This window comes from Lygodium microphyllum, chromosome 15 (assembly GCF_053477565.2).
Source record: "Lygodium microphyllum isolate KBCC chromosome 15, Lygodium_microphyllum_v1.1.10, whole genome shotgun sequence".
NCBI lineage: Eukaryota > Viridiplantae > Streptophyta > Polypodiopsida > Schizaeales > Lygodiaceae > Lygodium > Lygodium microphyllum.
The window spans coordinates 55,904,740-55,967,131 of NC_141149.1; the positions used below are offsets into that span (position 1 = coordinate 55,904,740).

Here is a 62,392-nt window from a genome sequence, read left to right on the forward strand (position 1 = left end):
TCTAAGCCTAAGCAGCATGGGAAGAATGCCATTGCAATGTTGGCTAACTTCTTAGATCATGGGATCCTTCAAGCCTCGGCTAAAAAAGTTAAATCGAGCATCAAAAGGGATGTTCTTTTACTAATCATGAAAATAGCCACTTGGAATATTTGTGGGATTTTCTTTTGTAGCAAATATCATCATAAAACTTGGTGTATTTTGCATGAGAACAAGTGGTATGCATTGTGTTGTTGAGAATAATAGTCACAATGAAGCAAGTGGAATTTTTGAATGCCATGGGTTTCAATTGTTTTATTCTCAAGGTAATGACATGCATTACTCTTGCACCCTCATGGTTATCCATCAAAGATTTCAGTTGATCCTTGTTAAAAATGATATATTTGACCAATCTTTTGTAATTGAAATTATGTTTGAAGGTGAGGTTTTACGGCCAATTAGGGTCTATGCACGAATGATCTCTCACACCAACATGACTTATGAGCTTGCAGGAAAGCAAGCATGTCCCCTAGCACACGTGGCTTGCTCATGGGTGACTTTGATATGTGTGTTGACCCTTCACAATCTACCTCTAAGCACTCAATGATGGATGCATGACAAGATGATGCTTAGGATGATTTTGCACTAGCCCCTCTCAAGCAAGATCTATGGTCTTGGCTCTATACATTAGCCTTGAGCTTTACTTTTCATTCAATACAGCACATGACGACATGTTCTCGCCTAGATCATATGTATGTTATGCACGATGACGCTTTCTTGCCAAAGATTCAAGAGATGAGAGTATTGTCACAATTTTATTTATCTAATCACTTTTCTTTGCAATTTGACATGCTTAGACATCCCATTACACCCTTTGTACAATTTTTTGAGCAAGCTTCATTTGTGCTTCAATTCCCCCTATTTGACTCATACACACTTTAAGGATAATATTTACAAGATCTTGCTTGACTATACATGTGCAGGCACTACCTCCTTTGAACAGTTGACTCAAAATGTGCAAAGGGTTGACATGCAATATGGAATCCATCATGCTTCACTTCATAGGCAACAAATGCATGCTACTAAGAAATTATTAGCATTGGTTTGTTCCTTGCTACTTGATTCTCTAGATAATGTCTTCTTAGCTCCATTGTGCCCATTGTTCATTTTTGTTTTGAAGACCGAGTACTTCTGCGTGGCAATACTAAAATTCAAGGCTCGTAGTAGTACATACTCAATGTTGACCCCCAGCTTTTGCTTCCTCCTCCAATTCTATTAACCCATTTAGTGTACGCTTGGTTGTCCTTCTAAAGGTGAGCTAGTATCCAATGAAGGGTCGATTACAAGCTAATTTCCTGCAGATTGAATTGTTAGTAGTGTTTAGTTGTCTTGGCTGCTCTCTTGAAAGGAAAACAAGATGACCACCCTAATAGCGTGTTTGGGCTTCGTCTCTATTATGGATGCGACTTCATCAGCGCACAGTGTGGTGACGTCTTTCCGTGCAATCCAACATGTTTTTAGCATCCCTCGTGGATATCGTGACTTATGGGACAACATCTCAATACAATTGCAATTGTTTCTTTTGTACTACCCGTGTGGAATCCTCCTGTCATAGATTTATTCGTGCCCATTTGCCAGGAAAATCCGGTCCCTCCTGTCTGACATTTCTAGAGGTCTGCTGGGACTTTTACATCTATCTGATTGGGCCTTTGATAAGGCAGTCCGACTTGCCCATGCTGGCCGACTGGCTGCCCGTCTGCCTACACTGCCCAACTGTCCAACCTGGCTATGGGACTGTATTCTGCCTGCCTGCCTGCTCGTCCAAAGGATCATCTCCTGACACCTTGTTCTCTACCCCATGTATGATATAATACATGCTATCATACCCACTGTATGCAGTAAGTGACAGGTTACCCAGCATAATTGTACTCTTGTAGCATGCTAGTAGTGAGTAGGTACAGAATGCATTTTCCATGTTACTCAACTTGTGGACTTTGTTACATACTAATTTGTTTTGCCACAAGTTGGCTTCTAGTAGATCTTCATGTACCTTTTTTCTTTTTAAAATCCAAACAACCTTATCCAATTTTTCTGCAGTCTGTTTGAAAAACAAATCAGAGGTGATTCCTCCTGTTAATAATGCATAGAAACGGTCTCTGAAACGAAACTTAGCCTGATGTTGTTCAGGTATCAATGTCATTTGATTTCAGACTGCATGTAGACTTACAAAACATAATTTAAGCAGCTGAACTGCAAATAACTGGGGCCAAAAGTGCTTGGAACAGTAATTGCTATTCCCCGCATTTTGCACACAGGGTTTGCCATTTGCACTCTGACAAGCTATATTTGCTAGAATGATCCTGGATTCCGTTTTCAAATCGTTGAGTTGCACTTCTCAATCAAAGGGATCAATGCGAGGATTGCTCTCATTTGCCATGGCCATCCCAGTGCACAGACAGGTTGGGCACATCACCTTCAGGACAAAATAGAAGTAATAACATATATCAGTAATACATAAGAGTAATATATTCTGTATGGCATGAAAACAGTCAAAATGTAGTGGTGATCTGTCCTTGTTATACCTTAGCTGTTCCTGAGCAAGTAGCACATCTCTCTGAGGTACTAGTGTAAGGAGCCAAATTAGAGGAAGACGTTCCTGTTCCTGAACAACGTGCACAGGCCAAATAGCCTGAAAACAGTTGGCAATCGACGACACATCAGCGAAACAAGTTACAAGGTATAAAATCACTAATTACAACACAAAAAAATGCTTCATAGATCAAGTTTTGTCCATGTCTGAATATGTTGGACAGACCTAAGCAGACCTTCGGTCAATCATGCAATGCGCTCATGGCAGATTTAGCAGTAGGCAGAAATGGGGAGAGCTGCATTCGCCACCTTATGAGAGATATTTTTGGGCTCATTCATGTGTATGCATTATCATTTTTTGATGTCCTAGAAGCTCTATCACTTGCCTTAGTGTGCACTGTGCATGTTCTTGCTGTAGAGCCTAACTTCTTTTTTTACACGTGTCAGGCCTGCTTCTTCAGGAAAATTTTCTCCGGGACAGGGAGACTACTATGGTGAGCCTACAGCCATTGTGAGCTGGCCTGTCAGGAAGAGCATGGGCAGGAATGTGGAGTAAAGACTGGGTTTGTTCTCATACTTGCTTCTGTGTATAGTGTATTATCATCTAGGTGGTTTATGTGTCTCAATTGGAGAAGAAGGGGAAAAAGAGAAGAAAAAAGGAAGAATATGTCACCTGTCCCATGGCAGTACTTGCATTTCTTTTGTTCCTGTTGTTTCACATTATTTATCTCCACAACAACGAGTGAAGAGATCACTCCAACAGCACCACCAGAGAATGAAGCAACAATTGGGTCCACTTCACTGCATATGTAACAAGGAAAAAGTGTTCAAAATCTATAGAGACTTGAAATCAGAAATTTTCAAGTTACTACCTTAATTGTAAAGGAAGGTGAGCACTGCTGATAAAATCCTTGTAGGACATTCCACCAGGACCAAGTTTCACTTCAAGCTGCACATAAAATAAGAACCTTACATCAACAAAAAGAGAGTTTCAAACAATGCAAACATATCATTTATGTGAAATTTTCACAAGAAATTACCATGGGAGCAATAAGCCCACCAAACATAATAATCCCACCCATGAGGAGTAGACAAGTAGCATAGTATTGTCTCAAGGTTTTGGAAGTCTAAAGCCAAACAAAACAGAATAAAAGATCTGTAAGCTTGCGTATTTCCATACAGAAACAGAAGAACAAACAACACAACTGCATGGATATACAAAATAAATATCATATTGTCAAATGACATATGTAAGATTGACTGTAATGAACTTAACTAGAGGTGGCAGAAAAGGGATAAAGGACGTGAACTCTGGCATATCACTCTCCTCATCATTAGAATTCTCTTCTAAACTTTTCAGCCTTTGTTGAATCCGCAGCCTCCTTACCTGTGCAATAAAAATGACACAAACCCTAGAAGAAAACACTCTCAAGGAATACAAATTGCCTAACTGAGTTTATACAGGCAGATATTCACTAAACAGTAAAGGTGAAGATAAATACCTCTTCTAGCAGCAAGAAGATCATGTTTCGACGACTTTTGATGTTATCTTGAATTTCCTGCAACTGCAATCGGGCGAAATCCATAACAGTTTCAGGACCTTCAATGATGCAGAAGGCCTCATTATTCACAGCTGTATTTTCCTTCCTGCAGTTGAAACAATAAAATATTTAGAACTGAGGTTTCAAAGCTACCTCTAGCATGTTCGATACATCAAGTCTAAAGAAAGTGTTTGATCTGTCCTGCATGAATGCAATACACTTGTGTAAGTTGCAACAAGAAATAGCAAACTTCATCTCATGCCAAGATCATTAACTGCTGCTGCACTTCCTACCCATCCTCTTCCATGTGTGGACCTGCCCCTAGTTGGGTCCAAAATGACTGATATAAAGGCATTAGTGAGTTCAATTGAGTCAATCAAAATGCAACCTCCAGCCTGCTGGTGAACTTTCATGTTTGAGGTGTCACCGAGGTTTAGTTCAAAATTGTGCCTTACCATTGTACCTCATGGAGTAATAGAAGTTTCCGTATTGATACATCTGTCTCCTTTTAAGTTGTTTGTACAATGAAATGTGCAATATCAAAGCAAAAAGGATAGGCACACCCCAAGGAGACTTATTGGGTTTGATAAAGCAATTTGCTAGGTAGTCGTAAAGTTGCCTAGCTATCTTATCTTCCTCTTTCATGCTACACCGCAATTTTTGAGAGAGGAGATGGCTATTGGGCAATGTCTTGATGCTATGATCTAATGTGCCACAAGACAGTGAAAGCCCGCCAAGTAATTTGGACAGAAAGACATCAACAAACTTGTGTAGAATCAAATCCAAATATTTATTCATATCAGAACTACTATCAGTATTATTATTGAGAGAGAGAGAATTACATTGTACCATTCATAATTGAACTTTCTCAGTAAAATAAATATAGGTAACAGCATCCGGACCGTGAAAACATCTACTGAATTTCGAGGCTGGTACCATATGTAAATTACATTTGGTGACCCTAGAGGGTGGACAAACCTTGATCACATGGAACTAACTAGCAAGCTCAAAAGAAAGTACATGAGTTTCATAGTCTATATACAATCAAGAAGATCTGTGAAAGAACCATGGCATGCTAGGAATGACATCGACATAGTCTAAACTCATCAATTAGAAGGCAAACTCGTGGTATTGTGGGATCAAAAGGTCCAACTTCAGCACCATCCAATCTCAACAATCCACAATTGGGCCTTCCATATATCGGACTGGGAAGCACCACCATGAATAATCCACCGGACTGCATGGCCACAAGGGAGAGTAGGGTGGCCTCAATTGGCTACTCAAGTAACTCGATAATTTGGGCCAAGCCAAAATACCTTGCACTCTCAATGGCGGCTGGACGGGCTTAGGGTTACTATGTCCCATTGAACCTTATTTAGCTCATTTAAACAGCCCCAAAACTCAAACTTTAATGCTACAAAGAGTTTCTATGTTTCATATGCAAGTTCCCATAGTTGGGTTGATTGCTCACTTGGCATTCCATACCACTCTATCATCAAGTCCTTATCAGCATATGCCTGTCCAGCCCCTTCATCAACTGTTGCCACTCTTTTCAGCCCCTAGGGCCTTCTTTCCAGCTGCTGCTCAGCCTATTGGAGGTGCCCATCTGCTGCATTTTGCAGTCCTACTGTCTGGTGACTCTATCCAGCCCATGACCAATCCAGCCCTGCATTCTACTGTTTACAGCTGTCTCCTAGTTGTTAGACATCATCTCCTACCTGGCTTGCTGCTTCTTTGACTGCCCTCAGCACCTAGCACCCTATTTCCAGCTGCCTCCCTGATTCCCAGCCACATGGACAGCTGCATTTATAGATCAGCTCAGTCAGCCAGCTGTTTTGCTTCTCTTGAAGGTCATAGTCTATCAAATACACCTCCTGTTGAGCTAAAATATGCATTACTTGCTGATTAGCCTCTTAAACAGCCCCAAAACACACTAAAAAATGCTCTTTTAGAGTTAAAAACCCTAAAACGGGGAGCGGTTCGAGAGAGTTTAGTGGAAACCCTAAAATGGGGAGCAGTTCAATGGAAACCCTAATTTTTGGGGCGCCCTTCCACATCTATAAATAGACAGGCTGCCCCCATTTAAATTCATTCCGTTTGTGCAGGTTTCTCACTCCACGTGTAGATTTCAGCCATCAGCCTCCTCCCACGTGGCTGTCCAGCCCTCAAGACTGCTGCCACTCCATCCGTGTTTGCTCTTGCTGCTGACGCCTTCATCCATGCTAACGTCAGCTCTGCTGGCAACATCATCATCTGCTGCAATCTAATCATCCAGTCATCGCCAGCCACATCAGACTCTGTTTCAGCCTGCTATTTACAGCAGACTCTCCACAGTTTCCAACCTCCGATCGGCGGTACACTGCTGCGTTTACCAGTTTCCAGCCTCCAAACTGCTATGTTTTGGTGACCAGCCTGCTCCCATTCACTATTCAGCACTCCTACACTCCAACTGGTGGTCACAGACTTGGGATCCATCTCCGGTGGACGTCACACTTCGACATTGCTCTGCCCCTGAGCACACTGTACACTCTTACATTCATTTACAGCATTCATTCACTTCAGAGTTGCGTTCTCTCTCTCCCTTCTTTTGTTTGTGTTTGAGTTTTTAAGTTTTTCGTTTAGGGTTCAAGTTTTGAGTTTTGCGTTGAGGGTTTGAGTTTTGCCCTCTGTGTCTGTGTTTGTCTCTTTGTGTTTCTGTCGTGGTCGTACACTCTGTGTGTCCTCACTGCAAACCCTAGCAATTTCTTCACATGGTATCTGAGTCGGTGCTCTTGTAAAGAATATCCTGCGGATATTGTGGAGAGCTTGTCTTTGTGCGAGGCACACAATACAACTTGCAACCGAATCACAATGTCCCAGACACCTTCTCTAGTTCCTATGATGTCTTATCAAGCTTCTCCATCATTGGAGACCTTGAGACGACATTATGGACTCGGTGAGAAGGACGACACTCCACTTTCACCTTCACCTTATTCTACTCCTATTCCAGATTTCACTAACATGACAGAGGAGGACTTTGAGAAGTACTATCGCAACAAGTACGGTGATATTTACACCCCTCCTAGTTTTGCTACCACATCCGGACCGGTTGGTGAGCTTGGCCACCTCTCCGATCATGGAGGACATATGGCATTCGGAACGTCTGGCGATCCATCTTCATCACCTCAACTAGGTCCAATGTCAGGTTTATACAATTCTTTTGTGTTGCATGAATCAAAACCCTCGTCTATTTCTTCTTTTAAGGAACAGGATCCGAATGGCTTTGCATATGTGAACTTCAATACAGGGGGCTCACAAAGCAGATGAAATTCAGGTACATCTACAGCTTCTGTTTCATTGAGCATGTCACACACACTTCTCACTTCCCACCCTCTTCAATATCACACCTTGATCACCTCTCATCATCTTTCCAAAACCTTGGATTACACTCCACATCTGCATCACATACCCTAGGGGCTGGATCTTCCATCTCCGCTCCTAGCATCTTTTCCTTCTCCACCCCATTCTCTACCCCTTTGCACCATGGTACTTCGTTAGGGGAAATGCCACACTTTAATACAGTGCCTCTCACCTTTCAGCAAATGAATACACCCATAACTCCTGGGTCGACTGTGATGGGCATCTGCCTCACTATCCCCACCTTCACATCTCACATGACCACTCATACGCAAGGGTTTCCATCCTCAGCTTATGTTGCGTCTTCACACTCTCCTTGGGTTTTACCTACGCAAGGATTCCCATCTGCTTCTCGTATCCCCATCCCACCTCCTTGGGTTCCTCATGTGGCTACCATGCCCATGCCTAATCAGCCCATCCCTACCTATGGATCCACCTTGCACACTACCCGCATGCCTAGTGGGCACTCTAGGGCCCATTCCCAATTGTACTCCACTCCCCCATCCTACCCACACTACACTTTTTCACACTAACCATCTCCGAGCACTATCACTCCTGTTGCAACGGCCAAGAATGCCTTCACGGATAAGACACGTTTTAATGGGTTAAATTTCACCATTTGGTCTAATTTCATGCAACAAGTGCTTGAGTCTCAAGGTCTTTGGGACCTCGTCATTGGTCTAGAGCCTATGCCGAACCCTCGACTAGCTCACCCTGATTACATCCGTCAATGGAGAGCCTACAATGCCACAGCCAATGATGAGCTGATGCAGGGATTGCTTCCTGAGTTTCACTCTCAGTTGCAACACTTTCCACTCATGTCAGAGCATTGGAGTCACCTTCTCGACCACTATGCGGCTCGTGATCGTACTCGGTGCATCAATCTCAACTTTGAGCTTCAAGAGTTCTCTATTAAGGAAGGGGATGATTTGAAAGTCAAGCTAGCTGAATATAGGTGGTTACTTGCCGAGTTCGCCACTACTGGCTCTCCAAAGTCATATGACGATCAGGTTACATTCTTCTTGAATAAGTTACCCAAAAAATACTTCAATTTTATTCAACACATCATCTCCCAACCTCAATTGCCAACCTTCTACGAGTTTGAATGCCAATTCTTGCATTACCCAAGGTTGCATAATCAAGTCCACAAGAAATCCTCATCACAACCTTATTCAGAGCAGAGGGGGTTGGTTACCTCTTCTTCGAGAGGGAAAGCCACCAATGGCAAGAACTTGCAAGATGCGAAGGCAAGCCAATCAAAGGGTGACTCCTCTTCCTCAAATGAAACCAAAGAATCTAGACCTATCTGGCAACAACTCCCTAAGAAAAATCGGTTTTGCACACACTTCCAGAGAGCGCCATGTGGACGAGGAGTGTCGCTCCAAGGCCCAAAGTCTTCCACCTAAAAAGCCTCAGCAAACCGCTGCAACTGCACAGTCCAGTGGGGCTACGCCTTCCGCTCCTACTTCATCTGCTCCTTTAACACCCGCTATTGCTGCTAGACATGTGGCTCGAAAACTGCCTCAGTAGCCCATCTCTTTCACTACCTCTTAGGGACTAGATGATTGTTCTACAAGTTCTGATCCCGTTGCACTTCATGCATCTATCTCACCTTCCTCCCCACCTCGTCAGGCGTTCCCTTGGCAGAGCCCTACTACTGGATATACACAATGGTGGCCATCTTCTTAGACTAGCATGTCTCTAGGTCCTTTCGAACACCCTAGGTCAGTCTAGCATTCATTTTTCGCACTCTTAGAGTCGGGTCCATAGGATTCATTGTCCTTAGCTTTTCTCTTCTTTTGTCCTCTGTTGCATTAACTCACACATACACATTCATTGCATTTATTTTGAGTTAGATTTTCTTTTTGTTCTGTTTTGCTTTGGAGCATCTCACCACTGACCTCTGTGTTTGCAGATTCTCATCTCTTTTGCAGGGTTTGGTCTTTCAGTATAGGGCTAGCTTGCAAATTGCTTTGGTCACATGGCGGTTTCCCCTCCCGAGGCAGATCGTGCAACAGCATCTCTCTCGATGCTATCATAGCGGTGACTTCTACCTTGCTCTTTTAGCGGGGTGCATCATCAACTTCATCCACTTCTTCTTCTTTCATTACTTGTGGTTCTCGGCACCATATAAAGACCGACATCATGCTCCTCTTCCTTCTTCGACATCTGCATCCAAGTTGAGAGGGGGTTCCTACACTTCTTGTTATTCTACAAGCTTCAACACTTTGTCTTCGACATCGACTTCTCCCCCTTGTCATAGCAGCTAAGAAACGCGTTTCTTTGAATTTGAAACTTACGAAACGTTTCTTAAAGTATGAAACGTTTCTGAGAGTAAAAAACGTAGGCATTTTTAACTTTTTTTATTTTTTTTGTAAGTTGAAACCCAAAACATCGTATTTTTGGCCAAAACTAATGGGCAATGTCAAACATGATGATGATGATGTATAATCTACTCTTGTCTTGAGATTTGAATATTATATGACTTTAGTCTCATTTATGAGTTATTTATGATATATTACGACTCATTCTTGATTTTGACATTTTGTCAGTTTGTTTTGAAATGAGAATCATGATGTTGCCACTTGACTCAGTCTATATTATAGATAGGCTATTTACATATTAATTTCAATTTACTTTGTATGATATGTATGAATCATAGTTTTTGAGTTATAAACCATAGTATAGCTTGTCCAAAGACTAACTTTGACATATGTGACAAGTCAATAATGGATCGTGGATATGTAATGTATAATGTATTATTCTCAATTGACTCTATTATCACTTAAGCTTAATTAGCCATTCTTTGTTTAAGAGAGAGTTCCATAGAGGTTTAGAACCTCTTTCCCCAGTCAAAACTATTAAAATTTTCTATATAAAAAAACTTGCGTTTCTTATTTTACCCCCTCTTGAAAGAAACTTACGAAACACGTTTCTAATGTTTTATTTCTAAACGTTTTTTACGTTTCTGGTTGCTATGCCCCTTGTTGTACCTTACCCTTTGTATTGCATGATTTCATCATCTTTGTACTAGGGCGCTTGGGCAAGTGAACAATTTTCCCATGAGAGACACTATCCAAGTAGCACCTACTGCATGAGCATTCTTCAGCATGTAGCATACTTTGCATCTCATTGTGCCGAGCACCACTTGAGCAAATCCTAAGCTGTTTCCACCGGTGGCTGTTGTTACCACGCCACCATCCTCCATCACATAGATACCTCATCACCTATTTTTCCTCGTCATCAACACCCTGAGTGGATGGATTAGCTTGTTTTGTTTTGTGATGTGTTGGGTATACCCTCCCTACACCCGTCTTTTGGGTCACTATTACTCAATCGACCGCATCCCATAAAATTTACCTCACTTATTCAAAAGAAAACAAAACAAAACAAAAAAAAAAGTTGCATGTGGTTTCATCCGCCTTTGTAGGGCTTGGTAGGCCACTAGGCAGCCGACGTACACCCTTTGTCCGATGCCCTGTACTCTCTAGGGTGACTACTTGGATTCCCTTGGTAAAATAACCATCGCCTCTGTAGTCTTGGTAGGCCATTGGGCAGTCAGCGTGCACCCTTTGTCCAATGCCTTGGCTCCTTTGGAGTGGGATGCCTTGGGGTAAGTAAAACATCACACTGGCTAGCCTAACCTTTCGGCTCAGTTTTGGGCCTGAGAGAGGACCTTGAGCTAAAATATGCATTACTTGCTTATTAGCCTCTTAAACAGCCTCAAAACACACTAAAAAATGCTCTTTTAGAGTTAAAAGCCCTAAAACGGGGAGCGATTCAAGAGAGTTCAAAGAAAACCCTAAAGCGGGGAGCACTTCGAGAGAGTTTAGTGGAAACTCTAATTTTTGGGGTGCCCTTCCACATCTATAAATAGACAGGTTACCCCCATCCAAATTCATTCCATCTGTGCAGGTTTCTCACTCCACGTGCAGATTTCAACCATCAGCCTCCTCCCACATGGTTGTCCAGCCCTCGAGACTGCTGCCACTCCATCCGTGTTTGCTCCTACTCCTGGCGCCTTCATCCATACTAACGTCAGCTACTGGCAATATCATCATCTGCTGCGATCTAATCATCCAGTCATCGCCAACCACATGAAACACTGTTTCAGCCTGCTGTTTACAGCAGACTTTGCGTAGTTTCCAGCCTCCGATCAGCGGTACACTGCTGCGTTTACCAGTTTCCAACCTCCAAAATGCTACGTTTTGGTGACCAGCCTGCTGCCATTCACTATTCAGCACTCCTACACTCCAACTGGTGGTCACAGACTTGGGATCCGTCTCCGGTGGACATCACACTCTAACATTGCTCCGCCCTTGAGCACACTGTACACTCTTACATTCATTTACAGCATTCATTCACTTCAAAGTTGTGTTCTTTCTCTCCCTTCTTTTGTTTGTGTTTGAGTTTTTGAGTTTTGCGTTTAGGGTTTGAATTTTGAGTTTTGCGTTTAGGGTTTGAGTTTTTCCCTCTGTGTCTGTGTCTGTCTCTTTGTGTTTCTATCGTGGTCGTACACTCTATGTGTCCTTAGTGCAAACCCTAGCAATTTTCTGCACACCTCCTAGGCTGCATTTTCACTGCCTGCCTATTCTGTTCAGCATTGACTAGTGGTTACAGTACTCAGAATCTGTCTTCAATGGACATCACTCTCTAACTACTCCCTCAACCCACTCCCACAAGAGTCATCAGTTGTTGGAAAGCTCTACCTTTGAGCATTCTATACGCACACTCATTTATTTACAACATTCATTCCCTTACTTTAGAGTTATCCTTCTTCTCTATTTGCATTCTTGAAATTTTATCCAAATTATTGTGTTTTCTCATATTCATACATTGTTTTCTCTATGAAAACCCTAACATATCTTCACATGGTATCAAAGTTGGTGCTCTTCTAAAAAGTATCCTGCAACTATCGTGGAGGCTTGGTTTGTGCGAGGTACACGACCAACACATAACCAATTCATAATGGCTAAGCCTCCTTCCTTTTGGCAAGTTACAATGCCTTCTCAGGCTTCTTCATTAGTGGAGGTCTTGAGGAGATATAATGGCCTCAACTAGAAGGACAACACATCATCTTCTTCACCTTCTTTACTAGATGTACGGCAAGTAACAAACATAGAGTTTAGAAAATTCATGCATATCAAATATCCTAGCTAGCCTCCTCCTTTAAACTGCAAGCATCAATCAAAGTCTAATGGTGAGGATGGCCACCTCTCCACTCAAGGAGAACACACTGCATTCAGGATGAATGATGACCAATCTTCTTCATCGCAACCAAGCCTATGTCAGATTCATATAACCCCTTTGTGTCATATGAAACAAAGCACTTCTTTATTTCTCTTTCTAGTGTGCAGGATTCAGATCATGACCAATTTGAGTGTATTAATTTCAATGCAGACATATGTCCACAAGGATAGTTGACATTATACCTTCTATGTCATATGACCATGGTGTTGGCCTTAATCATTCGTAATTCTGTACATGCCTATTCTATACCTAATTTAGACTCTCTTTCTTTTGCTTTTAATAGCTTAGGTTTAAATTCTACACTTGCATCCATAATAATAGAAATAGGGTCTTCTGTTTCCATTCCTAACACATTTCTTTTTAACATGTTAGTTATCACAGGGGTGAATGCCACTCTACACCTTGGTGCACTGTTAGCGGAAATACTACCCATAAACACTATACCTTACACCTACAACAAGTGAGCACATCCATCTATCTTTGGATGACTATATTGGGCATCCCCCTCACTCTCCCTAGACATTCACCTAAGACTCCTCCAATACAAGGATTTCCATCCTCTACTTATGGAGTGCCACCACACATTCTATCGGTCTCTCAAATGCAAGGATATCCATCCTCTGCCTATGGTATGTTGTATCACACTCCATAGGCCACTTCGACGGAGGGATCTCCATCGTTTGCCTATATTGTGCCTATCCATCCTCCTTGGGCTACTCGCACAAGCACCATGCCTATGCCTACTCACCCCATAAACCTTATGCAACAAGTGCTCTAGTCTAAGGGTCTGTGGAACCTAGTAATTTGCTTAAAGTCTATGCCAAACCCTCGATTGGCCCACCTTGATCATATCCATCAATGGAGAACTCACAATGTTGCACCAAATGTCAAGTTAATGCAAGGGTTACTTCTTGAAGTTCAATCACAATTACAACACTTTCCCCTTGCATCCAATCATTGGAGTCATCTCATTAACTGCTATGCAACGAAGAGATTACACTCAACGTATCAATCTTGATCATGAGCTACAAGAGTTTTCCATTAAGAAAGGGGATGATTTGAAAGTCAAGTTGGCTGAGTATCGACACTTACTCGTTGAATTTGTCAATAATAGCTCCCTAAAGTCAAATGACAATCAGCTCACATTATTCTTAAATAAGCTATCTTCCAAATACTTCCACTTTATGCAGCAAGTCATTTCATCGGCCCCACTATCAACTTTCTATGAGTTCAAATGCAAGTTCTTACATTAAAGTCCACAAAATGACCTCTTCCCCATTCTCATATTCAAAGGGGGACCAGGCTTCTAGTATCCTCTTCTTTGAAGCGGAATTTGGAGGTAGCAAGAACTCTCAAGATGAGAAGGCAGCCAATACCAAGAGTGACACCCCTTTCTCCGACAAGACCAATGAAACCAAAGAAACTAAACCATCCAGTAGTAACTCCCTAAAAAGAATAGGTTTTGCACACATTACCAACAATCAAGCCATGTAGACAAGGAGCATCATATTAAGGCCCATGGTCTCCCACCTAACAAAGCACAACATGCCACGATTGCATCCATGATCAGTACTCCCCTTGGATAGTCAAGAGGGGGGACAGGCATTGGTAGGCTATTGTTATATAGTTAGCACTCTTAGGTACAATTACGCATTTCCTTTTTTATCAGGTCCGATAGTTCTATGCAGTCTACATGCAATTACCACCTTCACCAGGCAGTTGAGCAGGCTCAGCAGGTTGCACAAGTTTCCATGTGGCAGTTGACAGTGCTGCGCAGCATTTTTTTGCATTTTTTATTCAGAGATTGCAGTATGGCAGCAATCAGCCAGTTTAAAACTCGCCGGCCTGATTATTTTATACCTTTTTATTTCTGCCTATTTATAGGCTGCCTGCTTCAGTCACTCCACTTACCACTTTTCAAGTGGAGACAGAGACCGGCTCGCGGAGATACTTCGACAGCTTGTGTATACATCTGGATGAGAAAGCTGAATTGCTCAAGGTACAAGCACATTGGGATAAACTGAATGCCTACATCCATTCTTTCCTCTCTCACACACACACACACATAGAGAAGGTCTTCTCTTCAGTGTTCAAACTTCAGAGTTCAGACTTCAACTTTCAGTCTTTGGGCTGTGAACAGTGACAGTGCAGGCTGAATACACTACACTACTCAAAGGCTAAGAAAGAGAGTGAAAGAGAGAGAAATTTTACCCAGTGGTCAAAAAGTTAGGGGTAGCAATGTTCCAGGCAAGCAACTATGTTTTCCACAGTTTGTGGACTTCATGTAGGGATTTTCAGTCGTTTCCAGTCAAGAAAGGAGATTTCCAAAATGTGTGCACTTAGGACCACTAAACAAGCAAAGTGACCTGAAATTGGTGCTTTTTTTTTTATTTTCCCAAACAACTATGCTCAGATCGATTTGTGTTTTCCTATAGGCTTGCTTGCAAGGTTTATGAGTGAACCCAAGCTAGTTCATTGGAAGGCTACTATGAGGATTTTGTAGTTCTTGAGGGGGACCCCCGACCTAGGTATTTGTTATCCAACAGCTACAAGAGATTAAACTTTGGTTCTATAGGGCTAGACGGATTCAAATTAGGCTGGAGATGTTGGCATCCCGAGGTCAACAACATGTTATTCCTTCACTTTGGGTGCCAATGCTATCTCTTGGAGTAGCAAGAAGCAGCCCATTGTTGCCCTATCATCTGCAAAGGCAAAGTATCAAGTGGCGTCTTCTACCACATGTGAGACTGTGGCTTTTGCAATTGTTAGGAGAGGCTGACTGTCCTTCGACAAGTCCTACTACACTACATTGCAACAATGAGAGTTGCGTTGCTTCAGCACAAAATCTTGTATTTCATGCTAGGTCAAAGCACATTGAGATGCAGTACCATTTCATTTAGGAGAAGATCTTCGATGAGAACATTGATGAGATTTAGTGCAAGACAGAGGACAACTTGGCAGATTTGTTTACGAAGGCTCTTCCTAAAGCCGTTCTTCGACAACACTGCACATCCCATAGCCTTATGCCCCACCTAGGATGTAAGAGGGGGTGTTAGAGATTTATTCATCTCTTGGATAGGCACACACACCATGAGACCCATTTTAGTACAAGCATGTGTTCGAAGAACACTCTATGATCAAAGATGTTCCGCAAGGTAATCCATTATCTACTATTTCATTTGAGTATAAGTTTGATGCTTCATAATCACCTTCACATTTCTTGCCCTTCCCTCCCACTTTTACTTCCCATTTAGATTTATCTGCATTACATCTAGAGGCCTACTATAGGTTATCCAATCTTAGCACACACTGTTTTTTATGGATATTTAAGCTTTAGGCCCTCATTAGCCACTTAGAGGTGTATTACTTCACAGCCTGGTGTTTTGTTGCCAAGAATGCCACTTGTGCACTATGCACCTTCCACACACCTATGAGTGCCCCACTCTTTGTCCTCTGGTCCAATTGTGTGGGAAATCCCCCTCCACATTGTACTACCTTCCTTGGTTGCTCACACGCATGGACCTCCCTCTTGTGCTAATGAGTCACCTCGTTCATTGAAGCAAACAAAGAGTGAAAAGGAATCACCTTTGCACTTAGACCCAATCCCACCCTCCCCAGATGATCCTAAACACAAACCATGATCTAATGCCAATGTTAAGTCTCCTTGACGCTTTTCTTTGTTTCCATTTAAGAGCCCCATTGAAGGCGAAAGTAAATGGTATAGTCCAATTATCACAAAGACCCTTCTAAAATTACTTGCCTAAAAAGAATAGGTTTTGACCTTTTACCAAAAACTCAATCATCTAGATGACAATTCACTCAAAGACCAAGGGTATTAGACCCACACCCAAAATCACACCATTCACAACTACAAGTATTTTACCAACGCCAAAACTGATTTGATTCCAATAACCAAACCAATTTAGCCCCTTTTGGCAATGGTAGTGCCACTCAAAGACCAACGAGAGGGGGACTTTCCCAAGGAGGTGGCACAATTTTTCCACCCTGGTATCCCTATGTATCAATGGCTAGCCGCTGATGCAATGGATCCTGGGTCTCCCCTTAGTTAGTGCCTTACTGCATATCTAACGGATTCAATCATGATTCATTACCTACCCTTAGGCTAGTTTCTTAGGAGTCCTAGGTCACTCTTTGGAACCTTAGGCTACCATAGTCTTAGTCGTACTTTGGCTTTCTTTTAAGTCTTTCCTTGCACACTTAGTCACTTACTTTTATCTCTTTTTGCTACATCTACACTCACTCAAATTTCTTTTTCACTTTAGCATAGTATTCAATGCATCTCATAACAAATATCTAGCATTCAAGTTTCTTTTTTGATCCTTTCATGCTAGGTTTTTGTATTTTAGTTTAGGACTAATGCTGCAAATATTTACTAGTCCATGAAGACTTTGCTTCAATGAGTCCAAGGCATGAGTATCCCTGCCAGCAATCAGCATGTCATCTACATACAAAACCAAGATAATTAGGCTGCCATCTGTTGCTACCTTCTTGGTGTACAAGCACTGATCCACTTGACTTCTATGAAAACCTTGAGACTGCATAAATGTATCAAACTTATGGCACCATTCTCTGAGTGCTTGTTTCAGCGCATACAAACTCCTTTTGACTTTACATACCATCTTTTCTTTCCCTTTTTCCACAAACCCTTCACGCTATTGCATATATATATCTTCATGCAGATCACCATGTAAGAATGCAGTCTTTACATCCATCTGTATGAGCTCCATATCTTCAGCTACAACCAAGCCCAAAATGGTTCTCAATGTAGTCATCTTGACTACAGGAGATAAGATCTCATCAAAGTCAATCCCGTGTTCCTGCTTGTACCCCTTCACAACCAATCTTGCTTTGTACTTTGGTGAGGAACCAAAAGTGACCATCTTGTAAACCCATTTGCATGGAAATGTTTTATACCCTTTAGACAACTGCACCAAGTCCCAAGTGTCATTTTTCTCAAGAGATTCCATTTCTAACAACATGGCTTAATACAATTTCTTGTTGGCATGTCTGTTCATTGCTTCCTTGAAGCAAAATGGTTCACCACAGTCTCTCAACATGACATAATCAACCACATTGTTTGCACCATGAATTGTTTAAACTTATCAAGCACTTCATCCTTGCTACGAATAGGATAAACCCATACCTTCCGTGAGGCATCATCGACAAAGGTGACAAAATATATCTTTGCCCCTAAAGATAATCCTGGCATCTGACATGCATCTGAATGTACTAACTCTAGAGGAGAAGATTTTAGCGAAAGAGACTTTTTGTTAGAAGTCTGTGCATGTTTACCATAAATACAATGATCACAATGCTCAAAATCAACATAACGAAGACAAGGCAAGTAACCCAAACGAGAAAGCACTTTCATTCCTGTTTGACTCATGTGTCCCAACCGGCCATGCCACAAGGAAACACTTGGCTGCTCGGTCACAGCAACAACATGGTCATGCATACTAGATACGTGAAGTGGATACAAAGTATCACTCTTGCAACCTCTGGCAATAAGTCTAGATCCTTACAAATCTTCAATTTCCCATCACCAAAGGTGGTATGAAAACCATCGTCATCTAGCTGCCCCGTGCTAATCAAGCTCTTCTTGAGCTGAGGTACATGTCATACATGCTGAAGTGTGAAGACAGAACCATACTACCAATACCTGCAATGTCACATGCATAGTTGTCCCTAAGATGGACAACACCATATCGACCCCCTGTATGGGCAGAGAACTACTCACGACGAGGGGTGACATGAAAGGAAGCACCTGAATCAAGAATCCAGGTACGCATATCATCATCTGTATCTGCAAGTAAAGCATATGCACGAAAGTGTGAAGAGACCAAGAGTACGTCATTCCCACTGTCAACGTCATGAGTGACTACATTCACCTCTTCAATTTTGACACTGCTCTTCTTAGGCTGACTCTCTTTCTTCTCTTCCTTGCTATCATCTGTCTTTTTGCCCTTTCCTCTCTCTTTCTTCCATTTGTAGCAGTCACGTTTAAACTAACCCTTCTTGCCACAATGATGGAATTCAACATCTTTGCCACGTGATTTACTGCGTCCCTTGCTATCAGATTTGCCTTTCTGTTGTGATCTACCCCTAGTATGCAAAGCACTAGAAGACTTACTGGATGCATTGTTCTGCCAATTCATTTCTTCCATGAGTAGAGCACTCTCTACATCAGCATACAAAAGAATTGCATTAGAATTGCTCATAGAGTCTTAAATGTATCCCAACTCTCTGGAAGAGTGCAAAGCAAGAACGTAGCCTTAAATTCCTCATCAATCAAAAACTTCAAGGCAACCAACTGGCTGAAAATGGATTTAAACTCACTCAAGTGAGTAGACATTGTTGTACCCTCTTTCATACCCAAATCCATAAGCTTTTTCAGCCAAAACACTTTGCTTGCGGCACTCTTCTGTCCATACAGTTCTTCCAATCGAGTCCAAATAGCATATGCAGAATCCAAACCTTCAATATTAAACAACAAGGCATCAGAAATCGATAGCTTGATGGTTGAGTGTGCAAGCTCATTTAACTCATCCCAATTGTCATGTTCCATATCTGCGGGTTTTGCCCCTTTTGTCTTAATCGGCTTTGCCTGCTCTTTTTGCAACACGATATTGTAGCACTATTTTTGCCAAACTGCAAAGTTATGTGCTCCTTCAAGCTTCTTTATGTGCATGAGATTACTGTTGTCATTGCTGCCAGCCATGTTTTTCAGCCCAAATGTGACCAAAAAATTCAGCAAATGCAGGCCCAAATTGTCACACAAGTGACCAAGGTACAAACAAGTACCGACCAGCAATAAATGACCACGTAGAAGCAGAAATTTCAGATCTGTAAGTAAATTTTCAGAATCACCAAACCATGTGCTACAGCATTCCACAACTGATTACAGCTGTTCCAAGGGCAAATGCATCACATTACATGAGAAATCCCAAATTTTAGCTGCAATTTCTGTTGTAGATGTACCCACAGGCATAAAATTTGACACGCATGGTCAAAAGCCCCAAAAATTCTATGCTCAAAGTATTGACCATACATCTGCACTGTCTCTAACATGCATAGAACAGGCCAATTTTGCCAAAATAGAGCAATTTCAGCAAAACCCCCAAATTTCACTGACCAATCTGTCCCAATTGCATTAATGCATATTCTCGAAAGCGTAAAACATGTAAAATTAGCAAAATTTCACAAGATTTTGCAAAAGCCCCAAATTTCTCGGGTCCAAATGTGCACCAATGTCAGCCAATCTGACTCAGCTGAACAAAATTTCACCAATATAGTACAAGCCCCAAATTTTATGGGTCCAATGTTGAGAAATTTCACTTAGATGAGCAAAATTTCAATAATTTTGGCGAAATCCCTAATTCAAATGCGCACAATGTCTGCAATTTCTCACACAGATGCCTCAATTTTGCATGAATAGTACTCAATCTGGAGAACCCCCAAATTTTTCGGCTTAGATTGCACGAAAATTTGAAGTTGTGCCTCCATGCGTGAACCGTCGGTAGGGGAATTTCAAAAAAAAAGATTTTGAAGAGAAAAAAAAAATATTGGATGATGGGTCCATTGACCCGCCGTGCAGGTCGCCGCCTCGTCGCCTGCTCATCCCGTCGCATGCTAACAGTCACGTGGTCGGCGCCTGGTCGTTCGTCAACACAGCCTGCTCGCCCACTAGTCGCCCACTGGTCATTCATTAGCTGCAGTTGCCTACTCCCCGCTTGACTCGTCGTTGACTACCCACGACTCCAATCAAGTCTGCATCACGCTTCTGCACCAGTTGACTGCCTCTCCTACTCACGAGCCTGTCCGCAACACTTGCCATCTGCTTTGTCTCAAGAAGCGTGCACTCCTTGCCACAGCTCTAATACCAGTTTGTAGTGACGGGCGAGCACGAGGATCAAGACACTCAATGGCTGTTAGCAACAGTGAGAGTGAGAGTGAGTGAACACGATTTTTTTGGGTACAATGACAAGTGTACAACTTTAGGTTTTTAGATAGATATATATATATGAAAGTACAAGTGCTAAGGGTGTATTCACACCCAAGCACATTAAAAGGCACGAGGACCTTTATTCCCAACAGTTATTCCATCAAACTCCGTAGGGAGCTTATACAACATAATCCCCACAAGATGAGCCTCTGGAAGGGTGGACTGCATGTGACGAAGCTAATCATGTACCTGTGTAACACAAAGCAAGAATGATTGGATAGTATCCTTTGACTCAAACTTCATCGGTTGGAGCTGTCCATGGAGGGTAACTACACGCATGGTCAAGGGAGTCTAGTACAATATATGAAGCTTCGCCCATATCACTGAAACAATCCTACAACAGGTGATCGTCGGAAAAACCTCTTTAGAGATACAGCAAAGAAGAGAAAAATATGCACGGACATCATCAAAATCCCATGTGACCATAGTTTCTTCATGGTTGTCCTCGTCAAAATCAACAAGAAGAGGAGTGGGTCGCTCAAGATGCTCAATAGCTCTAGAAACAACATACCATAACCACTTTTGCACAAACCATGCTTTCATAACAACATTCCATGTTAGATAATTAAGGCCATGAAGTTTGTCATCAATAGAGCGGTAGGGGGGAGCCATCTGGAGAGGATAGAAAGAGAATAAAGAAAAGAAGAGCAAGAGAGAGAGAGAGAGAGAGAGAGAGAGAGTATAGCCAAAGCATAACACAGATTGCACTAAACAGAGTTCACATGCAGTGACAAGATCATGAAATCTACAAAAATCAGAAAGAATCAGCCAATCAAAGACGGACAGAGGCAGAAATAACCTATCGCCCAATCGTCAAGAGCTGAAAATACTATAAACACAAATGTGCACGTTAGAACACAGACAAAGAGACATTAAATGCAATCACCACCAGTAGAATAATGCAGAAAATCAGAAAATGCAGACAGCAATAGCATTAGATGCAGTCATGTGCAGCCTAGAAGATGATCACAATAGCGAAACGCAAATATCTAATGGCTCAAAAGTCCCAAAATTGGTCGCCCAACTGCAACGGACATAGATGATTACAAATCAATAGAAAATAGCAACGCAAATGTAGATCCTAGAATCTGATACCGTGTCAAAAGTTGATGCAACAATGGGAGCATAGAAGGATGATGAAATAAACTGTTGAACACAAGACAAAAGAGAGAGAAAAGAGAAAATACACAAACACCGAAAAGGGGAAGTCATAGATATGCTTGGCAAATGGAATCCATCAACCAAACACAAGGCAGTCACATACAGCAATGAGTAACTAGCTACATGGGCACTAGCACTAGCTCCCTCTCTCCAATATGACCCTGCACTCGAATCTGCAAGTGGTGAATGACTGATTATGGAGGAGGAAGCCAAAATATAAAGGCAAAAAAATATGCCAATAATGTGATCACATTGGCCAGCAATAAAGGCCCAAATCACTATCAGAATGACAAATCAAAAATACCTAAAATACTCAATAATGCATGTCCCACTAAGCACATCCCAAACTCACTCATGAGTTGACTATACTGACAATACCTACCCTTTGCATTGCATGATCATCATCATCTTTGTAAAAGGGCCTTGGGCATGTGAACAATTTACCCACAAGCAACACTGTCTAAGTGATACCTTGATGCATACACATTCTCATCATGTAGCATTTATCTATGCATCTCATTGTGCAAAGCACCCTTGAGAGCCTTGTTCACACTAAATCTTGAGTTGTTTCCACCAATGCTTGTCACCACCTTACCTCCACATACTTCTACACGATTTCTTTCATCATCAACACCCTTACAAATGACTATGTAGTTTGTACATGCTCTTTAATTTGTGATTTGTGAGCCAACCATCCCTTTTTCACCCATGGGCACTATTACATTAACCCAACACAAAAAAAATAGGTTCAAGTGGTTCAGCATCACCTTTCCAGATCCTAGTAGGCCACTAGGCAGCCGATGAGCACCCTTTGTCTGACGCCTTGGCCTCTACGGGCTGGCCTTTTGGACTTCCAAGGTAAGATAACCATCCTTTGTAGTCTTGGAAGGTTCTTGGGTAGCCAACTTGCACCAAGGTCCTATGAGTTGCATTGCTTGCTCTTTATAGCTAAAATAATTAAAATGGATTTAATAACAATCTCCTCATGATGAGATATTGTATTTAGTTACTCCAAGCTTCTAGAGATGCTAGAGCTACTCTGTTGCATACCATTGAGACTGATGATATTCCTTTACACCTGCAACCCCTTGCCAAGATATTGGATAATGCTAAGAAGGATATTAATAAGAAACTACTCTATTGTACATACTAGAGCCAATTTTGTTTAAATCTTAGATACTTGTAGTGCTTCTCTACAGCTAGAACATTAGATACACTTTTATAATCAAGAAACTATATCATTATGACATGCTAGAAATAGGAAACTATTTCAATCTACCCTCTACCCTAATGTATCTTGAGATGTAGAGAGAGATCATTTTATTAGTTTTAGTGTCAGATGTTGTGTTATGCGCGGTTGTTTGATCAATTCCATAGCACATCCTCGCTAGAGAGGGCTATAATTGCATCTTCTCAAAGGAGGCAACAAGGCAAGGGCAAACGAAACTCAAATCAAAATCAAAATCAAAACAGGGCTAGTGAATCCCAAGGAACCACTCAATCTTCTCTCAAACCTGGATAGCAGAATGTACCTAAGAAGAATAGGTATTGTCAACATTGTCAAAAGATTGGCCATTATGACAACAAAGTGTCGATCTAAGGCAAGAGGCACACAGCCAAAATCCAAAAATTAGATCCCCGCACGCCAGTCGAGTAACCCCCAGCACGAGAAGCAGGGTGGTGGCAACCCTCAACAAGGGCAATGACAAGGCCAGACCCACACTATTTCCAGTCAATCATCACAATCAACGAACTACTCAACTCCAGAGGGTTTGTTTAACTAGTCTACAAAGGCCCACATCATCTCCTTAGAGACATGGGATACAAGTCTCATACACATCTGTGAGTTGCCACCTGATGAGGTTCCTACAAAGGTCCACTCATCACAGTCGAGCACATCAACACATGTTTGGCTTGTGGATAGTAAAGCTACCCATCACATGACTCCTAGATCGGACATTTTCATTTCCTGTGCCCCTGCAACTGGGAGTGTTCGCGTAGGAAACAACTCCCTGGTCAAGATTCAAGCCCAGGTTCGCATCGGTTTTCCCACTAACCTAGATCCAGATCTCGCTTCGCTGGATGATGTCTATCATGTCCCCTAGCTTGGAATGAACTTGTTATCCATTCAATAGCATTGCTAGTTGCGGCAAGTAGTTTTCCCCACTGCAACCACAGTCAAGGTCCTTGACTATCAAACTCATTTAGTGATTGCTCGCAACAAGGCATAGCCTAATGGTCTCTACCACATGACACACTTTCTTACCAAGCCAACTGCCAATGATTCAGAGTTCCATCACTTTCGGGCATTGGCCACCTCACAAGAGCCCACGGACTCTAAGCATCTTTGGCATTTTCACTTAGGACATATTGGCCACGACTCTCTTTATGAGTTGTCGCATGAGGGGATGGTTAAGGGCCTTCCACGCCTAAAACTATCTCAAGAGGTCTATAAAGCATGTCAACTAGGTAAGCAACATCATATACCCTTTCCTCAACAGTCTATTGTTAGCAAATTAGTCAGCTCAGGTGTGAGTCTATGCTACAAAGACTACAGCATTTTATGTAGTATTTATCTGGCATTTTCTGGAGTGTTGTCTAGGGCTGGGGAGCATTTAATGCTGGCTGACTGCATTTATTACTCCCCTCATTTTATGCCTATATATTGCTATGGCTCCTCCTCCTCTGGTGTACTTCAGCCATCATTTGTGGATTCTTTTGGGGAGAGAGGAGCCAATGCCAGGGTGCCCACACAGCCAGTGACTCATCGTTGTATGTTGCTGTCTCGTGTTCGATATGGATTCTGTTTCCCAAGCATACATCTGAGTTATCATCTGTATTTGTGTTCATTCATTCATTCTTTCTCGTCTTGTGTTTCAGCAATTTATTTCAGCATGTTGTTTATGCTTCCATTGCTACACCACTTCTGACATTGTATACCGTATCAGATTTCAGGATTTGTGTTTTTGCTGTCTTTTATTGCTGATTTCAGGACTGTTTTCTCAGGCGACCAGTTTTGCCTGCGTTTTTTGTTGACGTCAGCATCCGTACAGCCAGAGCATCCATTTCAGCCTGCGTTTTGGTGTTTCTACATCTCCTCCTGGCTGGGCGCTTACATCATCAGGCCGTTTTTGCTGTTTTCGACAATTTTTGACTGATTTCTTGACTTTTTACCGCAGTTTTTGTCTTATTTTGATCAGATTTTGGGTTAAACTGCATGTGAACTCTTGCTTCTTGCAGTCTGTGCTCATGGTTTGGCTATGTTCCCTCTCCCAATCCCTTCTTTTCTCTACTTTTCTAAATCCTCTCTGGATGGCTCCTCCATGCACATCCATTGATGACAAGTTTCATGGACATGATTATTACACGTGGAGTGCGGTGATGAAGGCTTGGTTTATTCAGAAGCGGTTATGGTACGTGGTTAACGGAGCTGTGGCGCGTCCTCAACAACCTTCTCCTGTACCATCTGCTTTTGATGAAGACAACCATGAGGAGGCTATGCTTACAGGGGATTCAGATGATGCCCATGCTTATTCGGCCTTACTTCGATGTATTTCCAAAGAAGTCCTACTGGCGGTTACCTCCTGTACGACAGCTTTAGACATATGGTCAAAGTTACAATTGATGTACGAGGCTCCTTCCACCATGAGGGCCGTTACTCTCTATGGCTAGCTCCAGCAAACTGAAGTTTGAATCCACAGATACGATTCAATCCTTCTTGCTTCATGTTACCCAACTCCAGGACCAGCTTCACACTATGCAGTCTGCCTTATCAAAGACACATCTTGTTGGTACGGTACTCTACAATCTTCCTCGGGAGTTTGATGGAGTGGCGAATGCTTTACGGGCGCAGACATCTACGACTCCTGTCAGTTTTCTTCAATGTCCTCCATGCTACTTGAGCATGAGGCTACTTTGGGACTACAGGGGAGGCTTCCGTCACATTATGGAGGTTCAAGTGAGGCTCTTGCACCATCAGAAAGGGGTTCGAAGATGAAGAAGCCGAAGGTCTAGTGTTACCACTGTGGCAAGAAGGGTCATTTAAGGAAGGATTGCAAAGAGTTAGCGGCTTCTAGGAAGAAATAGGAACAGAAGACGAAGCGGAATATGGACTCCTTCGACGAGTCATCCTCTGCCTCAGATTCCAATTTCGATCCTCTGGCCAAGGCGAAGTCCAAGGCACGGAAGGGATCCTCTTCTTCGGAACGTGGGTAGGTGGCCCCTTCCTCAACTGCTTTCTAGTGGTGGTGATACGGACATCCCTCACAACTCTCCAGTGCCAGAGAGGGAGTGTGAGAGGGTGGTGAGATGGGGCAGCTGTGCCTCATCTATATGTCTATACAGATGCACAGGATCTAGAGAGGGACATCCCTGACGCGTCGACTGAAATCTGGCAGGTACAAATCCTAGAGCTAGGATTGACATCCAAGTTCATGATGGGTTGGTTACTTGACAAAGAGCCGGAGGCTTTCGTCTGGAGCTCACATGAGGGGACACTTTGGCAGTTTTGGCCGAAGGCGGGGATTCCATGGTCACATGTTGAGAGACATTTGTTTGGCACATTGGTCTTGTATGTCCTGAGTGACATAGGTGACATAACACAGAGAGCTGCTATGATTCTTCTCTATTTTCAAGTGGTGGTGTTATGCTCGACATCGATGTCAAGTACTCTCTGAGGCATCTTGGTGGTGGGCTAGCCACTCACTGCTTGGATATCCATGGTTCTTCTGGTAGTTCTATGTTGTATAGTTTATGATTCCCCATCATTGTACTATTGTATTGTATCAGATCACCCCTGATCTGAGAGAGGGTGTTAGCAAATTAGTCAGCTCAGGTGTGAGTCTGTGCTGTAGAGGCTACAGCATTTTATGTCGTATTTATCTGGAATTTTCTGGAGTGCTGTCTAGGGCTAGGGAGCATTTAATGTTGGCCAACTGCAATTATTACTCCCCCCATTTTATGCCTATATATTGCTGGGGCTCCTCCTCCTCTAGTGTACTTCAGTCATCATTTGTGGATTCTTTTCGGGAGAGAGGAGCCGGTGCCAAGGTGCCCACACAGCCAGTGACTCACTGTTGTATGATGCTGTCTCGTGTTCGATATGGATCCCGTTTCCCGAGCAGACATCTGAGTTCTCATCTGTATTTGTGTTCATTCATTCTTTCTTTCTCTTGTCTTGTATTTCAACAGTTTATTTCAGCATGTTGTTTATGCTTCCATTGCTGCACCACTTCTGACATCTATCACTCGTGCTGTGGAACCCCCTAGGCTCATTCACATAGATCTTTGTGGTCCCACATCCAATGCTGCCTTGAATAATGTGTTGTACTTTTTTATAGTGGATGATTTCTCTAGATGCATGTGGATGTACTTCCTCAAGCACAAGTTTGATGCTTTCACTTATTTCAATGCTTGGGTGCTACTAGTCCATAACCAGACTAGTCATCGTATGGGTACTATGAGGAGTGATTCTGGTGGCGAGTTTACCTCCCACGAGTTTTCTGAATTTCTACAGGTGCAGGGCATTGCCCACTAGCTCACCTCTACCAACTCCCCCCCACATAGAATGGAGTTATAGAGCATAGGAACCAAACAGTCCTAAATATGGCACGCTCTATACTATTTGCAGTAGAGCTTCTTCTGAGCGTCTTTGGGTCGAGGCTATTAATACTTCAGTGTATATCCCCAACCGATGCCCAACTATGACAATCCCTAAAAAGACTCCCTACATGGTATTTTTTGGCTCTCGACCTATTATTTCTCACTTCAGAGTTTTCGATAATCCTACTTATATGCACGCTCCTGATGGCAAGATAGGAAAGCTTACCCCTTGAGCAAATCTCTTGATCTTTATGGGCCATTCTTCAAAAGCGAAAGCCTATCGTTTGTTCGATCCTCGCATGAAAAAGGTGATTGTTAAGAGGGATGTTGTATTATTTAATGACAGGGACATCGTATAGTCTTCTATACTAGACTCTTCGTTCTCACCTTTGCTCACATCATTTAAGATAGTACCTCTTGAGCCGGGTCTACTAACCGCTCCTAACCTTTCAACAGATACTTCAATTCCCACGCATCCTCCGTGGAATCCGTTACCTCACTGGTATCAGCAAACCATGTGGAATACGAGGAGCCTTCCACCGGAGTTCACTCCAACGGGCTCTAGAAGGTTTGTTGGACTCACCCCTCAGGCTTCATATGCATCGTTGTTTACAACTAATTACATTGCACATTCTGAGCTAGAAATTTGGCACTCTCTAGGATCCTCGGTGGCATGAGGCTATGGAGAAGAAAATGGATAGTATTAATTGAAATGGGACTTGGACATTGGTGGATCGTCCTCATCACTAGCTGGTTATTGGGACGAAGTAGATTTTTAGGACCAAGGTAAAGGCTTATGACACTTTAGACAGATACAAGGCTCGCCTTGCAGTGCAAGATTTCAAGCAAAAGTACAGCATTGACTATGAAAAAACATTCTACGCCCTATGATCCAAATTTGTAGATGTGCACCACTAACGCGAGGGTCAACTATATCATGCTATATGTTGATGATATACTACTCATTGGCTCAAAATCTGCCGCTCTAGTAGAAATTAAGGCACAACTTTGCACTACCTTCGAGATGACAAACTTTGTTTTGTTGTCTTATTTCTTGGGGATGGAGATTGTTAGATCCAAGGGAAGTATCTTTCTATCCCAGCAGAAGTACACCCTACACCTAGTGGAACAATATTACACTGATCAGACATGCCCAATGGCCATGCCTCTCCATCCCACTATCCATCTGCACAAGGATACCTCAAGTCAACCTTTTGATACTCATATCTATTGTTTTTTTGTAGGGAAATTACTCTAGTTAATTCATACTAGGCCAAATCTTGCATTCTCAGTTAGTTTGCTTAGTCAATATTTCTGAGAATGTCTCGTTGGACTACTTGTCTTCGTGTTCCATGGTTCCATGTAGTTTTATGAGTTGTCATCATCTATTGTGCTAAGAAATGCACTTAGCCACTTAAACAGCCCCAAAACATGCTTATTTTAGGCTTATTTTAGCCAAAACCCTAAAACGGGGAGCAGATCGAGAAAGTTAAGTTGGAGAGGATCTAGAACCCTAATTTTCTATAAATTGGCAGCCAGCCATGCACTCTTTGATAATCTCATTTTTGCAGGTTTCAGGTGTTACCAGCTTGCTGTCCACACCCCGGTCACGGAGAACATCTCAGCCCTTGCTGTCCATCACTGTTCCCTACAGTCTGGCGCCTGTTTCCAGCCCTCCACACGCTGATTGCTGTTGTTTCTGCCTGGCTACTGACTGTTATTCACCTGTACTACTGTCGTACAACTTGCCACGCCAGTAAAGTGCTGCGTTTGCAAGCTCCAGCTGCCGCCCTGACAGTTCTCTCTCTCCTGTCTACAATCATTGCAGTCTTTCTCTCTCCTACAGGCTATCCTGCCTCCGTTTTTAGTCTTTCTCTCTCCTACAGGCTGTTCTGCCTGCGTTTTCAGTCTTTCTCTCTCCTACAAGCTCCGTTTTTAGTCTTTCTCTCTCCTACAGACTGTCCTGCCTATCCTGCATGCTCCGTTTTTAGTCTTTCTCTCTCCTCACTGTTGTCTGCATCAGATCCAACTTCTCACTGCTGTGTTTGCTGATGTTCGACATCCGGAGGCTACCTTGTTGCGATTCGGGATCCGTTTGGAGTACGACACACTCTCCAGCTCATTACCCCTGCCCTGATCCTAGAGATACAAGAGTTTCTGTGTTAGGGTATTTTTCTTTACATGGTATCAGAGCCTGGTACTCTCTGAGAAACCTAGGCCTTTGATCTGAAAGCTCTTCACAAGAAGCAAGAACAACAGTAGATTCAAATAACTTCGAACACATCAACACCGATTCAATCTCTAGATCAGCCTATGCCAAGAACCGAGCGAGAGTGGGCCGATCAGCTTGCTCCACAAAGTTCCGACATGGTGGGAGAAACATCTGAGTACATGGAAGAAAAGATAGGCAAGCTGATCTCTGAGGAATATAAACTGATCATAGCCTATCAACAAAAGAAGATTGAGGAGCTTGACCGAAGGATTGCCCTTCAAGAAAAGCTTCTAAATGAAGGTATGCATGGATTTCACTCTTCAAATGTTGTGCGTAAGTCTGATGATGTTACAGGGCCATCGAGACCTCCATCAGGGATGGGCCCCCCTCTTGGAGAGCAAGATCCGGAGTATGTTCCATTTTTTCAAACTCTTCTGTCCTCTCCGGTGCAAGATACTTTTGATTCATCTTTTGTGCCTTCTTCTTTTACCTCTTCTATTTTGCAATATACTAGTAGAGATCATTTGAAAGAAAAAGTCCAGTCTGTTGACTTCGGAAAAGGTCCTCTAGAGGACCAATTCTTGTATGTTAACACACGTCGCGGGGATTATAAGAAAAAGCCAGGTAACTCTTCTTCTGTCCTTCCTTCTTTTCCGTCTACTTCACATAATCAGAATGAATTTGGTGTTCCTTTCACTTCATTACATGGTGTATCATCTTCACAATTTTCAGTCTTTAAATGATAAAAATGAAGAAAAAGAATCTGCACCTCACTTTCAAAACCCACCCATCCCACCACATTCTTCCGCTGTTTCACCACTTTTATTTGAACCATTTACATTTCCATTTCAGACACTCATGTCGCACCGCACAACACACCGGGGGGTTATGGAAACATTGGCACATCCTTTAGGACCTCATCCTTCCCTCAACCGGGTGGTGTTCCACCTACCTCATACACACTTTCGGAATCATTGCAGCTTGGGTATCCCACTCAATCTCTCCCGAGTGTGGATCAGTTGCCTCCACAGTTTGCCTCCATGGCATTGCTTGGTGGACCTTCTGGTCATAATGCTATGTCCCAGTCTTACTTTGGACAAGGCTACTATGTCCCAATTCCTCCACCTACACCGGCACCTTATGGAAACATTCATGTTCCAATGCCCCCGCATCAATCGGCACTCATTGGACACTCACAGCCTACTTCTGCCTACCCACCTCTTCCCCCTCCTTCTTACTCTTATCAGACACTCTCACAACCACCATCTTTCCCACCATCATCTTACTCCACCCACCTAACACCTCATGGTTCTAGCTCATCTTCTGCCAAGAATGCATTTAATGACAAGACTCGTTTTAATGGGTCAAACTTTACTACTTGGTCGAATTTGATGAGACGTGTCCTTGATTCACAGAACCTATGGGATCTAGTGCAGGGGTTGGAACCACAACCTGATCCTGCATTTGTTCCATACGAGGTCGTCCGCTCATGGAAGGCTAGGAATGCCTCCGCTATTGTCAAGCTGATGCAGGGCTTATTGCCAGAGTTTCATTCTCAGCTTCAGCATAGCGTCAAAGCGATGGACACACTTGACTGACCGCTATGCGGCTTGGGATAGGACCTGTCGTTTAATCTTGACCATGAGCTTCAGCTTTTCAAAATCACTGACCGGGATGACTTGAGGTCAAGGGAAGAAATTTGCTTTGAAAAATCAAAAAATTGGCCAAAACTATCTAAAACAGCAGAGGGACATGATATACATTGTCCAGCGAAGCCAGATCCGGACCCTTAACAATGGCAAAATTGACGCAACCTTGAGTCTGAATCTTGACTGAGGAGTTGTTTCCTATACGAACCTGCCCGATTACAGGGGCTCGGATATGGAAAATGTCCTCTATAAGAGTCATGTGATGTGTAGCTCCACTGTCCACAATCCAAACTGGAGCTGAAGTGCTCGGCTGTGACGAGTGGGCCTTTGCAATAACCTCGTCGGGAGGCAACTCACAGATGTAGACGAGACTCGCATCTAATGACTCTATGGAGACGATATGGGCCTTTGCAGACCAGTCAGACAAGCCCTCTAGAGTTGAGAACGTTGTCAACTGAGATGACTGTACGGTGGCAGTGTGAGTCTGACCTTTAAATTGTCCCTTACCATCACCCTGCCTCCCCTGCTGGGGGTTACCCGACTAAGGGGCAGGGGTCCGAGACTTAGGTTTTGGTGTTGTGCCTCGTGCCTTTGATCAATACTCATCATCAAAATGACCAGCCTTTTGACAATGTTGACAATACCTATTCTTTTTAGGTACATTCTGCCACCCAGGTTTGAGTTGTGACTAGGAGTTTCCTTGAGAATCCCCAGATTGATTTAGCTTTTCAGTTTGATTTTGATTTTGAGTGGACTTTTGGTTTGGTTTGTCCTTCCCTTGTTGCCCTTTCTGAGAATGAGCAAGAAGAGCCCCCTCTAAAGAGGAATTCATATGAAACTGATCGAACAACCGTGTGTAACGCAACAGCTAACACTCAAATTCATAGACTGTAGATATGGTAGGCCTTGAAACTATTCCTTCCACAAAATTGAAGTATTTCTTGGGGCGTTTATTTAGAAACAATGTGACCTAATCGTCAGAGGACTTGGGAGTCCCCATAGTGGATAATTCAGCAAGGAGACGCATACTGCATGTGAATTGTCATTCTTTTGCAGTCTATGCTTGTGGTTTGGCTATGTTCCCTCTGCACATACCTTCTTTTCTCTTCTTATCTTCTTATCCTCTACAGATGGCTCCTCCGTGCACATCCAGTGATCACAAGTTACATGGACCTGACTATCTCGCCAGAGTGTTGTGATAAAAAGCTTGGTTTGTGTAGAAGCCGTTATGGTACGTCATATGTAGAGCTATTCCTCGTCCTCAGCATCCTACTCTAACATCAAATGATTTTGATGATGAAACCATGAGGAAATGGTGCTTACATGGGATTCGAACGATACTCGTGCCTATTTAGCCTTGCTTCGGTGTATTTCTGAAGAAGTCCTACTAGTTACCTCCTGCAAGACATCACCTGAAGTATGGACGAAGTTGCAACTACTATACTATGCAGCACCTTCCCCCATGACGGTCGTCACTCTTTACCGACAACTCCAGCAAATTACATTTAAGGCAGGCCAAAGATATTATCCAATCTTTTCTAATTCCTGTGACCCAAATCCAAGCCCAACTTCAACAAATGCAGTCTATTCTTCTAGAGGTTCATCTTATTGGACTCGTCCTCTCCAAACTCCCTCCAATCTTTGATGGAGTGGTGAATGCTTTGCGGGCACAGATATCATCCACTCCTATTACTTTTACACATATGACATCGATGCTACTTGAGCATGAGGCATCTCTTTCATCATCTTATGGAGGTTCTAGTGAGGCTTTTGTAGCTTTAGAGAGGAATACGAAGAAGAAGACCCAATGTTACCACCGTGGGAAGAAAGGTTATTTACAAAAGGACTGCAAAGAATTAGCGGCTTCCAATAAGCAAAAGGAGAAAAAGACCAAGAGGAAGCAGACTCCTCCAATGAGTCCTCCTCTGCCTCAAACTCAGACTCCAATCCTCTGATCAAAGCACGGGCCATGGTGTCGTGCCGCTACGCGTACATCATGTGAAAAACTCTAAAGTGCGACTTTCTTATTGTTAACCCTTAGATGAACAAGGTGGAGAATCTAGAAAATCTAAAGCAAAAGACAAGGCCAAGGCAAAAGTGAAACAGAAGAAGAATGCGCACCAAGAAAAATCTGGAAACACAAGAAGTGCAGAAAAGTCCTAAATCAAGGAGAAAGGCGCATGAGAAAAAGCGCAAGTCAATAATTTTGTAAAAGAGCGCAAGGTGCACCATGATTTATTCTAAGAGTGCCGAGCTCTCACCCGTGCAATTTGTAAAGGTAGACGAGCGGTAGGAAGGAAGCTAGAAAGATAGGAGGACAATGGGAAAAAGGACCTAGACCACGGCCGACCATGTAAAAAAGGGGATAAGGGGATAACCGCCCAAAAGGGATTTAGGGTTCTTCTCCTTCTTGCTAGCTTGAGCTTGTGCTTGAGAGAGGGTATATGAGAGTATGAGGAAGTGAGTGTGTGAGGGTGAGGGACCGGGATGGAGAAGCTCTCCGTCTTCTCCTCTTTTCTTTTCTTCTCTTCTCTTCTCCTCTTCTCTTCCTCGCGGCAATAGAGCTTGGAGCGTGGAGCTTGAGGATAGAGCTCGCTTAAAGCTTGCACTTGGATTGTGGAGCTACTGGAGTGCTCGGGACAGGAGGTAACTCGATCGCGCATGGATGTAAGCTCACTACACCGGTAGAGATGGATGGTGCGTCGGCTATGTGAGGGGTAGCCATTAGTGCTCGGCTTGGAACGCTTGAAGCAATAAGCAGTCCGTGGGTCTTGGTGGTTGATCACCTCTACATTTTGGTTCCGTTGCCGGAACCAACGGATTCAAGCCTTGAGCGCTTGCACACTTCGAATCAAACATTGAAGTAGAGTTTTCCCCAAACCGGTGCTTGAGGTAGATAGGTAGAAAGCGAGGGAGTTCAAAGAGGTATTCGATCTCCTTAGCAAGTAGATTTTTGGTTTTTTGGATTTGGAAAAGCATGTTGGAGTAGTATAGGTATTTGCTTTGTGATTTGGATGCATTAGAATAGGAAAAAACAAAGAAAAACAAGAAAAACAAGCATCAAGGTTTCTGTTATCATAACAAGGCATGGGGGTTTTGATTCGTTTGCCGATTTGCATTTTGGAGTTTATTAGCTATTCTAGGTATATACAACTCTTCCCCTCCATCCATAGCTTTGATCTAGAGGTATATGCGATAGGCCATGACCTGAATCATGTGATTCGAGCAATTTATCTTTGCGTCAGCCAAAATCGCGCTACGTTCGGCCCGTCCGAGTGATGGTGATTCTAGGCCGAGTCCCAGAATCGGCCCTCGGACCATCTGACTCGGCCCACCTAATTCGGCCCTCAGACACCCACCACTCGGCCTGTCCAAATCGACCACTCGGACGAACTTAATATTTGGCCCAACTTGGCACTCGGCCCTCGGCCCTCGGACCACTCAGTCCACTCAATCCTCGAACCGGCCGAATTCACCCTTCGGACAGCTTACATTCGGCCCTCAAATGGCATTCGGCCCCTGCAATTTGAACCTGCTGGGCCGAATTTGGATTTGGACAAATTTTTTACTTATAGACTTTAAAACCGACCTAGAGACCACATAAAGCCGAAAGCACATCATAGATCTATCACTGGGCTGAAATCTAGAGCAAGTAGTTCAAAATTTGACTACAAACGGTCCTTCAAATCGCATATGGTATTTGGCGTAACAGCCCTACGGGCCGGGGCAACTGCCCCCCCCCCCCTCTCCCCCGGACCCCTTTAGAGGGCTCTACCCCCTCCGCACCTCCTCCAAGTAGGTTGGAGAGAAAAGGCGCGCCATGACAAATTCTCCAAATTAGATCCTAGTATAGTAATGGCTCTGCACAAGCATAGAATCTCACTTGCAAAACAACAACTGAAAGCCCATACCCGAACAAAGACAAATAGAGACCCTAGAACCTCAATGGGCCAATCTAGCCAACAAGGGTAAAAAGGCCACACCGCAAAAACGCATATGTATTATATTCAGACTGTATCTAGTCAAAGCGGAAAGCAACAACATCAGGCTACAACTGCGAGGATAACTAGATATGACAGTCCTGACGATAGATGCACCTTGAATAGCACTGCACAAACAATCCAAGACATCAGTGGAGAATCCACATCTTGTCGTGCAATTGGGGACTCAAGGGTATTTGTCAGAAGGCTTAAAATTATAAGTCAAGATCCGGAAGATGAAGACATAGTACCGCCTGCTTATCTTAGGGTCAAACTCACCGCAAAAAGGAAGCACACTATCGATGCTCTCATTGATGAAGGAGCTGATTTTAATATCTTGACCTATGACGCATGGACCCTACTAGGCCAACCAGAGCTCACACCGACTAATGCAACTCTTAGTAATTATGGGGGACGATCACAAGCACTTATAGGGAAGTGCAAAATCTTTGTAACTATTGAAACAAAAAGCTTGTCTATCCTCTTCCATGTTCCTCCAAATAGTGCTAATTGTGGAAAAGAAACCCTCCTAGGAAGACCCTTCAAAATAGTAACAAAGTGTGAGGCTAATTATGTAGCACAGATGATACACTTGACACTACTGGGTGTGAGGATAGTCACAACCTTTAGCAAGGGTGACCTCATTGAACCTCGAGGGAAAGGCAAGGAAGGTGCTGACATAACAGGCAAGCCTACTAACGAGAGCAAGGACTTGTTGAAAGTGTTGATATAAGCACATGTTGAACAGAGAGAACCAGTGAGCGAGGCCATGCTTGAAACAAGAAGGTCAGGAGACAATGCCAAGGACAAGCTTTGGACTTACAAATTCGTAGAAGATCACAAAAGAGGCCCAAGCCTTACAGATGAAGGCATCAATGGAGAGCCAGCACAATGCCGCAATGGATATCCAAAGCGTTACTATGTGCTCAAGGGTATTACGCAGATAACCGATGGATTTGGGTACCAAAGCCCCCTACTATATCACCTCTATTAGCTAAAGGCCAGGTCGTGTCAAAAGCAAAGAAGTGAAGGAGGAAATCTAGATGAAAATCGAAGTCTTCACTCAACAAGGTTGTAGTAACTGAGCCCCTCACAAAAATCAAGAAACCAAACGAGACTATTCGAAGGGTAGATCCTCAGCCTAGTGTGCTTAATAAGCGAATATCATATGTACCAGTGGAGTGTGCACAAAAGCCACTAGTGCCCAAGGAGCGCCTGGAGGTAAAACTCTATTGCAAGATAGTAAAAGAGATACCAGGCTGCAAATGCAAATAGGAGGAGCTTGGGGAATTGATGCCACACCCTGTAGGATGTCACCAGGATGAAGGAGCAATCATCAAAGGAGCCAACCCAGCTTGATGAGGCCACCTGTCCCCAAATGCAAATGCCTGGGGTAGTAGAGACTAATGCCGATAGGGTAGATGAGGTCACCGAGGTGATGACAACTGCCTGTCGCCACAGTGTGGATGTTGATGCCAGGTGTGGGAGAACTCCAATTGTAGCCTAATGCAGAGGGTGGACAACATGCTTGAAGCAGAGGGAGAATAGAGATAAAAGCCAACCACAAATCGTGACCCACAATGTCCTCCATAGGGGCATGAACAGCAATGAAGAGGTTAGATAGAAAGAAAGAAAGAAAGATATATTAACATCTACATAAGGCCAATGTGGCCTATGAGACAAAATCCAAAGTACATCCATGTCTAATGTCATCTCATCAGTAAGGTAAAGATAACATTACAAATGAGTGGATGGTCTATGAAACAATACTGAAAATAACTATATGATGGGACTATACTAGGGTTGAACCATGTGTAGTGTTATTCCATTGATAGAAAAGAAAAGGAAAGGAAAGGAAAACCAGATATAATAGAACCATGTACAAAAGTGTGGTGGGGACCATGGGCTGTAACTGATCTCAAGATCTGCCCATGATCTCAGCTATGATGTGGTCCCTAGCTGCTTCACTGATATCCCTGGTGGTGAGTCTGCAGTGTCTTGTGATAATGGCTCTAATCCGACTGTGGTGTGGTCTCCTCGGACGTGGTCCTGGTAAACAGAGTCGTCGTGCTCGACGAAGGGAAGTGGCTCTATCCAATGTGACACCACAGTGTGGCCTGTAAGGTGTTTGGCGGGGTGGCTATCTCCGCTAGGTTGGTAGTATCAGTAGGATCAGCTCTGTAGAAGAAGTCTATCACTGCTCTCTCTGTGTGTCCCTCTGGGTGAGCTGGCCTCCTGTCTCGCAATAGTGCAGTTCAGCACCTCTCGAGCTCCAGGAGGAAAAGACCTAGGCATCTCTAGTCCTCGTACTCCATGACGCGACAAAGGGGTCCAAATCCATCACGGAAGAGGCAGTGGTACCGTCCTCGTATGTCATAGTATACTGTGCATCTGCACATGTAGTGCTCCTCCGTCTCAAGCTCTACACCACAAAGCTGGCAAGTCCTATCCTCTACTAGGGTATTCGTCCATCTGCATGTCTCCATCTGAAGCCTATGTGAGGAGGTGTGAATCTATCCGATAGCAACCCGTATGCTATGGGAGAGATGGGTGTCCATATATGCTAGCCGAATAGTGAAACCATCATCAGGGAGACACAAGAAATGACTCCTATAGAACTCCATCCTCGATCCTAGAAGGAGTGGTGGATGGATCCATGTCCTTGTTGTCTCAATCCTCAAGATATCAGCTCTGATCACCTAGTTCAACTCTGATCGGTTGAGAGAAAGTGTAGGGCAGTCAAGGCTATAATCCAAAGGTGGAAGACAGTCAATATCCAAACCATGTAGGCTCATCCAAATAGTCATCTGTGAAAACCAACAGTTCTTCTCGCCTCCAGCTGCTAGTTGTCTAGATGAGGTTTGTGCCAATCTAGAGTATCTATGGCGTGGAAGTTCCCATAGTCTGTGCCAAAAGGTCAATGCCCTGAAGAGTGCCTCCGTAACTATAGGTGTTGCCCCTAGCTCTACTCTGACAATGGGATGTAGGGTGGAGGGCTTACTCCTAATCATGCATGCTATCATCATGATCAATGACCTTTCCACGCTATCCCAACCATCATAATAATCCCTCTCTATTCCAATCTGATCAATGAGAGAGAAGGAAAGAATGTCTAATGACAGAAGAATAAGTGAGAGAGAATGTTAGAATGTGGAGAGAGGTGGCCTATAAATAGACCTCACTTAGTGTAAAGGAGGGCACCCAACCCTTTTTGGGGCTGTCAGTGCAAAATCCTAAATGAAGTGACTATACTGAATGAGTGGTTTCTCAACACCTTGGTGTGTTTCAGGATCTATCAAAGTGCGACACACTCTCCAATGCATACTCTCTACCCCGATCCTCGAGACACGGGAGTTCAAGTGTCAGTATTCTTCACTGCATAGTGTGTTTGAAGCATTTGAGCATTGAATTCTATTCGATATTATTCATTATTAATCACTATGTTCATAGTCTCTGAGTTACACTTACCCTAACTGTGTTCTATATCAGTATGTGCGTTTGTCGTACAATTGTTTTTTGTGTTTTCTGCGGTAGAGCATTTCTTTACACCACCCAACTTGATCATTTTCAACATTTTATTATGCTCTATTTAGGGCAAGCCTGTCTCCGGTCATTTTTATCTTTTTTTTTTAGCAGATTGAGACAGTGCTCTAGCTGTTCATACTCTTACGGCCCTTTGTACATACTGCCTTTTGTATTCAGCACATGTTCACTGCAGTCTTCAGCATTCTTCTGTCTTTCTCTCTCTCTCTCTCCCTCTCTTCTCTCCGAGTTCACTTCTTTCTTTCAGTCACGTCATACACTTCCACATGACACACTAGGTGTGGTCAATGGTATGGGGCATCAGCCACTTTGATGGAAGCTTGGCCTGATCTGATGCTGGTCCCAAGCTCTGAAGTGAGCCCATATTGGCTCTGTCGCTAGGAGGTGAGTTTGATGTCCATCCCTCTATGTTCACCTCTATGGTTGTATGTCTCGTGTCATGTGTCATGTGATGTGCGTAAGTCAGATCTATTTGGCATTTCACTTCAGGTCTAGACTCACTAATGAGCCCCTCAAAAGGAGTTTTTTCTTAGTTTAATTGTTAAGAATTGTGGACATGTGTACGTTGCAGCAGGTTCAACTGCACCTCCATTGACTGAGACATGGCTATGCCAAACAACAAGCTGGTTGAGCAATCATGGCCACATAATGGCATTTTAAGGTTGACTGAAAATGCAGGCAATAGGTCAGAATGCCCCACAGCAGCTATGAACTTGTTCAGGCTAAATGTGCACACACAAAATGCAGGCAGCAAACAGTTTGACCAGGCCAGAGACTGCACTACAAGCAAAAACACGGCAGTTTCTGGTTACAGATAGCTAAAGGGAATGGCTATGGGTCCTAACAACAGTACCACACAATGTAAATCCAAGCTGAAAAAGCAGCACACAGGCATCATCTGCAATGAAAACAAATGAACATTGCGCACAATGCATTTACAGCCAATTATGATGCACCAGATCACATAAGACATGTACAGAACTTGTAGACAGCAGTAACTAAAACATGCAGCAACTCACGCACCAACTCATTTTTGAAAACGCCAACACAAGCATAAAACACAATTGACTAGCCAATGTTGCTTGCACAATTGCTGTCTTAAGCGCACACACCAGCAATCATTCATCCACGATAAAACATTCAACTCCTCTAGCTGATAGGAGTGGCTTATTTAAGGCATTCCCTCCAACTAGTGGTACACTTAACTCATGCAAAGTATCCCCATCTACTTCAACTAACATGTGAACTTTCCTTGAATGGAGGATCCCACCTAGCCTATTGTAGCATGCATAATGCAAAGTATCCTAATTGACTATTTTGTAGAAGTCCACTCCAACAAGAGTATAGTAAGGTGATTGCTTGGTAACTCACAACTCCTCAATGTAGCCTAGACATCACAAGCTGCTAACTAGCACTACCTTATGATTGGAGCACTACCTACTATAGGATAATATCACCAATAATAGCAAGTGTTATGTGATGGCCTAAACAACATTCTAGGAAAATTCCCATTTTATGAAATGATTTATATGTCTAGAGCCATTAATTGAGTGACATCATAGAAGCCACACGTGCTCATTTTAACATAGTCACACTAGGAGCTTGGAACAGACACATTGTTGCTTAGGACGAACAACAAAACTAATATTTGTATGCACACTATTAAGGAGCATCAAGACCCTAGCTTGTGGCATGAAACAAGGCCCTATTTTGAGCCCCTGGCTATCTAATTTCAAAGCCTATCTCAATCTCGTGTTCAAAATCCATGGCCATCTCATGCTAGAGCTACAACAATTTAACCTACAATTGAGTTATTGTCCACCTGATACTTGTATTCTTGTCGATAGTCATGTGTGTTTCTGCATAAGTTTTAGGAATATTCAACATAAGGTCTATGGAACGGCCAACATGAATCTCTATTGGGATGTAGCACAAGTCTATAACCCTAGACCTTACTTAGTACATGGTTTAGGATTTCACATCTAGTCTAATCACGTTGATTCCTTCTACAACTGATTAGTAATCCAGTGTATAGTGCTCCACTCAACCTTAAGGTTGAGGCTTCCAGGTCTGACCTTGACCCTACTCCCGGTGAATTATATCCCTTGATTGATGCTCTATGAAATAATCCATCTCTTTGATTGGAGTGTTTGTGTTGGCTAGACATTGCCTCCATCTTGAACAAGAATTACTCCAAGGTTTCTCTCAGCTTGCAAAGCTCATGAAGAATCTCTTTTTCTTTAGCATTCCCTTGACACTTAAAGATGAAGCATCTACTGCTGTTAGGAATTGAGTTTGAGGTAATGAGGACCAAAGTGTCTCCAATGCTACTCAGAGTGAACATGGCACTAACAGCCTTTTTATATTATTGCACAAGAAGATTTGGCCTGCATTTGTTAGGTTTCACCTTATGAATTCCTCCACTAATTCCCCAATATCACTCTTATAAGCAACACAACCTGATTCAGTGAAACCAAGATTACAAATGAAAATCTGCAATAATTCGTTATGAATAGCAATACATTATGTGAATCAATAAGATAGAGAGTTGAGGATAGCTGACACCATATTCGGTCCCAAACTATGCTTTTTATTGTTAGTTGTTAGATCTCCGAATTGGATTTGCTGATTAATAAAACATGGGATCTTCCTAAAATATTGATACAGATGACTCGCAATCAAGCCCCATCCTCCTCTCGTTCCAACATGTATGTTGCAGATCAATTTCGCCTCAATTTGAGGTAGCAGGCAAATGCAAACAAGCTATCAAGGGTGTTGCCAAACTTTTCACTTCAATAAGGGGCATTCCTTCATCATCATGCAAGTTCCATGTTCATACCGTGTGATCTAACTAGACTCAATGATTTTGTATTATCATACATGTTTCAAGATTGTACCTGGGACCATGAGTATCATGTGATCCATTAAGACTTGAGCGTGGGGTGAAGAAATGCATCAGGGGGCAGTGCTGAGCGTGCAGGCGGGGCAGTGGCCGGCAAACCAGCAAGCTAATCTTCTTGTGGAGGAGGGTGCGGGGTCTGGGGAGCTGAGAACCGGTCGTGAAGGCATTGAAGTCTGAAATGCAAGACGGGTGGGGCTCCAAGGCAGCAATGGTGCTATGCGGGTGGGTGGCACCGGTGGCCGGGAGCTGGCATGTCTGCGGCAGCGGCCAAGGATGAGCCATGGGCCGGGTCCCTGGCAAGCTTTGCTCAGCTGGGGCTCACTCTTGTCAATGAATCAATCAGTCAGTCTGATTGAAAGTAAACAAACAGGCAAAACAAGCACAGTCCAGTGCTTGCATCCATCTTTCTCGTTTTCAATATGTGGGTTCCTGCAACATTCTTCGTCTATACAGCGATGCTCTGCTTGGCCCGACGTCGCATGACTGTGCTTTTGTCTTCTTCGCTTCATCCCGGGTGCTTCATCGTCGAGAGAATTATGCTTCCCATTTCTAATTAGCGTTATTGTTAATTATTAATTTATCATTATTATAGCTATTATCGTTTTTTTCAATTTAATAATGCAGATAATAGTTGTCTTTTTTTTTAAATGTGCTTCGCATTTTTTAGTTTATTTTGTTCTTTTAGACGCTTATAGATGTGCTGCAAGGGAAGCGGAGCTTAGGGTCGTGCCACACCTATAGTTTGTAAGTGCATTCCAAAGTAGATATGACTATAATTATAGTAAGTAAGAAGGGAAAAACGCATGTTACACCACACAAACTCGACTTATTTGACATCTAAAAGGTTTAGCAGGTCGACATGTATGACATCACTCTTAGGACTTGAACTTACCCACCCATGTTACTCGAAGCACCACACCATGGCCCCATTGGTAGCATTATTGATTTATTATAAAAGTCACTATTATTTTGTTCAATCTCACAATACAAATAATAGTTGGCAATATGGAAGAGTTCAATGCCTTAGAATGTTACGCTGAAATTTAGGTATGGACATGACAACTACACTGCCTTGAAATGGCACGCTAATATGAACAATCTTAGTGAGAAGAGTCACTTGTTTAAGGGGATCGAACCAAACTTTAAGAGCTTCAGAAAAAGCGCAAAGTTCGTTAGTATTACTACTAAGGTCGTATGCTTTTTGACATTAAGAACACATTATTCACCAACAAAAAAAGTGTTTTAACTAGGAAAGTTAAAATGTGATAGAAAACTTGGCAATAATTCATTAAGATGTCTTTAAAGTCAAGAGGCAAAGAAAATTATTTTCATTTATTTTAGCTTTGTCCTAACAAAAGTTGCCAATATCATATATAGTTGCCTACTTTGACTTATTAGTCTATTAGAAGAATCAATCATTATTCCATGTCAACCTTAGGAGACCTAGTATTTCACTAATAATAAGAACAATTCTCATTCATGTTATACCATTTAGAGAAGCATGATATGTAGACATTATGTATTTGAAACAAAATGTTCTAGACACCATTCATATTACATTGTTTAAAGAAGCGTGCTGTGTAGACATTATTTATTTGAAATAAAATGTTCTAACCAATTATACAAAGCATATATAAACATTGTTGCCTTTGAGTTAAATTACATGTATAGACATCATGTTTTGTATCAAAGTTTTATATGACCCTACAAAATACATTATTCTGTGTATGAATAAAGTTGTTTTGGAAAACTTAAAGGTCCTACACAAAATGCATATACACACTTGTGCATGCATGCCCATGCACGTGTGTATGTGTGTGTGTCCCCATATGTTAAACTAATTATATGATTAACCTAGTTTATAAATCTTGCATGGACTAACTAACTCATTATCAAGACATGGCATTTCTTTTAGCCCACAAACCTACTCTAGCACAAAGTTATTTTAAATATAAACTACTTGAAATTTGATGTTGGGCAAAGCAAATATATGTATGACTAAAACACCCATTTTTTGTTTCATCATGGTCTTTTTTTTTTTGAGGCAAGCTCACATGAACAAATAGTAGGGCTCTTTAAGCATTATGTATATATTATATAGATTAAGCATAAATTAAAAAACCTAAGCATGGAACCTCTAGATTTCTCCCAACCTTACATGGGATCTCGAGAAAATTTGTTTTAAAAACTAAGTTTTATATAGAACATCCTTTGAAATCTGTGTGTGTGTGTGTGTGTGGGGGGGGGGGGGGGGGGGGGGGGGGGGGGGGCTGGGGCAGGATAGGATTTGACACAAGCGTTTAGAGGTTAACTAAAACTACAAATAAGCCCATATGGCTTGGTATTGTCAAAAAAAGGAATTCAAGTTCATTTAGGGGTTTTTTTGCACTCCTTCAAGTAATGTTCAAGTGATATTAAGAAGTTAATTGTTGTAGATGAGATTATATTAGATAGTTCACTTATGCAAATTAATATCAATAGTCTTCTTGATTCTTATTAGAGCTTTGGATCTAGACTTTGTTTGATGATGAAAGGAATCCCAATGCTATAAGTTTAAACTTCTTTAGTAATAATTAGATCATTGTCCTTAGTACTATTAATTTATTTATTTTTAATATAGATCATTTTAGAGTATGAGATTTAAGATATGTTTTTATTGAAATAAGCTTTCTTTATGAAATACCTTCCTATTTTCTTAATGTGGTTAAGTTTTAGAAGGCTTTTCTAGCTTTCTTTATAAAACCAATAATATCGCACGCAAAAGAGTAGAACAGGGTGGAAACTGAGTTTTTTCGTTTGTTTGTTATCCGAAATCGAGATTCCGAGCTTCAAGAGTCATTTTGGGGGTTTTGGCACACTTCAGACGCGATGGTGATGTCAAAACGTTAAGATTTCAGAGCACAGAATTTTCTGTACCAATTGCAGCATGTTATAGGATACCCGTTGACTCTTAAAACTCTGTATTTCAATTGATATTTGTACTTTCTTTGTAATTATATGTAAGATACGAATGTAAATATCCATGTAAAAACTATAATATATAATTAAGGATGGCAAACCATGGCTTTTGCCATGGGGAAGGTTGGGCCCAATCATACATTTTTCTCTTGTCTTTCTCAATCTATTGAGTTATTTAAATCCTCTTATGTATTTTAATGTTGTTTATATTTAATAGTTGAGATGTTTGATTTGTTGGATTTTTCAACTAAGTTCTATTTTATGTGTCATAAAGTTTTTTATGATTGAGATTTGATTTGCTAGATTTGCCGCGTGTTCCGCTTCGTACCATTGGTATCAGAACTTGGCTATGCTCCGAATTTTTAATTGTATAATGTCAGTGTATAAAGGCGAACACCGTGGAACAATCACCATCTATAAGACAAATCACTACAGATGAATATTGCAGTCGCATTTCTCGTGTTTTGGACAGCCTTATATTCAGAGTTGATTGACTCGAATTGATCCAATTTGTTCTTCTCTAAATTTGGATTATAGCATGGACTTGGCTATGCAAACATGATGTTATATAAGCCAAAAAGCTTTTGAAATTTATTTCATAATAAATCATAGCTTTGTTTTATTTTATAAAAGTTTCAATTTTAAGTATATTAAGTCTTTATTTATGTAACTGGCTATATAGAAGAGGCACTCGAAAGTAGTCTAGCTATTGCATATGCTTCACCATAAAAATCCTCTCGAATAACTATTTTTTAGGTAATGTAACTTTTTACAAGTTCATATTTTGAGGATGGTGTTAAAACAAAAGTTTTAGCCCTCAGAAATATTATCTACAATTGTTATCAAACATACATTTTACAAATTATGAATATTTAGTGAGTTATTTGAGTCTTAAAGTGACCTTGAATACAAATTTCACAACAGTATGCAGAAAAATGTGTAGTAGCCAACTTTGAGCCCTATCTTTTATGACCTTACCTTCAAATTTGGTAATCCATCATAGGGATATAAATTGTAGATTTTTTGTTATCTACAACTCTCTAGTTATTATCATGACCTGGTTCTATCTACAAAGAAAGTTATTTATCTTGAAAGTAGGTCTCGCAGCTAACCCAAACTTAGTGAATTTTGTAAAATTCAACCTATACAGACATCTAATTTCCTAGTAGGGTAGCTTCTAATCCATTTGAAATTTGATTATACACCCAAAAGAAAAAGTTTTAGCTTGTACAAAGATCTAAAACTTATATTAGACATGGTTTTGTCTAAAGATGCATATATTAAAAGATAATCATATCTAAATATGCCATAGAACTTGAATATTACTATTTTTTACCAAGGGACTAGTATCTTATCCAACTTTAGCCTTATCTTTAATATGTTTCTTTTTAAATTTTAGTCTTAGTCATAAGTAAATGTTTTGTAAAATTCCTTATAAGCTCCAACTCTCTAATTATAGACTAACTTAATTCACAAGAAGATATAGGTTGTTTTTTTTAATTCAAAGCATACCTTCAATATGATTCTCACTCTAATTTTTTACGATTATAGTATGTCTTTAATGTTGTTATCTTTTGATTTGATAAACATTGAGACTAACAAATTTTTCTTAAAAGTACTTTGGAAAATTCTTCAACATCCTAATTCTGTTGCGAATTCACACTTTCTAGTAAAGATAGAGATCTCCAATCAAGGTAAGATAGGTAAGTCTTTTACTATTTTTTTCTAGAATTCTTAGTTAAATTTTTACCTACTACTAAACTAGAATAACAATTTTACTTGTTATTGTCGATGCTTTGAGTATGAGACCTAGCATTCATAATATTTCTGTCTTATCTTTTGACTCTCTTACTTCCATGAAATATATCTATGGCACTAACACTAGTTTTTATACTTACTAGAAGTCAATTGTTTGCTAATAATTAGACTCCGATTGATTCTTTGTCCTATATTAGATACTTGGTAAATTTAAAAAAAAAACTTATTCAGTTTTGAAGATGTGCTACGGATGACCGCTAGCACCCTTAGTGCTTACCCTATCCTGCTAGCTCCACATTGAGCATCTAATAGCAATCGTGGGCGATTGCTATCCTACCCCGAGGGTATGATGCCAGGAGGCATAGTCATGGTGGATTGCGTAAGATTTTACAATGGATTCTGTAAGATTTATTTGTTGTCCGGGGCTCGTACATAAGGTGGATTCCTTGTGTGAGAAGTTGACAGGGATGCATGTCCTTCTCGAGCGTTTTATTGATTAATGTGCACGTGGGCGATTCCATAAAATTCATATTAATTAATTAGGCTTTTACAAGTTTAGAGTACGCACTCGAATTAAATTAAGGTCAGGACATAGTTCCAACCTATTTAATTATTTTATAGCTAAAGGCTCTTAGGTATTCACTATTGTTTGTTTATTTTATTTATAAACCATTGTGAATGCTTCAGTTGATGTATAGAGCACGTAGCGGTGGCTTTGGGTAGCACTAGGCATTAGCGTAAGTCCAAGCATAAATTGCATAATTATGATTAGTTATCTTAAGTATAATATATAATATTATATATTTATACGATATTGTATTGTTAAAATTATTACTCTATTTGTAAGTTATAAGTTTAAACTTCTTTAATAATAATTAGATCGTTGTCCTTAGTACTATTAATTTATTTGTTTTTAATATAGATCATTTTAGAGTATGAGATTTAAGATATGCTTTAATTGAAATAAGCTTTCTTTATGAAATACATTGCTATTTTCTTAATGTGGTTAAGTTTTAGAAGGCTTTTCTAGCTTTCTTTATAAAACCAATAGGATTGCACGCAAAAGAGTAGAACAGGGTGGAAACTGAGTTTTTTCGTTTGTCTCTCATCCGAAATCGAGATTCAGAGCTTCAAGAGTTGTTTTGGGGGTTTCGGCACGCTTTGGACGCGATGGTGATGTCAAAATGTCAAGATTCAGAGTAGAAAATTTTCTGTAGCAATTGCGGCATGTTACAAGATACCTCTTGACTCTTAAAACTCTGTATTTCAATTGATATTTGTACTTTCTTTGTAATTATATGTAAGATATGAATGTAAATATCCATGTAAAAACTATAATATATAATTAAAGATGGCAAACCATGGCTTTGCCATGGGGGAGGTTGGGGCCAATCGTGCGTTTTTCTCTTGTCTTTCTCAATCTATTAAGTTATTTAAATCCTCTTATGTATTATAATGTTGTTTGTATTTAATAGTTGAGATGTCTGATTTGTTAGATTTTTCCACTAAGTTCTATTATATGTGTCATGAAGTATATGGATTCCGTGAGATTTTACGGTGAGATTCCGTAAAAGCATATGGCCAATGGTCTGATGATAAGAAGACACAAGCTTTTGAGCTATTAGCAAGAGCTTACAAGAGTTAATGACAACCAAAGGCCTAGGCCTTATAAAACCAACATCCAATACATCCATTGGGGTGGCAATCACTTGCCATTAGAATGTCTTGAATCTAGGCCTAGAGCATATTCCAATTATAGATGGTAGTGTCATGATGTAACCATATTTCATACACCAAGAAGGCTTTTGTATCCTAATGCTTACTGCAATAATTCTTACCAAGCCAATAGATGATTTTCCCATGGGAGAGTAACCCCTCTTGTCCTACTAGCCCTTTAGAGCCTAGACTCATTGCTATCAAAGCTTGTATCAATCTATAGAGAATCCCATGACAACCAATTCCAATCCTAACATATCTAGCTAGTGATATACCAACAAACTATGTTGAAAGTTGGAGGATGAAACATAAACAACCCTTGTATCATGCACAATGACAAGGGCACCAAAGTCCTTGTGGACTATTGATCAATCCTCGTAATAGTGTCTTAGAAAGAGGCTATAGATGAGCCATAGAACAAAAGGGGATCAATGACCTATAGGCACTAAAGACAATAGGCTCACTTAGCAATGCAATTTTCACAAAGGAAAGACTCAAATAGAGATAATAAAGAGGAGCAAACTTGCCTTAAATGTGGCATTACTCATCTTTTTGTAGATTGCCCTATGCAAAGAAAACACACCCTAAATGTGGCATTGCTCATCTTTTTGCAAATTACCCTAAGTAGATGGCATCAAATAGCAAGGCAACAATACCTTCTATCCCCTTGAGTGTTTTTAGAGTTGAATGCTACATGAACAAGTTCCTAAAGTTGACGTTGTGAACAAATGCAAACAAATAAAGCATGGATTAGCCTTCCAAGTCCATCTATAATGATGCATCCTAGGTAAGAAATAGAATTGTTAAAAGAAAGACTAAAAGAGAGATTAACCAAAGTCTTTCGAAAGTGAACCTCAAAAGTGAAAGGTTGACCACTTTGCCCTCAAGATAAACAACCATAGATGCAAAGCTTCCACCCTTAGCCTCTAAAATTAACAAATTTGAGAGGGCAAAGGCAGATGAGTATCGTGCCCAAGAAACAACTAAAGTTGATTGAGAAAGTGAAGGATTGGGAAAATGACACTTCAAAAGAGTTTGAAGACTACATAGTGGAGATAGACTCAAGTGTTTGAAGACTACATAGTGGAGATAGACTACATAGTGGAAAATGACACTTCAAGAAAACACACCCCAATAGGTTCAAGTACCTTTGGAAGAAATTGGGTCTAAATTCTATCAACCTAGCATCCTAAAAGCCAAATCTAGCACTAGAAACACCCTTGGAGCCTTAGAAGTCCCAAGCTTTTGGGAAGGAGTTGAAAGATACATTGTGTTGCTAGTGCTTGCTTTAAGTGACACCACAAGAAATGGGATCATAACACAAGAGAGGCTATTAGCATTGTTAATATTGCTATACTTAAGGCTTGGGCAAATTTTCTAGTAGAGGTTGCACAATTCAATTTTATTATGGCCGATAGCCTAAAAGTTAAACCCTCTTAAAGTAGCTATAACTTTTGCATTCTAATTCCTACACAATCTCTATGCAATCCCTACGTGCCTGATCACAACCATGCTACCCACAACCCATCTTGCTCAACCCACAACTCACTACTTAGCCTATGACCCATCTTGCTCAACCCACAACTCATTGCTTAGCCTATGATCCATCTTCTTGAACCCTTAGTTTCCAAACAACATCTTCTCAATTGAGTCCTCAGTTTCTCTTAATTTATGTTTCTCCTATGGTAGATAGGGATATTCATTTCTCTTAAAGTCTCCTTCAAGGATCATGGTCAAAAGGATGTCTTATTTTGAGCTCCTAATGAATTCACAAATCAAGTAGTCAAGTAGGCAAGTGGGGGGGGGGGGGGGGGGGGGGGAAATGGTGGGGTAGCCTATCTACTCATGGGCTAAATGGACTAAGTGGGGTAGACTAACTAGTCATGGGCTAAGTGGGTGGGTTAGACTAAATGGGGTAGACTTAGTCATAGACTAAGTGGGATAGAGTCGCCTATCATGGACTAAGTGGGATAGACTAACTACAATAGACTAAGGGTGTTGACTAAGTGAGGTCAAGTGGGGTAGACTATCCAATCATAGACTGAGTGGGATAAACTAAACTATGGTAGAGGTAGGCAAACTAGGCTACCTTTGTCGTCATGAGCTAGTCCAAGTGACTTGGAAGCAGGTAAACTAGGTCGAGTAGATAGGTAGACTAAATTGGGCTGAAGACTAGGTAGACAAGTAAAGTGGTGATGATGTGGTTCTTCAATTGGAGACTATATAGCTGGAGACTATCTGATTGTGTGCCAGAGGCTCTCTTAGTTGGAGGCATCAATCATGGGCTACTTAGTGGGATGCAAGTTGGTTGTAGGCAACCAAATTGTGGGTTTCTCAAATTGAGACTACCCAGTTGTAGACTACTACTCAATTAGAGGCTATCTAGTTATATTCTACCCAATTGTAGGCTATTCAATTAGAGACTACCTAGTCATAGGCTACTAAGTTGGAGATTGAGCAAGTGAGTTGTTGGCTAAGAAAGATGTGTCATGGGATAAGTGAGCCGAGAAAGATAGGTCATGAGTTAATAGGCAATAGTGTCATGGTCAGGTAGAGACTACATAGATATTCTTCATCCAATGTCTCCATTGATTCTAATGTCCAATGTCTCTCTTCTCTTGTTTGAGGCTCTTCCCTCTCTCTTCTCTCTCCTCTCTGTCTCTAAACTACACGCATGTACACTCACTCGCTCACACACTCTCTCTCTCACACACACACAAAATGAAGCAACCTTGACCTAGCTGAATGAGGTTGGGTGTTTATAATACCTACTAATCTAAAACACTAATTCACTTTGCAATATCACCCACTTATGCCACATGTTGAGCCACTTCATGTCGCCAATTGTATGAATTGTGAATGCATGTGTTGCCATTAATCATGTGGAGGGTGTGTTGCTCATGTTCGTGTCTCGTGATCAGCTCATGATTGTGTTTTCTTTTAATTAATATTGTTGAAAGCAACATAAACTATTAAACACAAAAAACTAAATGATTAACATGTAATGCATAAGCCCTGATAAATGTTTACTCTCGCCCAATACACTTGGCTAGACTACTTCAAGAATAAGTTGTTGTAGCCATGCACGCCCTCAATATCAAACAACCCAAACACAAAGTTGCACCAAGAGGCTCTACTTATTGCTACACATGTCACATAGGTACATCAAATGTCTAGTAGTTATTATATGTGTGTAACATCATTACATGAATCATTATGTATGCATAGAATCATTAACACTTAAAGGTACATGTATATCACACATCCCAACTACCAAAAGGGCCACGCTATGTATTAGACATCCCGATCGCCAAAAGTACACATATCATATGTCGTAGCCTCAAAAAGGTACATGCATCACACTTTAGGCATCCCTTTGCAATACAATGATCCAATTGCCACATTGATGCCAGGAGGCATATTGCACGGTGGATTGCATGATTATATTTATTTGTCGGGGCTCGTACATAAGGTGGTTTCCTTGTGCGAGAAGTTGACGGGGATGCATGTCCTTCTCGAGTGTTTCATTAACTAATGCACATGTGGGTGATTCCACAGCAGGCGACTCCACAAAATTCATATTAATTAATTAAGCTTTTACGAGTTTAGAGTGCGCAGTCGAATTAAATTAAGGTTAGGATAGTGTTCCAACCTATTTTAATTATTTGTAGCTGAAGATTATTAGGTATTCACTATTTTTTTGTTTATTTTATAAACAATTATGAATGCTTCAGTTGATGTGTAGAGAAGGTAGCGGTGGCTTTGGGTAGCACTAGGCGTTAGTATAAGTCCAAGCGTAAATTTCATAATTATGATTAGTTATCTTAAGTATATCTTGTAGCTCCCTCAACTACGTGGTTGGCGTCGTGTCATGGCGCGTTGATAGCTCCACCCTCCACTTGTGACAAAGTCCCTTGTTGTGCCTTAGGCTATCTTGTACATACTCTTTGGCTATGAATATGATGTGTTGCCCTCAAGATGGGCTCTTATGCATATTGGAGAGCATGTTATGATTCCTGTAGCGTTCCGTGTTGTGTTGGGGTGTCCCATGACATGTTAAGGTGTTGAGATGGAAATGTTGGGGGATGGGTCTAGTGCTTCTTTGGGGCCTAGACGGGGTCCCGAGGGGGTCCTGCGTGGGTATCCAAGGGCCAGACCATCACACTTGGTATATATACTTAAGATAACTAATCATAATTATGAAATTTACGCTTGGACTTACGCTAATGCCTAGTGCTACCCAAAGCCACCGCTACCTGCTCTACACATCAACTGAAGCATTCACAATTGTTTATAAAATAAACAAACAATAGTGAATACCTAACAGTCTTCAGTTACAAATAATTAAAATAGGTTGGAACACTGTCCTAACCTTAATTTAATTCGAGCGCACACTCTAAATTCATATTAATTAATAAAACGCTCAAGAAGGACATGCATCTCTATCAACTTCTCGCACAAGGAATCCACCTTATGTACAAGCCCTGGCAAATAAATATAATCACGGAATCTAGCATGGAATATGCCTCCTTGCATCACACGTGGACCATGATTAAGGTTCCTCCATCCCTGCTATATGCCATGGACCATGATTGAGGTTGTCCTATCCCTATTGTATGAAATAAACCAGGACCAAGCTATATGTATAATAGACCATGTGTAATGATCCTCTAAATCATACCATAATGTATAATGTACCATGTATAATAGTCTTCTAAACCATAACATAGTGGAAGTCTTGTAGAATATATGCACCACAATTGAGGTCATGTCAACCTGCAATATACATGGATGACAATCAAGGTCGTGTTGAGGCATATATAAATCATGATCAAGGTTTACGTTATAGATATATTCATGTGTATGTGGCATGTCCATTACTTTAGGTTTGATGTCCATATTATATGATGTGGCATCCTAAATTCCTAGATTGAGGTATAATTACCATGTCATCATGCATCCATGGCATTTGACATACTTGGATCATGGTAGTGGAGATGGCATTTGAGGTTCCCTATGTGGATGGAATATACCTCAATCGAGGTAACTCAGATGGCATGTCAATATAGCATGCTCTAGGTTGTTGTCCAAGTCATAGACTACCATGGCACCTGAAAGCAAAACCCTGACAAACCAAATACCACAATCGTTGTATGGTTCATTCTTGCCCAAATAAACCAAAATTTCTCACATGTACAATCATCATCATACTCTTGTTGAGCACCCATGTTCTAAATGAGGTAAGGACATCCAAGTGGAGACCCTTATCTTGCTACCACCCCTTGCAATATTGTGTGCTCAACTTTTCAAACTTTGCAAGGGTAGGGAGATATCCTTAGAGTGTATCCTGACAAATAATATGTCTCCTTTTTTGAACACTTATTTTTTTCTCCCTAAATTGGCATAAGCCATTTATTGGTCCTTAGCTACTCGAATATCATGATGGATGGCTTTGACCTGCCCTTCTATCTTCTCCACCATCCATTTTCCACTTTGAGGGTTGGATCCTCAATTGGATCCCAAAATATTCAAGGGGATTAAAGAGTCTTAGCCACATAATGTGTGAAATGGAGTCATCATTATACTCTAATGATAAGAAGCATTGTATACAAATTCTACCAAAGATAAATGTTGGATCCATCATTTTGGCTCTCTATTGAAATGTAGTCATGTTCCAATAGATTCAAATATGCTTGTCAAAATTTTGAGGTGAATAAAAAATCTCTATCATGGACTATTCTCTTTGGCAATCCATGAAGTTCAATATCTCTTTGAGGAACATTGGCAATATCCAAAGCCTTACATGTTTTTTTTCACTAGAACAAGATAAGAAACCTTAGTAAGCATACACAAGAACCACAATGGACTTGTATCCCCCTTTTATAGTAGGTAGTCCCACTATGAAAAGTTATATTGATGGATTCCCACTTCATTTTTGGGGATATCAAGGGGCTTTAGCTTGCCAATCAACTTTACCCTTTTTGCTCTAATTCTTTGGCAGCTTAAATATCGATTACTCGAATACATTGATTACTTTACTACATTCTTTGACAACTTAAACATTGATTACTTGAGTACATTGCTTTTCAGTCTTGTCCAACTAATACTAGCTTTTCCGGTTGCGTTAAGCATATTGGCATATTTAGGATGTCTTGAGAAAGGGTAGATGTGGGCTTTCTATAGTATCTTCTTCTTCAATTCCTAGTTATTCAGTATACATAGTTTGTCCTTGAAGTATAGGAAATATCCATCTACTAAGAAATCCCTATACTTAAATTGGGAGTGAGGGCTCTTATCTTTTTGGGAAAGCACTTACCTAAGGGACTAATAGTTGGTATCCTCCTCTGTTGCTTCCTCCTTCTTCAAGTATGGGTGGCTTGGCATTGACACTAGGGATGCTAGTGCCTTCCTCCTTGATGGTTCTTCTCAAATGATGGTAGTGAGGAAAGCCTTTTGACTTAGTGTATCACCTACAACATTTTATTTCTCTAGCCTATGTTTGATCCTGAAGTAGAATTCTTGAAGAACTTTGATTGGATGGATAAGTTCCTTGCAGAAAAAATGAATACGTTTTCTATTCTATGCCAGTCAATTAGAGAAGTAGCTAAATTGATATGAGGCTACATCTATGCCAATCAATTGGAGAAGTAGCTAAATTGATATGAGGCTACAAAGAAGCAATGAAAGCTAGCAAGAGAGACCTTCAAAGCATATCATGAACATGGCCCATGTGCTACCTAAAGTGCTTGGAGGCATTGTCCACCTTGATGACCTCTAGGTAGTTGAATGGGAGTTCTGCAAGGGGTATGCCAAAAGATAGGTAACTATTGGGATACCTTGCTTTGTTATGCATGCTTCCATGAGAACCCAACATTTACTCAAGGTCCATCTTTGCTTGCCTTTTTTAGTATAAGTCATATTTAGCCTTGTGGTAGTCATAGGGGCAACACTTTTGGGTGGAGCATATAGACTAAAGATGGCACACCTTTGATTGTAGTATAATAGCAAAGCTTAAACAAGAGAGTCATCACAATACCACATATGCAAACATTATGGTATGTAAAATGATCGTAACATGGAGTAGTTTGGGAAGGTCTAAGAGATTTGGGGGTTTAATTACCATAGTTTCAACTTGTTTATCTTGGATGCCCAATGGTACAAACTAATGATAAAGGGCACCCCAAGTTCAATCATTTATAGGGAACCTTTGAGGTTCATGGAGGTGGACTCCAAGAAATTTTGGATAGACATAGATTTTAATACTTTCCACTTATTTGAGACATATTCACTCCTATGCAACTTTCTCATGTGCATTGTTCTATATGCAAGTTATTTATTCATTGTAATCCATTGGACGAGAGGTGGTACTACATGATTCAAGTTGCTCCATGCTCTCAAAGGTTGTATGAAGAGCATAATATACTCAATTTCAATAATGATCCTGCTCAAATGGTCAAACAAGAGCAAACAGGTGAAAGCTTCAAATGAACTCAAGCAAGAGTCTACTAATAACCTAACCTAAGTGTTCATCATTCCAATGATGAGCAAGCACTTACTAGATGGGGATGAGAACCTCAATGAGGAGGAGCTAAATAATTCTGTAGGAGGAGAGCTACATATAGATCTAGAAATTTTTAATGAGTACTGTATAATTCAAGTTGCTCCATGCTCTCAAAGTTTGTATGGAGAGCATAGCTTATTTATAGTCAATAATGATTTAGATCATATGGTTGGAACACTAGGCAAGGATACGAAAGCTTCCAACACACTCAAGCAATAGTGTTAGCCATTTCGTGATGCATTATGTTTGCTCTTAGCATGGTCTAGAACCCTAGTCTAAGATGTGACCTAAAGAGGTATCTGTGGTGTCTCTCAAATTTTATCATTCCTTATGCTTATGATTCATTGTATGGTGGATATTCATAATGATATATGAGATTTGATAGTTGGCACCATGATTCTCTATATGTTTCTACTTTACTTCCAGCATATTCTCTAATTCGTATCTCTAATTTGCCATTTTTAGTGTTATACGATGTATTTTCATGTTTCTATATCATTAGCTTTGAGTTTCCTATGAGTTTCTTGATGCGGTATTAGGAGCTTTTTTCATTGCATACAACAATGAGATGTGTTTCCATATGAGGCACTGCAGTCCTATTATGCATTTCACATAGGTTAGGGGCTGCAATACTTTTGGTGATTTTGCTATTGTCATCAATAACCTTTGGTTTCAAGCTTTGTGAAAAATGACTTTGTTTTATGGAAGAAAGTTGAATTTGATGTATGCAATTCAAAGGGTTTTCTATGCATATACCTTATTTTTTACTTCTTTGTATCTCTAGTTTAAAACACCAACAAAAACAACCTTGTTTGATGGTAGAAATTTAAATTTCTTGTATAAAATAGTGATACATTTTATATAGCAAGATGATACAATTCCATCATTCTTACCTTGCATCTCTGATTATATAGCCTAATCAAAAACACCTTTGTTTGATACTAGAAATTTGAAATCTTTTGTCAAAACTTGAAGCAATGGTATACTGCATGAAGTAGGATAATGTAATGTAAAGGTCTAATTTTGCATTTTTGCATATATGTTAGGAAATTATCCACATCCAAGAGTTATTGGCAAGACAACAGCAAGGGGTATTGCAGAATAATGGTAGTGAAGCAGGAGGAATTGGCACCATGGATGAATAGAAATTTAAAGAGGAGTATCAAGATGTCAGTACCTCTACAGGTACCTTGTGGTGCAAGACTATGCACAAACATTCAAGAACCTACTAAGTAGGTTGCATGTAGATGATAGGCCTTCCATAGATCTGCAATGCTCATACTTTGTAAAGGGATTGGACAAAATTATAGTTGGGAAAATTGCCAATATTGAAGTGTAGGCAAAAAACACTATAGATGTGCTGGTTGAAGAAGCACAATAGGTGGAAAAAAGACTTGGCAAAAACAAGTCTAAGAAGAAGAGTAGTAAGGATTCCTCAAATTCTAATATTGATAATTCTAATTCTGATGATAGTAGTGATGAAGAGGATTTCTCATTAGGTCTCGAGTCAGATACCAAATCAAGTGACTCCAATGATGACAGGAGTAGATAGAGGTAGAAGTAGTTTAAGAAGAAATCTAGGAAGGATAAGAGTTCTTCTAAAGATAAGAAGAAAGGAAAAGAAAAGAAGGATAAGATAACTTTGGAAAAAATGTTAGAAAAGAAAATAAAGAAACATGGGAGTTATTAATACTCTTAGGAATGTGAAGTCATGTAGCATATGCTAGAAGATGGGCCATGTAGCTAGAGAATGTTGGTATAACCCAATGGTGCAGAATGCAAGAGCTCAATGTGCTTAGTCCTAGCATGATAGATAGGATTACTCGCTAGGAGCACACTACTCATGTTGTCACAATAGAGTATGATAGGCCCACGCTCCAAGCTCCATCGCTGCGAGCAAGATAAGAGAAGAGAAGAGAAGAGAAGAAGAGAGGAGAAGATGGAGAGCTTCTCCTCCCTAGTCCCTCACCCTCACACCCTCACACTCGCACACTCCCTCTCTCAAGCACAAGCTCAAGCAGGCAACAAGAAGAAGAAGAAGAAGAGGAGAAGAGCCACTTTTGGCCACACACAAGGATGAGCTTCTCATTCACTTTTCAACTTTATATACAAAACCCTAAATCCCTTTTGGGCAGTCATACCCTTATCCCCTTTCTTACATGGTCAGCCATGGCCTAGGCCCTTTTTCCCATTGTCCTTCTATCTTCCTAGCTTCCTTCCTACCGCCCATCTACCTTTACAAATTGCAAGGGTGAGAGCCCGGCACTCTTAAATTAAATCACGGTGCCCTTGCACTTTTTTATAAAAGTATTGACTTGCACTGTTTCGTGTGCGCCTTTTTTCTTGATTTAGGACATTTCTACACTTCTTGTGCTTCCATATTTTTCTTGGCGTGGCTTTGTCTTCCGTTTCACTTTTGCCTTGGCCTTGTCTTCTACTTCAGCTTTTCCAGATTTTCCACCTTTGTTCGTATGAGGGTTAATATTACCCCCCTCCTAGACAAGTGCCAGTCCCATGGCACTCACCGTCGTAGGTAGTAGGCTTTGGCCTGCATTGAAGATGTGGGTGGAAGGGGCATCGGTGTTTGCTGTGGAGGAGTGTTGGTGGTGGTGTGGATGAAGGTCGTTGGGGGTGCATTGGTGGCCTAGGTGGCTAGTGGTAGGGTTGTTGGAGTTGGTGGTAGGGTTGTTCTTTGTTAGGGATTGCACTGATGGCTAGCACAAGTGTTGGTTTGTTGGGGATTTTGCACATGACAATTCCGGACGGGCTTGCAAGATGATAAAGGATAAGAATTTAGAGTTGGGTATCGATGAAGAGAGAACGACACTTCCGTTGGAGTCTTCAATACCTGCAATTGAAAACCTCTCATAGGTGGTCTCTCCCTAGGGGTAATGCTAGTCTTCTCTATCGTGCACAATACATAGTTCAATTAGTTTGGGAGATAGGTCGAACTCTAAGCAAGCTGAGAGTATTGTCCTGCACTTGAGGACCCAAACTATGTATACATTTCGGTGCGCATATTATATGAGTGCTCGTGCATACTTAGATATTACGTAGTTAGAAGACCGCAGGCAGGTTTCTCGTAACAATGTGTGGATGAAGCAAAGTTGTCCATGTTGAGAAGAAGCACATGTGAAGGTGTATGAAACATCCTTTGCATTGTGACTGCACAACGTAGCATAATTGAACACAAGGACACCGCACTTTCAGTAGCTGGGAGCTATTGGACTTGCTTGATGAGGATGGTGTACTTTTCATGGCTATTCATGCCGTGCTCACCACAATTGATGGCAATGGTATTAAGGTAGAGTGCAAGAGGGAATCGTGTGAATGGGTTAGGGTGACAGGTTTGACCATAGGCAAGACAAGCTCCCTAGGTATGTCCTACCCTTGATGTGCCATGAACAATTGTGGGTGATGCTAAAGGGCTAGGGGACTAGGGAGGGAACCAGCCGACCAAGGTCACTGGACATACCTAATTTGAGGACCTCTAGGTGCTGTGCGGTGATCATGGGTGCTTTGTATCTTTTCATTCTTTTCTTTTCTTTTTTCCTTTTTCGTTTTTTTTAGTTTCTTTTTCTTGTGCTTTTTTCTTTCTTTCTTTCTTTCTCTTATCTTTTCTCCTCTCTCCCTTTTTTTTTTGGACTTGCCTGAGTACAACCATTGCAATATGTTGAGACTATCAGCCTTCCAATGGGTTGGGAAATGGCAAGCTTCGAAGGCTCAAGAAATGGATCTTACAGTGATGATTGTGTCCTAGCCTCATTGTTAGAGAAGCAATTGTTGAGATGGGGAGATACACTTGAGATATTGCAACCCTCTTTGGAACGTGCGATATTGGTACAATTGGGGTAACAGCTGCCGTGAGTGTCTGGCATAGAGTGTAACCCAAAAAGAGGAACTGGTTACGATCATGCTTTGGGCCATGAGACGTGGGCACTCGCAAGGGTGATTTTTGCTATCGGCAACGTGGCTTTGTTGCAGCTCTTTGTGAGGTTGGTGGTCTTGCGGTGACTTGGGCATTGAATACATTCGCACGGAGACCTGTGTCGTCCTGCATCCACTTGTCACTTCATGAGAGTATATGCAAGTTGCATGCCTCAAGTACAACGAATAGATGCAATCATGTCAAGATATTACTTTATCAAAATCCTATGATACTGATTGCGATGCATATTCTGGTGGTTGTTAAAGATGTGGCATATATTAGCAATAGATAAGGAAAGTGTATACAGGTGGAGAGCCTGCCCCTTTAACCATTTAAAGACAAAATGTTATGGTAGGATGGCCTTTGTTAAGCTGCTTATATATCATAGGGGCTACTCTATTTGCACAAGGCGGGGCGAGTCTGGGTGGTCGGGCGACTGAGGTTATGTTGGTGAGGGGCTCCTGCGAGGCTGGGCGGGGCAAATGTCGGTTGGGACGCGGATGGTGTAGTCCCTGGCCGCAACTATTTCCAGAATGCTTTTAAACAATGCGTCAAACAAATTTCTGCTTGTCTCGAGCTGCCCTCTCCTCTTTCGAGCACCTGGTGCCCGAGCGTCTAGTGGGAACCTGCACGGCTGGTGTTGCCACACCCCGTGTGCTCCTTTGAGCCCTTGTCCTCTTGACTTGGGGGGTTTTTGGCCTGTGTCCTAGGTGGTGTCGTTTAGGGCGTCTTTTCATCGGGTACCTCTTTAGAGTAGCCATGTAGTGTTCTGGTGGGGGCGCTAGTGCCTTATGCTCTTTTCGACGACGGAGAGCTTCCTTGCATGCAAGCTGCACTATGCGGTCCATGGCTGCTACCGTAGGGGAACCTGCAAAAGGCAAACCAAGGATTAGGTACTGAGGCAGGATAAAACTATTCGCATGGAAGGGATTATACAATGGGTTATCAAGCGCATATGACGAGGAAGGGAGAGGTGAGGCATGTGGTGTTTGTTGTAGAGGGATGGCCCCCATGATGATGTTCGTTTTGTCTCCAGTCATTAGTAGATCTTGGCTTATGCTAAGTTACGTGGACTGGTTGTCATGGGCTGGGACAAGGCTCATCCTCATAAGGATAGAACGGAAAGGGAAAAGGTGCATAGAAAGGGACGGTGCCCCATCTACACCATCAAAGATGTTGGTCAGGGCTTCCTATGGCGGTAATGAGGGTTGCATGCCCTCCACCTGGAGGCGGGAATGGTCACATGACTTCTAAATGTGTGGTGAGAGGAGGAGTTGAGGAGCTCAGCCTGTCAAACCCACTCTTCTCCTTGCGCTTGATTGTCATTGCTTGTGTGTGTTGATATTGTCTATACAAGGTCACAGAATTCATTGTTTATTTATATACATATTTATGAATCCATGCCACTTCACGATGATAAAAGCCAATTGTAGAACTCTGGATTACACTGAAGTGTGGCACATGCATCTAGTACTCGTGGCAACTTACTCAATAACGATAGATATTTTGCAACATTGAGTAGCATGGAACCTTGTCCGAGTCTACTGGTAATATGTAACTCCTCCTCAGTGAGAACCTTATCAAACAGAGAGTTCTCTTGGCTAGTTTCAGCTAAGTCCGTACCCCGAATGGCAGTCAGCACTCGAAAAGAAGTTGGTGCCACATAGGTTGGGTCTCTTTGAGACCGCAATTTGGCCAATCGCTCCTCTAAGACTGTCATAATCTAGGCTCCTAGTTCGGCCATTGCAACACAACTTTCAAACCAACGTTTTTCAAAGTGACTTCGACTCTCTGATTGTCACTTTAGTTGCTCTTTCTCTAAGAGATTTGGTTGGCAGAGCACGTCATTGAATGTCACAGTTAAGCATAGTTCGTTGGCTTCCTTATCAGAGATGAGTCTCATGCGTTCATGCAGGAGCCTGTCATAGTGCTCGTCAAGATGTTCTTGCTCTTCCTAGGATAGGGGAAACCGTAAGTATTCTTCAAGTTGCTCCTTAGGGAATGTGCCTATGTCTGCCAGGACATAGATACGTGCGAACACTTTGAGCTTAGCATCCAACTCAATTAAGCATTCTGCGACACTTCTATGTTCAACAAGGGCTTGCTCGATTGCTATCTCATGCAAGGTTCTAGGATTTTCCCTAGGCTTTAGCATAGTTGGGGGCTTAGGCCTAGATGAGCAAGATTGGTCAACCCTATTAGGAGAGACAACAATGGGTTCGTTGGTGGATGGACTCGATGCTTTATTCCTCAACTCGTTGGTGGATGGACTCGTTGGTGGATGGACTTGATGCTTTATTCCTCAACTCTCCAAGGCTCTTGGTCTCAATGTTCTTGGGGTCCACAACCACCTGTAACTGCTATTGTTTTCACTATTTTCTCCTCTTTTTCTTGGTCAGTGAAGGTTCATAACTTAATGACTCAGGACCCTGAACTAGGTCAGCCGCCCGTTAATGTGCTTGGTTGGGCCTCAGCTTTCCCCTTCTCTGGGGTGTCCTCATGGAATGTAGTTGCACCCTATTGGACAGCCTTTCTAGGTTGATTGGTCAGATACGCCATCTCCTTGGCCACATCTTTGAGAGGTTTCTCCTCAAGCCTAGGCTTTAGGTGCTTTGGAGGTGCTGGAGTTGTCAAGGATATTGGTTGCG

At 41.5% G+C, this 62,392-nt stretch overlaps 1 protein-coding gene across 1 annotated transcript; it reads right to left on the reverse strand.

The window, feature by feature from the left end:
- Nucleotides 1–1,940: 1,940 nt before the first annotated feature.
- LOC148024555 (protein ORANGE, chloroplastic-like) lies at nt 1,941–42,362 on the reverse strand. Its single transcript, XM_087694187.1, has 8 exons — nt 41,819–42,362; nt 4,068–4,212; nt 3,842–3,952; nt 3,606–3,692; nt 3,438–3,514; nt 3,239–3,366; nt 2,559–2,665; nt 1,941–2,449 (listed from the first exon to the last, which is right to left on the reverse strand). The coding sequence occupies exons 1-8, from the start codon at nt 42,103–42,105 to the stop codon at nt 2,372–2,374; spliced, it is 1,020 nt and encodes a 339-aa protein (XP_087550313.1). The 5' UTR covers nt 42,106–42,362; the 3' UTR covers nt 1,941–2,371.
- Between the last annotated feature and the right edge of the window lie 20,030 nt (nt 42,363–62,392).

Coding starts and splice junctions, on each gene's coding strand:
- LOC148024555 (XM_087694187.1), bottom strand. CDS start 42,105: ATGGCTCATCCTTGGCCGCTGCCGCAGACATGCCAGCTCCCGGCCACC. Junction 4,213..41,818: donor CATGATACTCATGGTCCCAG/GTACAATCTTGA, acceptor TTTCAACTGCAG/GAAGGAAAATACAGCTGTGA. Junction 3,515..3,605: donor GTGGGCTTATTGCTCCCATG/GTAATTTCTTGT, acceptor TTTTATGTGCAG/CTTGAAGTGAAACTTGGTCC.